We start from the raw sequence: 72,089 nt of genomic DNA, 5'->3' as shown, positions 1-72,089 counted from the left end.
GGCACTTTCCCTCCTTAGACAAATAAAATCACCGTTGTCCTTATTCCCAAAAATAAAAACCACCTCAACCATGCCTAATTTCAAACCCATTTCTCTTTGCAATGTCTTCTATAAAATTATCTCCAAGTTTTAGCAAACAGGCTCAAGCCCATCCTTCCAAAATGTATTTCTCTTGAGAAATATGTTTTTCACTATAACATAAAAGGAGTTTAACATTAGTTTTGAAGGAATTTTAACATCAATTTTAGAACAATGTTGAAACGATTGTCATTGAAAGTAAGCATTTTTTCAAACCAATATTAAAAATTATTATCTAGATCAATTTTGGTTGAAACCATGTAAAATGTGCTTAAAATTACATATTCTGAAACACTTTCTATATTGATTATGAAAAAATCAATGTTACAAGTTGTATATAATATTGATTTTTGGTAAAACCAATGCTATCTTTTGTAAAAAAAAAATTAATAATAATAATAATAGTTAAATGCTCCAACCATATTACGCCTACTCCAGTGACTTTCTCCTCAAAGAACAAAAACTAAGAAGCATTTAAGTTTAATTTAGAGCCAACCATTTCATATTTTATACAAGAAAAAAATATACAACTAATTATTGTTCGTGAGATACAAATAGATAGATAGATATGTAAATTAAATAGGTATTGATCTAAACATGCAAATCAATTTAAATGACACATTCAGATCAAACAGCAGAAACTAAATATCACGAGCGTACCTCCAGCCAATGCAGATCGAACGCGAAGCGACGCATACACGAACCCGAAGGCAGCTTTGTTCTTCCAGACCCTTACTCGCTCTAAATAGATGGTGTATTTTTTTGAATAGAGAAGTGAGTTTGGTGATACAAAACTGAGAGCACCTCATCTTATTTATAGAGTCTGTCCATCATAGAGCTCAACCAATTTGTTATCAAAACGTGAGATAAAGGATGGGTACATGATTTATTACTGAAGGTGGTTGCAAAGGTAGAAGTTGAATGTGGTAGGAAAATGGACCAGATTCAGAAAACAAAATTCCCAAAAAAATGCAACGGGAATAAAATAAAAAGAACATCAACCATAACAAGAAACATAATATATGAGTCATGACGATAGGTCCTCTGATGATGAGTAATATATCTTTCATGTACCACAATATATCAAGTCTCTCAACACTAGCTTTCAACTTAATGAATAAACCATATGTTTATTCTATATCTAAACTGAATGATTTTTCTCGAAATAAATAAATATGTGCACAAAACCATATGAGAAAATATCTAACTGAATAAGAGTTTCATTGAAAATAAAAAAATGTACGTATAATGAAATTACATCATGGAACCAAGTCTCATTCGTACTACATGATCCTTAAAATTCTTTGGTGGCATGCCTTTAGTTAAAGGATCAACAATCATCAACTCAGTGTTGACGTGTTCAATGACCACTTTTTTTTTTCTTTAACACGTTCTCTTATGACTAAGTACTTGATGTCGATGTGCTTACTTCGACTTCAACTTTTGTTGTTTTTAGCCATAAACACCGCAACAAAGTTGTAACAATACAACTTTAATGGCCTAGAAATAGAGTCCACAACTCTAAGGCCTGACATGAAACTCTTCAACCATACACCATGTGAGGTAACCTCAAAACAGGAAACGAACTCAACCTCCATAGTGGAAGTAGCAGTTAAGGTTTGCTTGGCACTTCTCCAAGATACAGCTCCACCTGCTAACATAAAAATATAACCAGATGTTGATCTTCGTGAATCAACGCAACCAGCAAAGTCTGAGTCGGAGTAGTCAATCACTTCCAGACAATCAGTTTGTCTGTACATGAGCATGTAATCCTTTGTTCCTTGAAGATATCTCATCACTTTCTTTGCAGCTTTCCGGTGGTCAATACCTAGATTACTTTGATATCTTCCCAAGACTCCAACAGCGAACACAATATCAGGTCTAGTGCAAACCTGAGCATACATAAGGCTTCCAACTGCTGAAGCATATGAAATATTTTTCATGTGTTTCCGCTCAAAATCATTTTTAGGGCACTGACTCAAAACGAGTTTGTCACCCTTCACAATGGGAGCTACACTTGGTGAACAATCTTTCATGTTAAATCTCTCTAAAACTTTGTTGATATAGATTTCTTGAGACAAGCCTAAAATGCCTCGAGATCTTTCTCTATGGATCTTTATGCCTATGACATAAGATGCCTCTCCTATAACCTTCATGTCAAAGTTCTTTGAGAGAAATTGTTTCACCTCATATAGCATACCCTTATCATTAGTCACAAGCAAAATATCATCTACGTATAATACAAGGAAACAAATCTTACTTCCACTGACCTTCTGGTATATACAGTGATCCATGACATTCTCTTCAAAGCTAAATGAAGAAATGACCTCATGAAATTTTAAATACCACTGGCAGGAGGCTTGTTTCAATCCATAGATGGACTTATTAAGCTTGCAGACTAAGTGCTCACCAACACTAGATAAGAATTCCTCAGGTTGTTTCATGTAAACCTCTTCTTCTAGATCACCATTTAGGAACGTCGTTTTCACATCCATTTGATGCAGCTCAAGATCAAAATGAGCTACTAATGTCAAAATTACTCGAAGAAAGTCTTTCTTAGATACAGGGGAAAAGGTCTATGTGTAATCGATTCCTTCTCTTTAAGTGAATCCTTTAGCAACAAGTCTTGCCTTACGTCTCTCAATGTTGCCTTCTGAGTCTTTCTTTATTTTGAAGACCCATGTACATCTGATGGCTTTACACCAACAGGCAACTCAACGAGATCCCAAACTTGGTTAGATGCCATAGAATCCATCTCATCCCTCATAGCATTATACCACAAATTTGATTCCTTAGAACTCATGGCTTGTGAAAACGTCTCAGGATCATTTTCGGCTCCAATGTTGTAGTTTGATTCTTGTAGGTACACTACATAATCACTAGGAATTGCTATCCTTTTTACTCTAGTAGATCTTCTTAATGCTACTTGATCATCCTGCTGAGGAACTTGTTCAACCGGTTCTTCACCAGTTTGTTCAATATCATCATGTTGTTCCTCACAAACAACTTGATCTACATGATCACTTTCAACAGCTTGTGGAACTTCAATCACTGGTTGTCTAACACCCATTTTAACTTGAGGGGTGGGAATGACTACCAACCTATTACTTGTCCCAGAAGGTTTACCTTCATAGTGATCCCTTTCAGAAGAAATGTTCTGAAATTGATCACTCCCACTGATCAAGTCATTTTCAAGAAACTTTACATTCCTTGATTCCACAATCCTAGTGTTGTGGGATGGACAATAGAACCTATACCCTTTAGACCTTTCAACATATCCAATGAAATACCCAGTAATAGTCCTAGGGTCTAGTTTCTTCTCTTGTGGATTATAAATTCTTACTTCAGACGGGCATCCCCAAACGCATATATGTCGCAAACTTGGTTTCCAACCCTTGAATAACTCAAAAGGTATCTTTGAGACAGCCTTGGTTAGAACTCGGTTTAATATATACACAGCCGTCTTAGGAGCATCAATCCACAAAAATTGAGGAAGCTTTACATTACTCCGCATGCTTCTCACAATGTCTAATAAGGTTCGATTTCTTCGTTCTGCCACACCAGTCTGATCCGGAGAGCCAGGCATACTGTATTGGGCAACAATCCCATGTTCTTGAAGAAATTTCGCAAATGAACTTGGTGCTTGTCCATCCTCTATGTATCTACCATAGTACTCCCCACCTCTATCTGATGTCACGATCTTAATTTGTTTTCCACATTGTTTCTCAACTTCAGCCTTAAAAACTTTAAAGGCATCTAAAGCTTCATTCTTAGAATGAAGTAAGTAGAGATACATATATCGTGAATAATAATCTATAAAGGTTATGAAGTATTTCGAATTATTTGCATCCATGTCTGGACAACATATGTCTGTATGTATGATTTCTAATAAATTAGAACTCCTCTTTGCACCCTTTTTAGACTTGTTAGTTTGCTTACCCTTAATGCAATCTACATAAGTCTCAAAATCAGCGAAATCCAAAGTACTAAGTACTCCTTCATTTACTAATCGCTTGATTCTTTCAATAGAGATATGTCCTAATCTCCGGTGTCATAACATAGAGAATTCTTCATTCACAATACATCATTTTAACCCAACAGAAACATGCATAGAATTATAAGTAGCGTCGCTTTTCAATTCAATCGAATAAAGACCATCAACCAATTGACCATAATCAATAATTTCAGATTTATTCGGTAAATTAAAACCAAAGTCTGTAAAATTAAAATAGAATCCCAAAGGTGCAAGTTTAGAAACATAAATTAAGTTTTTACAAAACAAGGAACATAAAAAACTTTCTCCAAATGTAATTTAAAGCCACTACTTAAAACTAAGACGCACGTTCCAATGGCCTCTACATGCGAGCTCGTTTCAACAGATCTCTGACCTTATCATGTTGGTCAATTGAACCCCGGATACTAGTGGATATGTTGGTTTTTATGAACATAACAGAGAGACGATTAGATCTCTCCCACTTTTCATAAAGGTCAACAACATCAGGTTCGGTTGTTTCAGTAATAGCCGATGGCTCATCCTTCCTTATAGCATAGTCAATATCCATCCAACCCAAATGAAGGAGAATTCTTTCCTTCCAAACCTTATAATTATCACCTTTCAATATGAGAAGGTCACAAGAAATATTCATAGATTGTGAAACTGCAAACAAACACACATGCTCATTAAGAAAATTTGAGACTAAACAAATGTCATGTTTTGCCAATGCAAATCATGTCTCAATAGATGAATCTATCAACACAAAACTTGCTTGTGGGCTAAAGTCCTACTCAATTAGATTCATCATGCAACTTTACGATAAAACTATTAAATAATGTTCTTTTCCTTAATTCCTGTGGGTAAATTAAGAAATATAATCTAATATTTTATCCTAATTAATCATACAAATATAACAAAATTCTTGTGGTAGATTTCATCATATTACATATGATTAATCACAATTAATATTTTCTAATGTGATTATAAATTTAGCATATAATTTTACTCAATTAAAGATGTTGTGGCTACTTTCTAATTTAATAAAATTATATTAATCACATAACATTAAAAAATAATCTTTGCATAACATACTTAATAATGCAAACGTGCTCAATATTAAATCATAAAAATTACATCGTATATCCATTCAACATGTAATAAATTTTAAATGATCAAATCCAATGTTCAGCATGAGACACACAAGGGTTCCAGACCAGCCCAAGGCGTTTCTATTTATGCGTTCCTTTTTATTAATTAAAAACAAAAATATGCAATTAAAAGTTACTAGTGAGATTCGAATCCAAGACAATGAGGTAATATAAATCACATCAACCACTAGATCAAGTCTTGCTTTGTTTAGCATTTTCCAAAAATAATATTTATTAACAATTTCATATCAGCAACCAAAAAAACATGAATGTTCGTCTTCAACCTCCAGCCGGGTCATAAGGATCTGTTTAACACCCGCGAACCCGATTTCGAAAACCCACACCATTATATGCATTTTAGACACCCAAAAACACATTTTAAATCACTAATAAATTAGAAAACTCATATACTCAGAAAATAAACTCCATAAACGCATAATAGGAATGACCCAACAAGCAAGGCAGAGGTACAAATAGGCTCTGATACCAAATGTAAATTAAATAGGTACTGATCTAAACATGCAAATCAATTTAAATGACACATTCAGATCAAACAGCGGAAACTAAATATTATGAGCGTACCTCCAGCCATTGCAGATCGAACGCGAAGCGACGCATACACGAACCCAAAGGCAACTTTGTTCTTCCAGACCCTTACTCACTCTAAATAGATGGTGTATTTTTCTGAATAGAGAAGTGTATTTGGTGATACAAAACTGAGAGCACCCCATCCTATTTATAGAATTTGTCCATCATAGAGCTCAACCAATTTGTTATCAGAACGTGAGATAGAGGATGAGTACGTGATTTGTTACTAAAGGTGGTTGCAAAGACAGGGGTTGAATGTGGAAGGAAAATGGACCAGATTCAGAAAACAAAATTCCCAAAAAAAAATGCAACGGGAATAAAATAAAAAGAAGCACATGGAACGTGGGCTTCCAACAAGATAAGGAAATTATGCAGGTCCAACATAAAAAACTCTCAAGAATTATATTATATTGATACAATATAAATGCACAGGATTCATCCCCCTACTTGGCCTTTCTAAACTCCCTAAAACACTGATTATAGTCCGATTTCACAAAACCCGGACCGTTAAGCATAAAGTTCATGTATCAGAAGAAAAAAAGGATCATGTAAACTTGTTATAGAAATTTCCTCAATCTGCAATTCACATATTCCTACATTGCCTAACTAATCATAGATAACTAAATCACTTGTCGCAAATAATAATTAAAATAACATAAATGCATACCTACTGGGTATAAATGTAAAAGAACCTTATGGTGTTGGTAGACGCATACAACTCTGATAAACAAATTCTTGAGCACCTAGACGCAAAAGTGGAAACTACAGAGAGATACTCTTAACTCAGTAGTTTGACACTTTAACCACTTTATTTACCAAATTTGCTTGGATTAAAAAAAATGAAGACAATATTGTTTGTTTTCTAATAAAAAGAAAGTTCCAAGACATGCTTCCAAGTTCCAAAACTATGAATTATAAATCTTTTCTACTTTTGGAAATTGGAACCACTAAATTAGTAGAACTTTTATATATATGGTTAGAAGAGTTGAACCAAAGGATGACTATGCTTGCAAGCTATAAAGTAAACTACCAGCATAACTAACCTAGCAGGCATCACTTGGATGCATTCGATCAATATATGCACCAAATACCAAAGCCCCAAGAATTTTACTAGACATGGGCCACAAATATCCGCTCATAGCAAAGAAATGGTAGTGTGTTATTATGTTGTTTTTGGGAAATTTTGCAATTGATTCCCTGCTGAAACAAAAACTTCTTGTAAAAATTCAACAAACCAAAATACAGGTGAAACATTGAGATTAGTATCTGTGAATTTAGATCAATGAGACCTTAATCAGTTACATTGAACTTAGATCAATTGTTCCATCTTAACTTTGATCCTAATATGTGCAAAATCCAAGTCAATGGAACTAAGTTATTGCATAGGCACTGAAAAGCTACTCACTACTCAAAGCTAATATCTCATTTGGCATTTCAAAACAATTGATTCAAAAAGATCAAATCTCCAACAGCCAAAGCATGAATTAGTACTTCATTAGAATTCCTAAAAGATAAAAAATTCCAACAGCCAAAACAATTGATTCAAAAAGATCAAATCTCAAACAATTGATTCAAAAAGATCAGTACTTCATTAGAATAAAAATAATTACCCCAAAAAATGGAAATTGAGGGGGGGGGGGGGGTAGGGGAACTTATACATGTCCTATAATAGCTTCTCCATTGATATCAGATATAACAATATCATTAGCACGGATGATCTAGTGCCTCCAATGGAGCTGGCAAGAGCTGAAGGACATTCCATTAATAATGCATCCTTAAGGTTCAAGGGACAAGCAGACTAAATAAGCAAATAAGTACTCTTCAAGGTCATCTTGAAGATCAATAAACTCAGGGATAACTAATGCAGAAGCGTGAACCTTAAGATATAAACACCACTTATAAGTTCCCAAGAAAAGATAAATCACCATAATTAAGCAATCCTTGTAAAAAAAATCCAGTAATAGTGAGAATAGACAAGCAAATTGGAATATCCCATGCGACACCAATGAGCAAGTGTAAACAACATTATACACTCTTTTACCTTCACATATTAGTTTAGACACATGGATTTCACAAGTCTCACTTTCTTTTCCTGTAACATGGTATTTAGATCCTAATGAGAGGCAACCCTCCCTAACATATGGTATTAGAAAGCATTTAAATAGTGTCTAAATACACTGTTGTATGCTAATAAAATCATGTAACTACAGTAATTAGGATAACTTTGATTTGTATATAATTCAACTTTGTTGTGTGGTTTAGATGCACAGATTCCTTTAATAGTTATGATTCAAGATAATAAAACAATAAGATGTTATGCATGTTGAGAATGCACTACCTGCAATAATACATGAAAAGATCGTGGTTATGTCCTAATTCTTTATTATTGCTATGTTGCATACTTTTCTATTTTGCTATTTTGTCATATATGGGAAGATTCCTTATCATTCTATTAGGAGAAGAAATCTAGACTATATATATATATATATATATATATATATATATATACATCATTGTATTCCCTTTTACAATCGATTAATGAGAAGAATATTTTCTCACGTTCTCTTGTCTCCTTTATCCCTAAATATCCAAAACCTTTGATGGTATCAGAGCTCCAAGAGGGAGCTTTGCTAATACTATCTCTACCTAGCCATGGTCGAAAATAGAGCCCTCACTCTTGACCAAAACCCATCCAAGTGAAAGTCCATCCTCAATTATTGTTACTTTAGCCCTAATTGGATATAATTATCACTCATGGTCGTGCTCTGTTAGAATGGCACTTATTTCCAAAAATAAGATGGGTTTCCTTACTAAGAACCATTTGATAATTGCTATGTATATGTAAATTGTGTAATTAAATCACACAACAATTATCTGATTTTCCCTCTTTTATTGCTTTTGAGTTAAACATTAGGATTTTAACATCTTCTAAGTTTTTATCCAGTAGGTGCTAAAACTATTAAATTTATAGTGTTTTGGTGGTATACTTTTTTTTGTAGAGATACAAAAGAAGGCATGGAAGAAAGTTGAAGAACTGGAGAGTCGCGCTTAGTGTGTCAGACTCACTCAGCGCGCCACATTCGCTCAACGCTTAGCGCTAGAAGTCACATGGGAAGTCCAGTTGTCACGTGCATGCGCACTTAGCGCATGGTTCGCACTCAGCGCGTGGTCACTTATCTAGCTGGATTTTTTTTTAACCGTGCCCAGCCTCGCTCAGTGCACAATCAATGTGGAAAGACATTATCATGTTGCGTTTTAAGAAAAGAAAAGGAGGGAACAGGGGGGAGATTGATTCTATAGAGCACTAAGAGCTAGGGCACGTCCATTAAAGGGAGACCCATTCATTTGGAGCTTTTCATTTCCTTTCCTTTCCATTTTCCTTCATTCTCCTCCACTACCTTCACTTCTTTTTGTATTTGTAAGCCTGTCATGACAATGAGAGGCTAAACCACCCATGTTGGGAGCTTAGAAATCAGATTCATCCATATTATTAGCATTGCGATAGAATCAACATGAAAATCCTAATGCGTCCTTGGAATGTCCAACAGTGAACCTTCAATCTGCCTCAAGCTTCATGCATAGTATCACTAGACAACATCCAAATTCACAGGCAAAGGCAGCTCTTCACCATCCATGTTTATGAGTATCCATGTTCCATCCAAGAATTCCTTCTTCGTCACAAAAGGTCCTTCATAGTTCGGGGTCCATTTCCCTCGGAGATCTTTTTGAACATGTGACACCTTCTTCAAAACAAGGTCTACCTCATTGAATTTGCGCAAGCGCATCCTTTTGCCGAAAGCATTCTTGATTCTTCTCAACTGCCCATGACTCATAGCATCCAATCTCTTTCCTTTAATAAGATTCAACCGGTCAAAACATGTCTGGGCACATTCTAGGCCCTCCAACTTCACTTCTGACAGAAGTCTCAAAAAAGGATTCTCTACTTCAAATGGAAGGACAACTTTTCGTGTGCACAAAAGTTACCAAGGTTGCCCCAGTAGAAGTGTGCACAAAAGTTCGATAATCATGCAATGCGAATGACAACATTTCGTGCCAGTCTCTGTATGTCACTGTTACCTTTTGAATGATCTTCTTGATATTCTTATTGGAACCTTCAACTGCACCGTTCATCTTGGGTCGATAAGGTGTCGAATCATGGTGTTGGATCTTGAAATCCTCACATAACTCCTTCATCATCTTGATCATGCTCATTATTTGTTCCATCACCGTTGTCATTTGCCTCTTCATGGCCTCCATATCGGCCTTCATCTACTCTTGTCACTCATTATCTTAGTCCTGGCATGCGTCTGGTATGGGTGTCGTAAAGCATAGTCTTTCTTTCTTAGCATAATGATTACTTTTTTATTTAAAGGAAAGAATGTAATGAGCAATGCTTAACAATGCAGCGAAAAAATGCATGAATTCATGTAAATGATAAGTTGCTGAAGTATTGCGAGTTTTACATAAAAAGTTCAATAGAATATAGGGTTGAATCAACTCAAATTTTCATTAAAACAATATCACATCACATTAAGGTCAAAATAAAATTGGAAATAGAACGTGGGCACATCAACAATTCTTGATTATGTAAGTCATTAGCTCCATTTGATGCCCCAAGTTTCGCAAGTTGACTACTTCCAAACTTTTGACCTTGACTTGGTAAAACTTTTTTCTTAAAAGAATGTACTTGATTCGACCCCATGTTCCAAAGAATAGAATTTTGATCGTCAATCTATCATATACAAGATATGATGAATGAGTAGGATATACTTATGTGATGCATGACAAATGTATTTATGTGATCGACACAAGACGCTCGAAAGACCACGTGTTGGGTGCCATGTTCACATGATTGTTTTATCATTTTTAGGAAAGAGGGGTTTATAACCCTGACATGGTTTGTTTATAGTTATCACCATAGTACCCAACACACGTAACCAAGAATGCAGTGTGAGTTTTCGCGCTTCATTATGGCTTTGGAGATACAAAGGAGAATGCAAGGCATAAGCAAATATATGTTAAGATCATGCATAAGTGAACATGACATGCGAATGATGACTATAAAATGTATGATGATTGTTTGAAAAACATGCTAAATGGATATGTATGAAAATTCAATGACTTATGTGAATGCATTGCATGAATATGATAAATGATGAATGCAGAAATGATATATCGCAATGCTATGAAGAGACACATGATTGTGGAAGCAATGACTTCTAAGATTATTTTGATGATGTCAAAGAATCAAGAGTTAAGCAAGTTCCAAAGAATCATGAGTCAAAAAGCTTCAAGAATCAAGTTTTAAAGAATCAAGATTGAAGAATAATCAAGACTCAAGATTCAATCAAGTTTCAAGAATCAAGATTCAAGAACAATCAAGATCAAGATTCAAGACTCAAGATTCAAGAATCAAGAGAAGACTTAATCAAGATAAGTACTAAAAAAGTTTTTCAAAACATTGATTAGCACAAGAATTTTTCACAAAATCTTTTACCAAAGAGTTTTATTCTTTGGTAATCGATTACCAGAAGGCAGTAATTGATTACCAGTAGCCAACATTCTTTTCAAACTGATTTACAAAGCTGTAATCGATTACCATGAGCATGTAATTGATTACCAATGTTTTAAAACGTTAGATTTCAAATTTCAAGAGTCACAACTAGTGATAAAACATTTTCAAATCATTTTAAACTTGTGTAATCGATTACACAATACTTGTAATCGAATACCAGTGTTTCTAAACATTTTGATTTTCAAATTTAAACATGAAGAGTCACATCTTTTCATGTGTAATCGATTACACTATAATGGTAATCGATTACCAGTGACTGATTTCGAAAAATAAATTACCAAAAGTCACAATTCTTAAAGTGACTTGTTTCTGAAAAGTTTTTTCAAAAGTCACAACCTTTGAGTAACTAGTTTTCAAAAGAGTCACAATTTTTAAAGTGACTAGTTTTAAAGAAATTGCCAAGAGTCACAAACTTTAACTTGAGTCATCAAATGATTATAAATATGTGACCATGACACGAATTTCATATACAACTAAGATTGATTCCTTTCATTCAAAAAGACTGATTCCTTTCATTCATTTCTCTTCATCTTGCTAAGAGTTTTTGTTCAATACTTTTTCTTTCAAGAAAAGTTCATTGACCAAAAACTTGTGCTAGTCTTTTTCTTCATTCCCTTCTTTCTCTTGTCAAAAGATTCAAAGGACTAACCGCCTGAGAATTCTTTAGTTTCTTCCCTTCTCCCTCTTGACAAAAGATTTCAAAGGACTAACCGCCTGAGATATCTTTTTCCCTTTCCCTTTATACAAAAGATTTCAAAGGACTAACCACCTGAGATATCTTTTGTATCCCCCTCACAGAGAATTCAAGGGACTAACCGCCTAAGAATTCTTTGTCCTAACACATTGGAGGGTACATCCTTTGTGGCACAAGTAGAGGGTACATCTACTTGGGTTGTTATACTGAGAACAAGAGAGGGTACATCTCTTGTGGATCAGTTCAAGTGGTGGATACATCCACTTGGTTATTCAAAGAGAACAAGGGAGGGTACATCCCTTGTGGATCTTTGGCTTGTAAAGGATTTTACAAGGTTGAAAGAAATCTCAAGAACCATTGGTTGCTTGGGGACTGGATGTAGGCACGGGTTGTTGCCGAACCAGTATAAATCTTGTGTTTGTCTTCTTCTTCCCTACACTCTTTATCTTTCCGCTATGTACTTTTTATTTTCGCTTTACTTTTGTCTAAGTTATTGTTTCTATTCTTTACTTTCTCATAACTTAGTAGTAAAGCCTAATTGAATATAGTAATATTAAGAATGATAATTTTTAATTAGTCAAGAAACATTAATAATTAATTCAACCCCCCTTCTTAATTATTCCAAGACCACTTGACCCAACAAGTGGTATCAGAGCAGGTTTCTTGAAAAAAGTTTCACAACTTCAAGATAAATGACCTCTTTAAATTCTCTGTTTGTCAAAAGAAATTTCAGGTATAGGTCAAATCTAAAATCATTTCAAGATCATGATGAAGATCAAGCCAACTTATGTCTCATGAAAAAATCTCATGAGAACAACAAGGAAGGATTTGTAAGGAAGAAGTGGTACATTGACAGTGGATGTTCCAAGCATATGACGGGAGATGTATCCAAATTTACAACCATTTCCCCCAAGAAAAGTGGACATGTTACATACGGCGACAACAACAAAGGCAAAATCATTGGAGTCGGCAAAATAGGTATGAGTTCCTTTACTCCCATTGAAAATGTGTTACTTGTAGAAGGCTTAAAGCATAGTATATTAAGTGTTAGTCAATTATGTGATAAAGGATATAAAGTATCATTTGATTATGAAAAATGTGTTATCAAGCATGAGCATGACAAGGATATTGAGCATATAGGTTTCACAGAAAATAATGTTTACATGATTGATTTGAAACAAAAATCTGAAAATGATAAATGCTTTCTAAGTAAAGATAGTGATCCTTGGTTATGGCATAAGAGAATTGCTCACATTAACATGGATCATCTAAATAGATTAATTTCAAAAGACCTAGTTGTTGGTTTACCAAAATTAAAGTTTGAAAAAGATAAGTTATGTGATGCATGCCAAAAAGGTAAACAAACAAAAGTATCTTTTAAATCTAAAAATATTGTCTCTACCACTCAACCATTACAATTATTGCATATGGATTTGTTTGGACCCTTTAGGATCATGAGTTTTGGTGGTAGTTACTATGTCTTAGTAATTGTTGATGACTATTCTTGGTAGACTTGGACTTTAACAACACTGCAACAATAGGGATGTTGATGGATTGGCAAGTGCACCAATTCCTCAAGAGTAGTAAAGTTAAAATGGAGGTCCGAGTGTCGAATCCACAAGAACTTTGTTTGTACTTAGGTAGATGAATATTTTATTAATAAAAGAAGTTAAAGAAATTTAACTTGAAAATGTTATAAGAAAAATACTAATTTAAATTGACAGAGAATTAAATCAAGAAAGAGAAAAAATTAAACGAGAATTTAAATTGATTAATTAAAGACAAAAAAATTAGAGAACCTAATAATATTGTAGAAGTAAAATCAGAGCTACTCTTTGATGTAATGTTAATGATTTTTATCTATTTATAATTAATCTAATTTACACCTACATCTACTAGTATACTCTAACTTTGGTCCCCCGCATGAAAAAGCCTAATTTTTCTATTTTTTCTCCCAAATCCCTTTGCAGAGCTAAAATAGTAAATTGCATTAAGAATGGAGATGTATAACAGGCTAAACGAAAATCAACCTATCCCTAGTGATGACTTTATTTGGATACCCTTTTCTCAAATCTATTAGAAAAATAACGTTTCCCAATACTACCCCTAAAACTTACCATGCAAATGGGTGATCAAGCCACAAGCAATAGTATTAAGCACAAGAAAAGATAATGCAAATGTAATATTCATAAATTGATAAGAAGAGAAATTACATCAAGAGTAGTTGATTGTTAAGTTACTAACAAATGGGGTTTAACCTCTCATAGTCATATGAGGCTTTATAATTGCAAGAGGGGAATATTCAGTGAAGGGAAATAAGATAAGAAAAGGGGATGGAAGGAAGGAATGACTCCTAATGATTACTTCTCCTTCTTCTATAAGGAATTGTATTCTCTTAGAATTTTTGTGTTTTTTTCCCTTCTTCTCTCCTTTTCTTTTATAAGTGCATATTAGTTTAGCTAAGTGGGCTTCTCGCACTAAGTCTGCCTTTACTTTCTTGAATTAGTCTGCTTTCATTAATTATCCTTGCTTTCCTTAATTATCCTGCTCTTTTTCGAGCTTTATTTTACTCACTAAGTATCATAAATTCATCACTTTTTATATTTTCTGGATAAAAACGTAAATGATATTAATTTAACAATTATTTTCTCAAAAAGGAAGAATCAGAAGAGAAAAATTACAAATTCCAATATAATTTAACCCCAAAATATACTCATAATTAGCAGTTATCAAACTCCCCCAAATTTAAATCTTTGCTTGTCCTCAAGCAAAAGGAAAAACTTCAAAGTTTACCAATCACAATTCATGAGATAACTGCATACATTCCAAAAAGCTTCATTGGTCAACTCTCAAGTTAACAGTTGTCATAAGTTCATGAAAAGAGCATAACATGATGCACTTCAAATGAAATTGTTAGCAAGAATGACAGATCACAAGGAATTGTCACCAACTTCAGTCCTCACAAGGCTAGTGTTTCTCTCAATCCCACAAGTGTCTCGGTAAAAGTGTTGAATTGTAAAATTCCCAATTTTGCACATCATCTCAGTCAATGCTATCATCATGCACAATATGGATCACTAAGGACTTTATTAGGCTTGTAACATGGCTAGGCTAACAAAGAAATCATGGTTTTTCTAGGATTCAAAACTTAGGATCTAGGAGAGCATTCATTCTCCCAAATTATTAACAAACCACAACTTAGAATTTTTCACAACACCAACCTTTTTGCTTTGCTACTCTTTTCAGCACATTCATTTCCATTGATGATGGTTTACCCCAAATTTTCTTTAAAATAACATAATGATAAATATGTTTTTTTAATGCAAATGTTCATACTATGCTGGAGTAAAACTAAAGTTTGTGACTCAATTTAACTTGTGGTGTTTATTCATTTTCCTGCAATAGAAAATCACCCAAAAACATTCCCCTAAAGGATAAATTTGTCTAGATCCATGAGTACCCTCCTACAACTTAAGAAAGGGTAGTTATTCAATATCAACATTTTGGGCTTAAAAAGGGTGTAAGGGATGCATTCATTCACAAGATGACTTTTTGGCTAGGTAGTTGAATAAAATAACAAACGAGGCCTTGATCATTTCCACATCATACATGCATTTCAAGAAATCCATGAATCATGCAAAATCAGGAAATTAAAACCAGTCGTTCTCTCACAATTTACTGGTTTTCATTGAAGTATTAAGGTTCTCATTCCATGCATTTCTGTTAGAAATACTAACCTTTTCACTCTTGTACTATTAGTTCACACTCCATCACTTACACTAACGCCTGCTTGCACGAGAATCAACAATTCACAAAAATATCCATTAGTACGCAGTTCTTCTCACTCAAGCAATTGATTCACTCAAAATGTGTCGCAACCAATCAATAAGTACCTACTTCTCTATCATGCATCGAACTAATTTACAACTATTAAATGACTAAATTTAAAGTACTGAAATCAAACTGCTGAAATTAAACTATCCTAAATGCAAGAAATTTAAAATAAAAATAAAATGATAGAAAATGAAAACAAAACAAAATAAATAAAGACAAATAAAGAAAATCAAAGAAAAATCCCGATCAAAATGGGCCTCAATCCGTTGTGGGCCTTGGATCCTAAGCTTCTTGTGCAACAATGATGTCTGCAACATAATCATCATTAGCTCCAGCATCTGCAGCATCACCATTACCAATATCAGAGGTATCACCCCCCTTACATAAGGAAGTTGGACTATTGGCCAGACAATCTGAGATAGGAATGCCTCTGGTACTGGAGAGATAGTTGTTGAAGGCTCTGCATCAAAAGGTACTGGTCATGGTGGAGGCTCTACAACATGGAGAGGAGTTGCTTCGGCTGAGAAGAAAAGGGAGAAGACTTGTCGGTTGTAGCTAGAGGAGGGATCACTGAAGGTGGAGTGTCTGGAGTGGCTCAGGCATTGACCCGCTTTGGTCCCAAGAAGACACTGGAAGGGTCTGCTGGATTTACAACTGGCCTGACCTCATCTTCTTCTAGAACACACAGACTTCAGGTGATGCCCAGCAAGGTCAGTTTTTTGCTCAATTGCCTTCACCTTAAAGCAAGTCCTTCTATCACTAGGATGCTTTATCGCCTCAAACAAGTTGAAGGTGGCTTTCTAGTCCTCCACACCCATCTCTAGGTTTCCATTCCCTATGTCCACAACACATTTTGTAGTAAGCATGAATGGTCTGCCCAATATCAAGGGAATATCTGAATCCTCTTCTATGTCCATTAACACAAAGTCCACTGGAAAAGTGAATTGGTGAACTTTAACCAGGACATCTTCAACTACACTATATGGTCTGAAAATGGAGCGGTCTACTAGTTGAGGAGTCATTTTAGTAGGAGTAACACTCAGATTTCCAATTCTTCGGCACATAGAGAGGGGCATCAAATTGATGCTTGCCCCTAGATCAACGATAACTTTACCCATTGACACATTCCCAATAGAGCATGGGATGGTTACATTCTTTGGGTCTTTGAATTTCTATGGTAAAATTCTCTGGATCACAACACTACAATTTCCTTCTACCATGATGCTCTCATCATTGATATATTTCCCTTTCTTTGTGACGAGGTCCTTCAGAAATTCGGTATACAAAGCCATCTACTGTAAGGCCTTTCTAAAGGGAATGGTGATCTCCAGCTTATTGAAGATGTCAAGAAACCGAGCAAAATATCGCTCTTTCTCTTTCTTTGAAGGAACTAAGGGATATGGGATATCTTTCACTGGGACTAAGGGTATCTCTTTTCTAGCCTCCCTAGCTAACTGACTTTTGGTCTTAATAGGCAAGACCTCGTCACCTCTGTCAATACTCTTGTTTTTCTCTCCTTCCTCATTACTCACATCCTTCAATACTTCCTTATCTCTCTTTTCTCTCTCTGCATTCTCCCTCCTCTGACTCTTAGTGAAAATTACCTTGCACTCCTCCTTGGGATTCTTCTCCATGTTGGCCACAAAACTACTCCTAGACGTTTCCACCAATTGCTTAGCTAATTGGCCCACTTGCACCTCCATATTCCTGATGGTGGACTCAGTGGTCTTGAGATTTGACAGAGAAACCTGCATAAACTAAGTCAAAGTATCCTCCAACTTGGTGGTCCTCTCATATGGATTAAGCCCCTGATTGGGAGGCTGAATAGATGGATCACCTTGATCATTGTTTAAGTTATTCCCAGGATGGGATCTCCAACCTTGGCCTTGATGTTGAAAGAAATATCCCCCTTGATGGTATCCTAGAGGCCCTCCTTGATGGAAACCTTGATGGTGTGGATTGGTCATATAGTTGACCTCTTTAGATGCATCATCTTAAGCCATGCACATGCCTGACTCATGGGCCCTACCATAAATGTTGCATCCCCCAAGCATGGCTGAAGAATGGGCAGGTTGCACTGCATGCAACTGTTAAGGAAGCTTGCTCAACGTCTCTGTAAAGGTCTCTATTTGCTTGGCTAGGAGCTTGTTTTGGGCTAGTAGTGCGTCTTATGATTTGAGCTCAAGAAGACTCTTCTTTGTAGGTGTGTAAGCTCGATCACAAAGGATGACATGGTCATTGGCTGCAACATTTTTAATCAACTCCATAGCTTCATCAGGTGTCTTCAATTTGATCTTCCCTCCAGCAGAGGCATCAAGTAGCTGCTTCGAATGGGGTCGCAAGCCATCAATGACGATATTGAGTTGAATCGGCTCGCTGAACCCGTGGGTGAGAGTCTTCTGGAGTAAACCATGGAGGCAGTCAAAAGCTTCACTCGGTGATTCATCGGGGAATTGGTGGAATGAAGAGATCTCCACCTTTCCCTCAACGGTCTTGAACTCTGAAAAATATTTCTTCAAAAATTTCTCCACCACCTCTTCCTATGTCCGCAAGTTGTTTCCCTTGAACGAGTGCAACCATCTTTTTGCTTCACCAACCAAGGAGAAGGAGAATAGGTTGAGGCAAATGACATCTTCAGGAACTCCAATTATTTTCACCGTATTGCAAATCTCTATGTATGTAGCAAGGTGGGCATATGGATCTTCATTGGGTAGCCCATGAAAGAGATTGCCTTGAATCAACTGGATGAGGGAATGTGGATAAGTGATGTTGGTAGCTTGAACTTCGGGCCGCACTATGCTTGTGAAATACTGAGGTGTTGAGGTACTAGAGTAGTCCTTTAGAGTGGTCCTCTGTGGCCGATCCTCTGTCATAATGTGTTCTTCAAAGTTGGGATGTGGAGAAGAAGATGATACTGAGGAAGATGGTTCTTGATTCCCTTGTTGTTCCCTCTTTCTTTTTGCAACGTTGTTTCTTCTACACATTGCTTTAATCTCTAGATTCAATGGAGCAAGATTGTTTCCTTGTATACAAGAAAGAAAAACACTACTGTGCACATTATCACAAAAAATAAAAATTAAAACTAAAAAATTATAATTACGAGTGAATAAAGAATAATTGAAAATTTAATTTTTATTTTTTTACTTTTTACTTTTTATTTTTTTTGAAAAATTAAGGAAAAATAAAAATTAAAAATAGAATATCCAAAATATCAAATACAAAGAACAAAGTCCCCGACAATGACGCCAAAAACTTGTTGATGGATTGACAAGTGCATCAATTCATCCCAAGTAATAATGCTAAAATGGAAGTTTGAGTGTCGAATCCACAAGGACTTTGTTTGTACTTAGGTAGATGAATATTTTATTAATAAAATAAGTTAAAGAAAATTGACTTGAAAATGTTATGAGAAAAAAAAATTAAATTGCCAGAAAATTAAATCAAATAAGAGAAGAAATTAAATAAGAATTTAAATTGATTAATTAAAGACATAAAAATTAGAGAACCCGTTAATATTGCAGAAGTAAATTTAGAATATGAGAATGTTGGGAACTTAGCCTACCAAAGCTACTCTTTGATGTAATGTTAATGATTTTTCTATATTTATAATTATTTCAATTTACACCTGCATCTACTAGTATACTCTAACTTTGGTCCCCCGCATGAAAAAACCTAATTTATCTATTTTATTTTCCAAATTCCTTTGTAGAAGCTAATATAGTAAATTGCATTAAGAATAGAGATGTATAACATGATAAACAAAAATTAACTTATTCCTAGTGATGACTTTATTTAGATATCCTTTCTCAGATCTATTAGAAAATAACTTTTTCTATCACTACCCCTAAAACTTACCATGCAAATGGGTGATCAAGCCATAAACAATAATATTAAGCAAAAGAAAAGATACTACAAATGTAATATTCATAAATAGATAGGAAGAGAAATTACATTAAGAGTAGTTGGTTGCCAAGTTCCCAACAAAGGGGGTTTAGTCTCTCATAGTCATAGGAGGTTTTATAATTGCATGAGAGGAATATTTAGTGAAGAATAAAAAGATAATAAAAGGGGATGGAAGGAAGAAATGACTCCTAATGATTACGTCTCCTTCCTATAGCTTTCGTCTTCTATAAGAAATTGTATTCTCTTGGAATTTCTAAGTATTTTTTCTTTCTTCTCTCTTTTTCTTTTCTAGGTGCAGATTAGCTTAGCTAAGTGTGCTTCTCGCGTTAAGCTCACCTTTACTCTCTTGAATTAACTTGCTTTCCTTATTTAGTTTGTTTTCCTTAATTAGCTCAGTTTTTCTTAATTAGCCTATTTTCCTTAATTAGTTTGCTTTCCATAATTATCCTGCTCTTTTCTGGACTTTATTTTACTCAATAAGCTTCATAAATTCATCACTTTTAATATTTTTTGCACAAAAACTTAAATGATGTTAGTTTAACAATTATTTGCTCAAAAAGAAAGAATTAGGAGAGAAAAATTACAAATTCCTATATAATTTGACCCAAAATATACTCATAATTAACAACTATCAAGGTACTACCAGCGACAATGCATCACAAAAAGAGGAAAACTCAAGATGAGGTTTCACTATCATCAAGCAAATCGCAGACTCAGCATGACCATCGATCGACCTCCACTCTCTATGGCTCACATAAACCCAAGTATAGGGCCCAATATCTCAAAGTGTGTGCAAAAAGTATAGGTGTCATGTGTGCATGGAAGAACCTAAGGACTACCCAACCTTGGCTGCAAAGCAATTAGAAAATTCCTAGGGAGATACAAAAATTATAGCAAATCTCATCTACCCTAGGATTCAATGACATATTTTACTTCTAATTACGAAAGTAATAAAGAGATACAAGGATACACACAAAGAAGTAACAACGTAGCAAAGGATATATATACAAGCATGTGCGAAACAAAGAATGAAACAAATGAGATCAAAGTAAAACCATGAAAAGAATAGTAGTAGAATGAAATGATAACAAATGAGAGTACAAGAAAAAGATAAAAGAAAAGGGAAAATAAATAAAGTAAAAGTCAGGATAAAAATGCACGCTCGATTAAATGACTTAACTCTCTAATTCGTTCCTGGTGGAGTCGCCATCTTTCGCAACGTGGGCCACGACGGGACGACGATAAAAAAGATAAAAAGAAGTCTTCCAAAAGGAAAACAGAGGGAGTTGCCACCAACGTTTATTTAAGGAAAACGTCGAGAAAACCAAAAAGGAAAAGGAATGGTCTACGGTTTGAGAAAAAGGATTCAGGAGTCATTTACGCACGGAGAACGTGTTAGCATCCCACACACCTGTCATGAAGATGACAACCTTTAATCGAGTGTGCTAAAAATAAAGTGACTTTTTGATTATTTATTTTCCCTTGAGAACATGAGTTATGTTTGTTATATTTTTATTTATTTAAAAAAAGAAAGTGAAAATTTATTTTTTTTAGGAAAGAAAAGGAAATTTTATGTCTTTTTAGGTCGACAAGGGATTTGTCCTCGCTCCTATGTATCCTTTGGTGAAATAAGGAAATGAGACTTACGTAGTTTATTGGGTAGAAAACATTTTGTGTGTTGGGTTGATTTTATTTATATATATATATATATTTTTTCGAAAGATTTGTTTTAATTATGTGACAAAGAGTTGTTAAGGTGTTGGACCTTAAAATGACTTTGAATTTTAAGAAAATAGTGGAGAGAAACACTGAGGGCATTGGACCTTGAACCAGTCTCGAGTAATGTGCAAATGTTGTGAAAAAAAAGAAGAATTGATTGATTATTTGATTGGGGAGAAAAAGGAGAATCTCTTTTGTAAAGTCAAGCAAGTCGGAGACCCGACAAAGAGTGCACAAAATGTAAAAAAAAATTTCAGGTTTGTGGTGAACTTTGCTAAGCCAAGCAAGTCGGAAACCCAACATGACATTCGCTAAATTTACCCACACATTTATTAAAACACCGCCAAGCAAGTTGAAGATCCAGTATGAAGTGCACAAAATGTAAAATAAGATTTCGGGTTTGCGGTAAACTTTGCGAAGTCAAGCAAGTTGGAGACCCAACATGACATTCGCTAAATTCCCCACTCATTTATTTAAACACCGTCAAGCAAGTCGGATATCCAGCATGGAGTGCACGGAATGTAAGCGTGTACTAAAGAGTGCTAACATAGAAAATGATTAGTGTAGTGTTAAGTAATCAATAGACAAGACACTCACAAATAAATTGAATGAAAATAGAAAGGAAAAAAATAAAAACTGGGAATACACTTAGTAATTAGGATCTAAGGTTAAAACATGTGGAAAATAAATAAGTGAGGGAATATTTACAATACACTACAAACTAACTAGACAATGATAAATGAATAATAGAGTAAAACCAGAAAAAAGATGGTGTAAATAGAAATTTATACTTCATTTGGGCTTTGCCCAAAAGGAATGGGGTGTGCATGTAAATGGAGGTGTAACTAGTGGCATTTATTTTATGTACAATTGTTTTTGAAAAAACAAATGGGTCAGGCCCAAAATAAAAAAGTGTATATGTGAAAAAGGTGGTGTTAATAGAAATTTTTATTATGTTTTTTTTTCATTTATTATATAAATAAAAGATGGACAAAAAATATTTACAAAAAAAAATAAAATTCTAAGAGTCTCACCAGCGGCACGTAGGGTTCACCAAAAAGTTGAAACGAATCAGGCATACCAAAAGAAAGAGGAGAAGAAAGAATGAAATGAAAGGAATAAAGGGATACGTGGAGGTCCCTCTCCCTTTCATGACTCTAGTGAACAGTATGCGGTAAGCTTCTTTTGCTTCTTCATGATTCGTGTCTCTCGTTCTTTATTTTCTCTCTGTTCTCTCTATGTGTTTGGGTGCAATCTTTTTTCTTCTTTATAATTGTGTATGTTTGTGATGCTAAGACCCCTTTCTTTTATATTGTTTTTTCTCCTTTTGTTTTTTATAATTCTTTCCCTTATTATTATTATTATATTTTTTTGTTTTAGTTTTGTTCTTTCTTTCCTTTTTTTTCATTTTTCACATTATTTTCTTTCTTTCCTTTTTTCCCTATTTCTTTTTTTTGTTTTGTCTTCTTTCTTTCCTTTTTTATTTCTGTTCTTCATTTTCTGTTCTCTTTCTTTTCTTTTTTTCTTTTTTTTTTCTCTTTTATTTTTTATTTTTTTTCTCTCTTTCCTTTTATTTTCTTTCTTTGTTCTTTTTTTTCCTTTTTCCATTTATTTTTTCTTTTTCTTTCCTTTTTTATTTTTATTTTTTTATTGCCTTTTTCTTTCTTTTTTCTTTATTTTATTTTTTTTTGTTTTGTCTTCTTTGTTTCCTTTTTTCTTTTTCTTTTATTTTCATTTTTTTCTTTTTTATTTTTTAATCTTTTTTTTTTTTGGTTTTTTTTTAATTTTTTGATTTTTTTTTTTTTTTGCGAAACTTGTCCAGACAAAATTACTCATTATAATATCTTAGTGTTTTTTTAACAAGATAAGAAACACTTACAAACAACAACTCATATTATAAAGAAATTAAAATTAAAAAAATAGTATATTAGTAAAGAACAAAAATATATGATGTGATGAGTGTTAACTCTTTGGCAAATGTACCAATTTGTCACTCTAATATTACACGGTAAAATCGAGTGTTGAGTTCACAAGGACTTTGACTGTACTCAGAGTTTGTATATACCAAGTTTTAAGCGAATGAATGACTAAATTTAAATATTTTTCAAAGTGATAGTGCAAAAATACAAAATTCAACCATAATAAAGGATAAAAAAGCAGAGCAAGATGCAAGAGACAAGAAAACAAACACTTGGAGGTGGAAATTGATGTTTGGGGTAGATTTTTGTAGATGTGTTGGGTGCTTGGCCTAGTCATATTATTCTTGATGCAATGTTAAGGACTTTTCACAATTTAAATTTATTCCAACTATTACCTTCATTAACTAAACTATTCTAATCATAATTCCTCATGTGAAAGACACTAAACCACCTAATTTCCCTCCTAATCCCTTAAGAGCTAAACCATGTAATTTGTGTTAAGAATAAAGATCCATAAACAAGGCTAAATAATACCGTTAATCCCTAGACATGGGTTACCTAGAAGCTCCTTCAAGATTTTAGGGTAAAATCATTTTCCAATGATTAAAACGCTATAACATACATGTGAATGGATGATCAAACCATAAACAAGGAAATATACTTAGAAAGGAAACAATAATATTGACATAACATTAAATGGATAGTAAAAATCATTACATCAAAGAGTGTTTAGTATCCAAGCCCCCAACAATGGGTAATTTAGTCTCTCATAGTCATGAAAGACTCAAAAACAAAAGATGAAACAGAGGAAATGAAAGAAAATGGAAGAAGAAAAGCTCCCAAAGTGGATGTTTTTGCTTCAAAGCATGCCCTTCACCAACCTCCGACAAAAAGCATAGTGCCTCATTTTATATCCTCCAAATGCTGCAGTGTTATGTTTTTCAAAAAATCACTGTGCACTAAGCTTGCATGTGCATGCTGAGCGGACATGCATAGTACAATTGGCTTAAGTGACCACACGCTAAGCCTCCAAATGCGCGCTTAACGCATATGCACGATAAATCTGACTTCCAGCTTGGCTTCTTGCGCTAAGCATGCACTGGCGCGCTGAGTGTGCTGCTCCAATTCTTCATACATCTTCCATTCTTCTGTTGATGCATCTAAAAATTCTACAAAATAAAAAAAAACATTGTAAACGTACCAACTTTAGCATTCTTAAGATAAAAACTCAAACAAAATCTAAATTCCTATCTTTTTAAGTCAAAAGAAGTATCAAAAGAGAAGAAATTAGATAATTTCTATGTAATTTAAGTGCACAAACTAAGTATGAATAACAATTATCAATGAGGAATGAAAATAGAAATATATAAAAAAAAAGAAAATGAAAAGACTTTTAAGGAAAAAAATTGCATAAGAAATTATATATTTAACAAAACCGGTGAATATATACTTCACACAAATAACATGGTTAACTCCAAAGAAAAAAATATAAAGATCTTATTTATTTATTTCCTAGAGCTCATAAAATATCAAGTCAGGTCTGGAGAGAAATAGAATGATGTAGGTGAATGTTAAGAATGCCCTAAAGTATTAATAGTTTTAGACTTGACCATAACAAGCAATTTTAAGTAGCCAAAGGAAGGATAGAGTCTAAATAGGAATGTTTTAACATACTATAAAGAGAGTTGTGGTGAGAATATATTAATGATGAGAATGAGGCAAGATGAAATGAGAATTAAAATAGTGTAACAGTGACGGGAATGAATGATGAATTTGATGGAAGGTATTAGCAATTTGGTGTAGATCTAACCTTAGGATAGGAGGAACACACAAAGGATTTACTAAACACCCCATACAAGCAATGATAGAGGTAAAAGAATAGTGTTTAGGTAGAAAGTTTAACTCATTCGATCCTTAAAGCCTTTAGAGAGTTGCTTTGGACACTCAATATTTTTGCTGAGACACTTAGCACCACAGGTGAAAGGGCTAAAATGCCCTTCACCTTTTCTTTAAATATGGATTAGCAATCCGTATAACTCATACGGATTATACGGATTAATGATCTGTATGAGTCATACAGATACGTATCATCAATCCATATGATTTTCTTTTTAATTTTTAATTATTTTTTTTAAAATAATTAAAAAATTTAAAATTATTTTTTTAAAAAAAAAACTCATACAGATTGATGATCCGTATATGACTTATATGGGTGATCAATCCATATGAGTTTTTTTTTAAAAAAAAAAACTTAATTTTAAAATTTTTAATTTTTTTAAAAATAATTAAAAAATTAACTTTTTTAAAAGAAAAACTCATGCAGATTATTGATCCTTATGAGTCATATAGATTAACAATTCATATGGATCATCAATTCGTATGAGTTTTTTTTTTAATTTTTAATTATTTTAAAAAATATTAAAATTTAAAATTAATTTTTTTAAAAGAAACTCATATGGATTGATGCATATGAGTCATATGGATTGCCAATTCATATGACTCACACGGATCAACAATCGGTATTAGTTTTTTTTTTAAAAAAATAATTAAAAATTAATTTAACCAAAAATTCATATGGATTGATGATCTGTATGAGTCATATGGATTGCAATCCATATGAGTTTGTTTTTTTATAAATAATTTTACAATTTTATTTGTTTTTAACATGTTATAGAAATTATTTTTTTTATATGTTAGTAATAGTTTTAGCAATTTTATAAATATTGATTTGGTAATATTATTTAAAACATACTAAACAACCACCAAACTTCACCATATATCCTTAACAAAGCACGTGCTTCATTGGCGACAACAAACACACACCAACAGAAGATAACGAAAGCAAGTTTCAGTTACGAAGTGAGATTTTATGAAAACAAAAGACACTACAGAAATGAAAAAAAGAATATTCTATTTATAACCCAAAATGCCTATAAGAACAGTTTTGATATCTTGAAAAATTACTGAGTATATCAACAAAAACGTTGGGTGCTCAAAGCAGTTCCCAAGCCTTTATATGATGTCACGAGGTACTAACTTACTCATCATGAGACCTATCCGACTTAAGGCCTAAGTTAACCAGGTCCAGAACAATTATTGTTAATGTTAAATGACATAATCTATTTCAGTAGTTTATAATTTAAAGATTTAATTTAATTATACAAATATCTAATTTGGTGCCAACCTTTTTATTTATTTGAAAAGTATCTACTAAATAATTAGTTTTGGTTAGGTAAAGAACATCTCAATAAAACAGCTGCTTTCTATAATAATTATAAACTGTTTTAATAAGTTTAAATAAATTTCCAATAAGCTTTTACAACTGCCCACCTAAATGAGAATTTACTAATAGATGAATTATTAAAATTAAAGGCTACCAACAAAATTTCAACACAAAATCCCTTGTTAATGTTATTTAGTCTTTTCTCAAATCCCTTGTTAATCTATAAAAAACGTTATTTAATCATACCAACTAAGACAGCCAGATTCAAATTATGGGTATAAAACCATTTATACATAAATATAAGAGTTTAATATTAATGTATAGATAGTGTAAAACTTTTTACATGGACATGCATAATTCCTTCTCTAAAGATAAATGACTTCTTCGGAATCATATATCATAATTGAGCATCAGTATCACAGTATCCACGAGTTGAATAAATAGTTAATTTAAAAGTGACACACGGCTTTTGTTTTGTTCCTTTAATGTATTAATTTCATATTTGCAAAACTTATTGTTGAAATCATGGTAGAAAGGAGAGAGATTGAGTGAGAAGAATAAGAAAATTAATGGAATGAAAGAAATGATTAGGATGGAGGCATATGAATTGTATACTATTAGTGACCATGTAACTAATCATTTAATTGAAATGAGAACAAACTAAAAATGGTAATGCTAATCATATTTTTTTTTCAATTTCCGTGCACACGAGGCCATACCTAAGGCTTGCTATATTTCTATGAATCTATGTGGTAGAAAAAATCACTTCAATTGAATTTCGGCTATATTCATTCCGTGCAAATTAGATCTCTGTTTAAAGGTAATGAAAAAAGTACAACACCAACATCTGGCCTTGAACTTTGAAAGTGACATTAGATAGAAACAATCTTACTTTGGGAACAAGAACATTGGTTGAGAGAGTTACATTTGACCAATGATGTACTCAATCTTCACTTCAGTTCCTTTCAGATGCCATTTTGCATACATTACAACACATTACTAATGAAAGTGGGTTTTACAACACCAAATTGTTTGGTTAAGGAGTTAAACTTGCACAAGAAGGAGGTCAAACTAATTTGAATGTCTTTGACACTACTCTAAAGTAGTTCTACAACTGTACTCGTTCAAACACAGCAATATTGAGCCACCTAATCACACATCCTTCCACTGATCCACTTCTATATATAGCACATAATTTTGTCCCGTTGCATCAATCAACTCTCAGTTCAAACTCCTTGTGTAATAACTAAGTTTCAAGATCAAACTTCACACATTGAGAGAGAAATATGGGTGTTTCCCTTTTTCAGATCCCATTATTCCTTTTGTCATTAATCATTTTTGGCATATTTGAGCATGCTCTGGCGGGTACTACTAGACACTACCATTTTGAAGTACTTTCCAATAGCACTCATTACCTTTCTCAATTTTACATTTCCTTTGCTTTTAGTTATTTTGTTCTTCTATTGGCTCTGTAAGTAATAAATTGTGTTTATGTACTTACATAGATAAGGCACCAAAATGTGACACGACTGTGCCACACAAAGAGCATGGTGACAGTGAATGGTCAGTTTCCAGGACCTCGCATTGTAGCCAGAGAGGGAGACCGTCTTCTTATCAAAGTGACTAACCATGTTTCGAACAATATCACCATTCACTGGTAAGTAGCATTTTGTGTTGAGATTAAAAAAGAAAAAATAAAGTTGCAATAAGAATAAGTCTAGTGACCTTGTTTTGATTTGAACATAGCAATAATGTGTCATAAAACTTGTCACTGTTTGAAATAGGCATGGAATTAGACAACTTCAATCAGGGTGGGCTGATGGGCCAGCATATGTGACTCAATGCCCCATTCAAAGAGGCCAAAGTTATGTCTACAATTACACCATTGTTGGGCAGAGAGGCACTCTCTGGTGGCATGCTCACATTTCATGGTTAAGATCAACTTTATATGGTCCTCTCATCATTCTTCCCAAGCTCAATGCTCAATATCCTTTTGCCAAACCCCACAAGGAAGTTCCTATCGTATTTGGTAATCAAAATACTAGAGATCAACCTTAGTCGATCCATTTCTTAATTTTCATAAGCTAATCATGGTTTCACACAATTTTTTTTTTCCAGGAGAATGGTGGAATGCAGATCCTGAGGCAGTCATAACCCAAGCCCTTCAAACCGGTGGAGGACCAAATGTATCCGATGCTTACACAATTAATGGACTTCCAGGGCCATTGTATAACTGCTCTGACAAAGGTATCAAGAGTTTGGACACTATTAATCAACATGACTGCTTTAGGAATAGTCACTAGATGCTAGAAGATTAAAGAAAATAATTAATTTACAAAAATCAAAACATCACAATAGCTGATATGAGACAACAAATGGCACACAAGAACTGCCTTAAGGAAAGCATATATTATTTTAAGCACCAATTTGGACATTAGCATAGTACTTAGTACAGACTACAAGAAATTATAGACTTGCTATGAAATGTTAACTATCAGTAATATGTGTTTGTTGATTCAATGTATGATGACATTGTTCACAGATACATTCAAGCTGAAGGTGAAGCCAGGGAAGATTTACCTTCTACGTTTGATCAATGCCGCACTGAATGACGAGCTATTCTTCAGCATTGCGAACCACACCCTCACAGTAGTTGAAGCAGATGCAGTTTACGTAAAACCATTTGCAACCAACACCATCCTTATTACCCCTGGCCAAACCACTAATGTTCTTCTCAAAACCAAATCTCATTACCCCAACGCCACATTCCTCATGACTGCTAGACCATATGCTACTGGCCTTGGCACTTTTGACAACACAACTGTGGCTGGCATACTGCAATATAAAACCCCACCAAATACTCATCATTCAGCTGCTTCACTGAAAAATCTTCCACTCCTCAAACCTATTCTCCCTGCACTCAATGACACTTCTTTTGCCACAAAATTCAACAACAAACTCCGCAGCTTAGCAAGTGCTCAGTTTCCAGCCAATGTACCCCAGAAAGTTGATACGCACTTTTTCTTCACAGTGGGCCTTGGCACAACTCCCTGCCCACAAAACCAAACTTGTCAAGGACCCACCAATGCAACAAAATTTGCAGCATCAGTGAACAATGTCTCTTTTATACAACCAACCACTGCACTTCTTCAAACCCACTTCTTTGGACAATCCAATGGAGTTTACACAGCTGACTTCCCAGCCAAACCATTGATTCCATTCAACTATACTGGCACTCCACCAAACAACACCATGGTGAGCAATGGGACAAAGGTTGTGGTTCTTCCCTTCAACACAAGTGTAGAGCTAGTGATGCAGGACACCAGCATTCTTGGTGCTGAAAGTCACCCTCTCCATTTGCATGGCTTTAACTTCTTTGCTGTTGGTCAAGGTTTTGGTAACTTTGATCCAAATAAGGACCCTGCAAACTTCAATCTTCTTGACCCAATTGAGAGAAACACAGTGGGAGTCCCATCTGGTGGATGGGTTGCTATCAGATTCCTAGCAGATAATCCAGGTTGGTTGCATTAATGCTTCATATTGCTTTCAAACTTTAGTGCATAGTTTTTTCACATTATAAAATTCACATTTTAGTTCAAAAAATGTTATGCTTCATTTTGATAAATTAGAAATATGAAAAAAAGAAAAAGAAAAGAAGAATGTAGCATGCAATCTTATTTAATTGTGTATTCAGGGGTATGGTTCATGCATTGTCACTTGGAAGTGCACACAAGCTGGGGTCTTAAGATGGCATGGGTTGTGTTGGATGGAAAACTCCCAAATCAGAAGCTGTTTCCACCGCCAGCTGATCTTCCCAAGTGTTAACAAAGCCTCGAATTCCTTCAGTTTGTTTCAACAATGAGCAATTCCTTCTAACCAGTTGCTTCAATTTTTTTATTTTTTATTTCCGTTTTCGGGTGAAAAAGGAGTTGAGGCTTGAATTGAGATTGAGGTTGGACTTTTTCCTTTCTTTGGCTGAGAATTTTATTTATAGAAGGCGTCTTTGTCTACAAAATTGTAATCAATTAATTTGAATGAAAAATCTTCATGAATATATTATTATTATCAATGTTTTTTTTTTCATGTTACTGTTACAAAAATAAATTGTGAGACTTGGCTGCTTGCGAAGAGAACAAAAGTGTATCCTAGATTTCAATTAGGAATGGAAATAAGCTGCACCTTAAATACAGTCTATCATCTAACTTTTTTAAAGCATTTCCTAACGTGATTTGTTAAATAAAAAGGTCCTGAGTTTGAGCTTTTTAAAAGACTATTATTTAAATAGGTTAGATTTTGTTTAAAGATAAATAAGTTAGACTTAAACTTATAAAAAAATCATGTCAGACCCAATAGAACAACATTTATGTATATAATATAATAAAAAATACTCATATTATACCAAAAAATATTATTAATTAAATTAATTTATGATATATAAAGGAGTTATATAACTTTGAATTATCTTTATAGGAACGGAGTTTTATCATATCATGACTTTTACCTTTGTTCTTCCTATGCATTTTACATTAGTTTTTTTTTTTCAATTAATTCGACTTTTATATTAGTTTGATGACTTTAATAGAATCAGACATTCCTTGATAGTAAGATTAAATTGTCAATGCATAATCTTACAATTATCAAGTAATGTCTGTCTATTTCCGTTAACGTTTTAGGCAGCATGACACAAGAAGAATAATGTGACAAATTCAAGAGATGAAAGTGATCTCTACGAGGTGGGGCAGGTATCTATATACCAAATTGTCAATTTTTACCTTAGGCATACAATAATACCATGTGTCCTCTACACCAAATTCTTTCTTCAATTCCCTCTACAACCCTCTTTGTCGGGGTGCTGTCGTGCGATCTATTTAAAATTGAGGCTTAAGTTTGACCTATTAACTATAATAGGCATTTTTGTAGGCTTAGTTTGATTTTGTAAAAGTTTGATATAACCTATTAGCTTATTTAAAAGTTTACTTTTCATTGGGACGGCTAAATAAGAAGTCAAACATAATTTAAAACTTGACACAGACCCACGCGATGCGTGGGTTTATAAATAATTAAAGAAATATTAATTAAATTATTTGTTTGATAAATTAAATTTAAAAATATAATTGTCAATGATATTTTATATCATTTTCTGTTAAAGGAGATAAAAAATTACATATAAATTAAGATATTTTTTATTTATCAATATATTTATAAGGAATATTCTAAAATTAAAAGTTGACCACTCAACTAAAGTTGATTAACGTGAAGATAAAAGTAAGCGTTATATATAAAAGAAATATAAGAATAAAGTGAAATTGACATAATAAAGTAGTCAAAGAAATATATTCAATGAAAGAAAAATAGTTAATCATAATGGTCAAAAATATAAAAATGATGTGAATATAACACCGAAAATTGTTCATTTAAATAGACTTTTTGTATTTATTTCCTTTTGCTGGTAACCTATTGTTTATTTTTTTTTTTGTTCCTTTTTAAACTTTGATGTAAGATTGACTCTTCACCATAGGATGTCAAAACAGTTTGTTTATTTGTCTTTCTCCTTAACGGACTTTCTGAGATTGAACAAAAATAAAAGTTTGTTTGCAAAGGATATACAATATTGGGGGTATGTCAACCTTATTTGCATTTTGGATGCGAAGGAGTTTAGATGTTGTTGTGCATCTCGATCGAACATTGAACATATATTGTGAATGTTGCTACACCGGTGTTATCATAGACTTTCAATTGTATATTAACCTAAAAAAGATTTTAAATTTTTTAATATTTATTTAATTGTTATAAAAAATAATTCATTATATATAAAACATTAAACCTTGTTGTTGGGTACTTGGATGGCTTTTTGCATTCTCCATAAATGTATTGATTTCTCTCTTTTGTAATCTTCTTTTGACATCTTTCACATGCAACATAATTCCAACCAAACGTATCGTCGATCTCATTGATTGTTGCATGAATTGTGAACACATTATCCTATTATTTTATATATGTTAAAACTAATTAAAAGTAAAGTATTATTGAATATTATGAATATGAAGGTCATGGTAGATTAGCATACCCGTTACTCTCATACCTATTTCATGGATGTATCTTGCAAAGATCTTCTATCTTTTTTACATTCTCTTGTCAAGATCAACGTTGGTAGAACTTTGAGAAGATATTTCTTTTATTTGATGTTCCTCCATTTTTTTCTACAAAGTAGTTATTTAGAATAAAATTTATAATTTGTTAACTACGTCAATCAAAGAATTAAAATAAATTAATGATTTTTTTGTTGAATTTTACAAAATGTGTATAATAAAATAAAACAAAAGAAGGAAGTTCATTTTACCCTATCTTGAACTTTGCAAAAATCAGGATTATTTAAGTTGATATAGATCCTTATACTTGAAGTTGAGTTAATTGAATACTCATATGAAAAATAATTATTAAAATATAATTGTTAGTAAATTAAAATTATTATAGTAAATAAAATATAAAAAAATATATTGTAAGCAAAAAGTATGATATAGACATAATTGAATTGAAATTATTTATTTATTAAATGAGTTGAAATGAAAACAATACTTAAGATAGTAAAGAAACATCTCAAATAAAAGAAATATCAAATTAAATAAACATGCTAATATAAAAATAAAGGGATAGGAAATTCTGGATAATTTTTATTTAAATGTTATTTAAAAATTATATATATGTATATATAACTTAATATAAAAATTAAATTTAAAAAAATAATTTCAATTTTTCCATTCTCCAAATCATCAATTTTGCTGATGTGACAACATAATAGTGAAAAATTCATCTTATATATATTATCCTTTGAATGTTTCCTAAATTATGTATAGTGTATAAGTTCCCCTCTTGTAAAATATTATTAAATTTTGAAATCATATTCTTTGATATCGCTACATGTAGTGGAGTTTCCTGCTACAGTATATTTAAACGTGCAAATCGGATTAAAATTAAAAATATTAAATAAATTTAATCAATATAAAATTTGTTTAGAGTAATTTAATGTTAAAAAATTGCATTTTGTGATATGTAATATTGGAGATAGTAAATAAATTTATATTTATAATAGTTAAAGTTGATGTAAAATATATTTTTTACAAACTAATATGAAAAATAAATAATTTTCAAATTTATTTAACCAACATATTTTTTTATAGATTAGTTTGAAAATTAATTTTAGATCATGAACTTTTTTATGTGAAATATTTATTTTTATTTATATTTATAGAGTAGAAAATATATTAGAATTTAAAAATTACTAATATGAAAAATTGAATGATTTATAAAATGTAAAAGAAAATGGCTATAGAATGTAATATAGAACATTGAAGAATGAAGTTATGAAACATTTGGAGGTCAGTAAGATTGAATATGTCTCAATATAGGTTTTGTTGTGTTAAGAGCAACATTGAAGAAGGAATAAGGAAAAAAGAAGTGATAGATATAAAAGGAGAATGCTCTCTTTTTTCCACATCATCAATTTTACTTATGTGGCAGCCTAATAGTGAGGAGTGAGATTGAATTGAAATGTTTTGATATAAGTTTTGTTATATTGTGAGTAACATTCAAGAAGGAAAAAGGAAAAGAGAAGTGATAGATACAAAAGGAGAATGTTCTCATTTCTTCACATAATCAATTTTATTGACATGGCAACATAATTGTGAGAAACTTAGCTTTTATAATCCACCTTTAAATAATAATATATAACAAAAAAAAGTCACCCCTTCCATTGCTATTAAAATTTAGTTTTTAAATAAATAAAAATCTAAAACACTAATGTAAGAGACACTAAAAAAAAATACTAACTCATCTAGTGTGATATGATTAACATAATGAAACTAATATAAAAGTCGAATTGATAAAAAAAAAACTAATGTAAAATGCATATGAAGAACTAAGGTGAAAGTCATATGATATGACAAGGCTCCGTTCCTATAAAGATAATTCAAAGTTAACTCCATTATATATCATAAATTAATTTAATTAATAATATTTTTTGGTATAATATGAGTATTTTTTATTATATTATATACATAAATGTTGTTCTATTGGGTCTGACATGATTTTTTTATAAGTTTAAGTCTAACTTATTTATCTTTAAACAAAATCTAACCTATTTAAATAATAGTCTTTTAAAAAGCTCAAACTCAGGACCTTTTTATTTAACAAATCACGTTAGGAAATGCTTTAAAAAAGTTAGATGATAGACTGTATTTAAGGTGCAGCTTATTTCCATTCCTAATTGAAATCTAGGATACACTTTTGTTCTCTTCGCAAGCAGCCAAGTCTCACAATTTATTTTTGTAACAGTAACATGAAAAAAAAAACATTGATAATAATAATATATTCATGAAGATTTTTCATTCAAATTAATTGATTACAATTTTGTAGACAAAGACGCCTTCTATAAATAAAATTCTCAGCCAAAGAAAGGAAAAAGTCCAACCTCAATCTCAATTCAAGCCTCAACTCCTTTTTCACCCGAAAACGGAAATAAAAAATAAAAAAATTGAAGCAACTGGTTAGAAGGAATTGCTCATTGTTGAAACAAACTGAAGGAATTCGAGGCTTTGTTAACACTTGGGAAGATCAGCTGGCGGTGGAAACAGCTTCTGATTTGGGAGTTTTCCATCCAACACAACCCATGCCATCTTAAGACCCCAGCTTGTGTGCACTTCCAAGTGACAATGCATGAACCATACCCCTGAATACACAATTAAATAAGATTGCATGCTACATTCTTCTTTTCTTTTTCTTTTTTTCATATTTCTAATTTATCAAAATGAAGCATAACATTTTTTGAACTAAAATGTGAATTTTATAATGTGAAAAAACTATGCACTAAAGTTTGAAAGCAATATGAAGCATTAATGCAACCAACCTGGATTATCTGCTAGGAATCTGATAGCAACCCATCCACCAGATGGGACTCCCACTGTGTTTCTCTCAATTGGGTCAAGAAGATTGAAGTTTGCAGGGTCCTTATTTGGATCAAAGTTACCAAAACCTTGACCAACAGCAAAGAAGTTAAAGCCATGCAAATGGAGAGGGTGACTTTCAGCACCAAGAATGCTGGTGTCCTGCATCACTAGCTCTACACTTGTGTTGAAGGGAAGAACCACAACCTTTGTCCCATTGCTCACCATGGTGTTGTTTGGTGGAGTGCCAGTATAGTTGAATGGAATCAATGGTTTGGCTGGGAAGTCAGCTGTGTAAACTCCATTGGATTGTCCAAAGAAGTGGGTTTGAAGAAGTGCAGTGGTTGGTTGTATAAAAGAGACATTGTTCACTGATGCTGCAAATTTTGTTGCATTGGTGGGTCCTTGACAAGTTTGGTTTTGTGGGCAGGGAGTTGTGCCAAGGCCCACTGTGAAGAAAAAGTGCGTATCAACTTTCTGGGGTACATTGGCTGGAAACTGAGCACTTGCTAAGCTGCGGAGTTTGTTGTTGAATTTTGTGGCAAAAGAAGTGTCATTGAGTGCAGGGAGAATAGGTTTGAGGAGTGGAAGATTTTTCAGTGAAGCAGCTGAATGATGAGTATTTGGTGGGGTTTTATATTGCAGTATGCCAGCCACAGTTGTGTTGTCAAAAGTGCCAAGGCCAGTAGCATATGGTCTAGCAGTCATGAGGAATGTGGCGTTGGGGTAATGAGATTTGGTTTTGAGAAGAACATTAGTGGTTTGGCCAGGGGTAATAAGGATGGTGTTGGTTGCAAATGGTTTTACGTAAACTGCATCTGCTTCAACTACTGTGAGGGTGTGGTTCGCAATGCTGAAGAATAGCTCATCATTCAGTGCGGCATTGATCAAACGTAGAAGGTAAATCTTCCCTGGCTTCACCTTCAGCTTGAATGTATCTGTGTACAATGTCATCATACATTGAATCAACAAACACATATTACTGATAGTTAACATTTCATAGCAAGTCTATAATTTCTTGTAGTCTGTACTAAGTACTATGCTAATGTCCAAATTGGTGCTTAAAATAATATATGCTTTCCTTAAGGCAGTTCTTGTGTGCCATTTGTTGTCTCATATCAGCTATTGTGATGTTTTGATTTTTGTAAATTAATTATTTTCTTTAATCTTCTAGCATCTAGTGACTATTCCTAAAGCAGTCATGTTGATTAATAGTGTCCAAACTCTTGATACCTTTGTCAGAGCAGTTATACAATGGCCCTGGAAGTCCATTAATTGTGTAAGCATCGGATACATTTGGTCCTCCACCGGTTTGAAGGGCTTGGGTTATGACTGCCTCAGGATCTGCATTCCACCATTCTCCTGGAAAAAAAAAATTGTGTGAAACCATGATTAGCTTATGAAAATTAAGAAATGGATCGACTAAGGTTGATCTCTAGTATTTTGATTACCAAATACGATAGGAACTTCCTTGTGGGGTTTGGCAAAAGGATATTGAGCATTGAGCTTGGGAAGAATGATGAGAGGACCATACAAAGTTGATCTTAACCATGAAATGTGAGCATGCCACCAGAGAGTGCCTCTCTGCCCAACAATGGTGTAATTGTAGACATAACTTTGGCCTCTTTGAATGGGGCATTGAGTCACATATGCTGGCCCATCAGCCCACCCTGATTGAAGTTGTCTAATTCCATGCCTATTTCAAATAGTGACAAGTTTTATGACACATTATTGCTATGTTCAAATCATAACAAGGTCACTAGACTTATTCTTATTGCAACTTTTTTTTTCTTTTTTAATCTCAACACAAAATGCTACTTACCAGTGAATGGTGATATTGTTCGAAACATGGTTAGTCACTTTGATAAGAAGACGGTCTCCCTCTCTGGCTACAATGCGAGGTCCTGGAAACTGACCATTCACTGTCACCATGCTCTTTGTGTGGCACAGTCGTGTCACATTTTGGTGCCTTATCTATGTAAGTACATAAACACAATTTATTACTTACAGAGCCAATAGACGAACAAAATAACTAAAAGCAAAGGAAATGTAAAATTGAGAAAGGTAATGAGTGCTATTGGAAAGTACTTCAAAATGGTAGTGTCTAGTAGTACCCGCCAGAGCATGCTCAAATATGCCAAAAATGATTAATGACAAAAGGAATAATGGGATTTTAACAAGAGAAACACCCATATTTTTTATATTGAAAGTTGAAACTCTGTTTTTACAGGGAGTTTGAACTAGGATGTGATGGAATGGGACAAAATGGTGGGCTATATATATATAGCAGTGGAAGTATATGATTAGGTGGCACAATATTATCCGATTGAAGGAGAAGCTGAATCAACATTGCTGTGTTTTAACGAGAACCGTTGTTAGAACAACTTAAGAGTAGTGTCAAAGGCATTCAAATTAGTTTGACCTCCTTCTTATGCAACTCCAACCACTTAACAAAACAATTTGGTGTTAGTAAAACCTATTTGTAAATAGTAATGTTGTGTATGCAAGCCAAGATGGCATCTGAAAGAAACTGAAGTGAAGATTGAGTACATCATTGGTCACATGTAACTCTCTCAACCAATGTTCTTGTTCCCAAAGTAAAGAGTATTTCTATCTAATATGTCACTTTCTAAGCTGAAGACCAGATGTCGGTGTTAGATTTTTTTATTACCTTAAAGCAGAGATCTAATTTGCACGGAATGAATATAGCCGAAATTTATTTGAAGCTATTTTCATCAACTACACAGATTCATAGACATACAACAAGCCTTAGGCGGTGTGACCTCGTGTGCATGGAAATATAAAACAAAAGAAAAAAGATATATGATTAGCATTAGTTAGTACATCGCAACTAATAATATACTACTCATATGCCTCCATCCTAATCATTTCTTTCATTCCATTAATTTTCTGATTCTTCTCAAGCAAATTCTCTCCTTTTTACCATGATTTCAACAGTCTTGCGAATACGAAATTAATACATTAAAGGAACAAAATAAAATCCATGTATCATTTTAAAATTAACTATTTATTCTGTTGCTGGATACTGATATTCAGTTTTGATATATGATTTCACAAGAAGTCGTGTTTCTACGTGTGTTGTTTATGTATAAATTATTTTATTGCTCATTGAATCTTGTTGTCTTATAGATGGTATGATTAAATAACATCTTAATTTTTTTGAGAAAGACTAAGTAATGTCAATAAAAGGATTATGTGTTCAAATTTTGTTGGTAGCCTTTTTTTTGATAATTCATCAATTAGCACTATAGTGAATTCTCATTTGGGGGGAATTTGTATAAGCTTATTAGAAATTTATTTAAATTTATGAAGAATTTTATTATTTTTATTAGTTTTAAATTTATCTCAATATATTTTAAGAATAAATTCATGATATGTTTTTATAAATTAAAAATCAGTTAAATAAATATTATATTATGTTAGTTGTTAAAACGCATCCATACGCTTACAGTATGCTGTGAATTTTAAATTAGGGTAACAAAAGCAACTCTTGCAACATTGAGCTTTAGAAACTATGACTTGTTATAATAAAGGTTCATATATAAGGTTCACATATGAATTCTTATATAACCTTTTGTTATTGATTTTTTTATTATCTAATATCATGTATATATAGTTTTAACCTTTTATATCATGTATAGTCTTTTCCATTTAATTTTCTAGTCATATGTATAGAAAAGATTTTATTGAAGAGCGGTAATCTTTATGCATGTCTCAAGGATTAGTTTTATACTTGTCAAGTACAAGGATATTTAACTTAAAAAATCATTTTATATCAATTTAAATTTTCATTTAATATAATTTTCTTATGATATTATATTAGTTTCCTAATAATGAAATATTACTTTCTTAATTAATAGATTATATAATATTAAAAACATATTTAATTATTTCTGATTTAATTTATATTCCAATGACCAAATCAACGAAGTATAAACTAATATTTTCAACAGTGCAATTATTAGTCTAATTTTTTGAAACAATGTATGATATATAGAACTTTTAGTCTTTCGTCCAAAAACAAAATTAAAAAGACTGTGAAGATGAACCACTTTTTTTCCATTCATAATTATGGTTTAGTTTGTTACTTGTGAGGTTTGACTTGTTTCATTTCATTGTTCCAACTTCCAACTCTATGGCCTAAAAAGTCTTTCATTTTTTTAATACAGGTAGTTTTATGTTCTAAATATGATTAAACCTTCATCGTTACTCGAATATCCTTCTCCACCAGCTCACCAGTTACCCGTACAAAGTTCAAATGATTCAACATATTACTTGACGCAATTACATTCAGCAATGAAAAAAAAAAAATAAACTGTAACAGACGAATGCGGATCCTCTCTAGGGGTGGGAATAGGTCAGGTCAGGCCAAGCTTTAAAAGACCTGAGCCTAGCTTACGATTAATTTTTGAGGCCTGAGCCTGGCCTATAGCCTATCAAAGACTTTTATTTTGGCTCGGCCTGACCTTTTTAAAAGTATAGTCTGGCCTAATAGCCTATTTAAAAGCCTATTTAAAAATCTTCTTCACATTAAATCTTTAATATTCCTAGTTATTTTTACCAAAAAAAAATAACACACCTTCTATAATAGGCTAAACAAGGCCTTAATATATAATTTGCCTGAATTTTTAATCTAACGTTAATTTAGTTGGTAGTCTTAAAAATATATTAATAATATAAACAGAAATCACCAAATGATATAAAATAATCTAAAACAAAAGAAAACCTCATACTTGAGATAGTATCATCCAAGTCTATCAAACCAACATATTAATTATTACAACAAAAAAATAAAGCCTACATCTCCATTCTATTTGAACAAAATCGGTGCATAAAATATCTACCAATAAAATTAATAGTAACGTCATTTCATCATTAACTCCTCCATATTCACCATAAGATAAGATATGATAGGATATGATTTTTGTATATAAACGTAATAGGATATGATAAGATATGATTTTTGTATAGGTACATAATAGGATATGATAAGATATGATTTTTGTATAGGAACGTAGGATATGATAGGATATGATTTTTATTTGCTCTAGAATATAGTAACGTAATAAAAGAAAAAGGAAACCTAATAGGAATAGAAAAAGGAATTATTAACAGAAATAAGAAAACTAATAAAAATAATGAGAAATATAAAGAAACTCACACCTTGTAATTAAAATTTTACTTAATTATAGGAATGGAATCGGCTAGTTTTTTTAAAAAATAATATTAATTGTACTCAAAAAATAATATATATATATATATATATATATATATATATATATATATAGGCCGGCCTATCAGGCTTATAAGGCTTTTTAATAAGTCTAAGCCTGACCTATTTAATTTAATAGGCTTTTAAAAATGTCTGAGCCTAGCCTTTTAATTAAATAGGCCAGGTCAGGCCAGACTTTATGTAGGCCAGGTCGTAGGCCCCTGTAGGCCGACCTAGCCTATTCCCATCCCTAATCCTCTCCTACTCTCTAAAGCCAAAATGTGAGCTGTCGGATTCCATTAAAGGCTCATATTGTGAAAGGAACTAGAGATATATCTCGTGTGCGTTGAACGTTGAACGGGTTTATAAATAATTAAAGAAATATTTAAATAAATTATTTGTCTGATAAATTAAATTTAAAAATATAATTTTTAATAATATTTTATATTATTTTCTGTTAAAGGTGATAAAAAATTATGTATAAATTAAGATATTTTTTATTTATTATTATATTTATAAGAGAATATTTTAAAATTGGAGACTGATCACTTGACTAAATTTGATTAATCTAAAGATAAAAGTAAATGTTATGTGTATAAATTTTATAAGAGCAGTGTAAGAATAAAGTGAAATTGACGTAATAAAACAACCAAAGAAATATATTTAATGAAAGAAAAATAGTCAACCATAATGGAAAAAACATAAAAATGATGCGAATAAAATACAAAAAATTATTCATTTAAATAGACTTTTTGTATTTATTTGCTTTTGTTGATAACCTGTTTTTGATTTTTTTTTTTTGTGCTCCTTTTTAAACTTTGAAGTAATATTGACTCTTCATCAGAGGATGTCAAAACAGTTTGTTTATTCATCTTTCTCCTCCTTAATGGACTTTTTAAGATTGAATAAACTTCATTTGATGATGAAGATGCATCTTTTGACTTATTAGATGCTTGTAGCTCTGAGCTTTTACTTATGAAATTTTTTTTTTCACATTTTTCTTTAATGGACTTTCTTCTTCTTTTGATGATGGAGATGCATCTTTTGACTTCTTGGATAGTTGTAGCTTTGGACTTTGACTTGTGACAGTTTGTTTATTCGCCCTTTTCTTAATGAACTTTGTGAGATTTGATAAACTTCCTCATTAGATGATGAAGATGCACCTTTTAGCTTGTTGGATGCTTGTAGCTTTGAGCTTTGACTTATAATTAGTTTTTCACCTGACTCATGATAATATTTGTTGTGGTGAAATGGGCCTTTTTTTAATAAAAATATTAATTAGTGGATGAAACTATTAATATTTTATAAAAGAAGTAAAAATGAAAATAAATTATAGATATGGTTACACTACTACAAAAAGTAGATTTAACATCGATTTTTGACAAAACTGAAGTTAAGATAAACGCGGTGACATAATTATAAATAATGTGTATCCATTAACATCAGTTTTCTAAAAACCCAATGTTATTGAACTGACATTAACATCGGTTCTTGGAAAACTAATGTTAACAATAATTCGTTTTTCAGAAAACTGATGTTAACGTTAACATCATTTGGTTAACATCGATTTTGTATTGAAAACTGATGTTCGACTTACATTTTAAAATATCAAAACGCGAGCCCTATTTTGCTCGCGCTCTCTTCTTCTCCATCTAAGCTTCTTCTTTACGACAATATCTGTTTGTATCTGCAACCTTATCGAGACCGTGACACCTCGCCACCTTACCTAGGTACGTTTCGCAACTCTTTCTTCTATTTAACATGTTGTATTGAATACCTAGGTCTGGTTGGGGTGCTCACTTGTGCTAACAAGGTCTCATTTTGGTTGAGGTAACTCATGCTCACTTGTATTGAATACCTAGGTGTCCTTTGAATGCTTAATGGCTAGCTAGCTAGGTGTCTGTTGTAATGTGTATAGCGCCATGGCAAATGTAACAATGTTCTGGTTTTGCTTTTATTGTTGTGTGTTCCGAGCTTTAGATATTTTATTACATGTTATTCATTAAGATTGTAAGACATAGTGAAGGATTGCTTTAGATATTCTGTTACTTATATTTCAATGAGACTTATCTCTAGAAAATTGCTTTTGATCATTAAGATTTTATGAAATTGTGGATTCATGGTAGGTGCATCCACAGTCAAGCTTAGTAAGGATTTTGCAAGACATAGTGAAGCTGGTCGGGCTCTACACTATGCAACATAATCATGATTGTAAGTTGTGCCATGCTAATTAGGAGTAACCTTAGCAAGTGTCAAAACCAGGCTGGGGCAAGCACCCCACTCATCATATCCCATTAACTGCTTGAAGGATCATGAGTGACTAATGCCCAAACATTTTTCTATTATAGGATCTAATTTAGTTCTTTTTTGTAATATCCTTCAATGTGGGACTGATACATGAATCCGCACATTGGCTGCTATCACCCACTACTTTACAGCCACATAGAAAGTGTGCTTTTAGGAACTAATTAAGCAATCAAAGACTAATAACATGATCAAATTAATCCATTAAAAAGTTCTTTAAATTGTGGCTCTGATATTGCCATATTGGCAATAATTTGGCACAAACTCATGTGCCCAATTCTGTTTACCTTTCATTCCCTTCTAGTAAACATTGCACAGATTCTGGCACCAACATTAGTCACAACAAGACTAATATCTAAAATTTAAGATACGAGAACACTACATACAAACATGTCATACCCTAATTTTGTCTGGGGACAATTGTTTGTTGACATGCGGATTTTTGTCAATCACGTTGAGCTACTTAAAGATAATTGTCGCGCGATTCGTAAGATTTCGCGACATTTCTGAAGGAAATGAGCAAAAAACTCAAAATGAGGGTGAACTGATCAATTTAGGAGTGTTATTTAGCCCTGGGCCCATCAGGAATCTTCTGGAGGAAGCAACATGCTCACCTGGGCGAGCTGGGCAGCAAGCTCCTCCTCCATTTTTCCTATAAAATGGCATTGGAGGCTGAGGGGAAGGGGTTCAGCACCTTGGGCAATTAGATTTCAGCTAAAATTAGTGAGGAGAAGAAGAAAGAAGGAGAAAATCAAGGTTGAGCCGTTTCTGTAACGCTTCCGTGACATTTCCGTGATCAAATCTATGAACGTTCTTCGCCGTTCTTCGTTCGTTCTTCGTCGTTCGTCGATCTTCGACCGATTAGTTTTTGATTTCGAAGCTTTGAATTCATTCTTGCTTTATATGTTTTCATCTTCATCTCATCTACTTTTGGTATTCTTTTTCTTTGTTTTAAACGAGTTTTGAATGATCGTTCAAAGCCATAATCTCACTTAATCGATGTTAAAATGAATTTCAATCGTTTATGTTGTAACCTTGGTCAATCAAAAAATAAATAAGTTTCAACCTGACATTTACTTTGAAAGTTCTCTTTTAATGAGTTGAGAAATATCTAAGTGAAACTAAAGCAAAAATCAACTCACAAATCAAGCTTTTGCCCGCAAAAAGGTCATTTGAAACCGTTTCAAGGTCCAATGCCTTAACGGTTAAAATGAACCGTTTAAAAGTCTAAAATCAATACCCCACATAACTTTCTTGCTTTCCAAAGAACTACGTAGGTCTGAATTCCTCATCGCAATTGAGGATACGTAGGAGCAAAAGTCTCGCTTTTGTCGATCCCAAAAAGATAAAAACATAAAAAAGGAAAAATAAACAAATATTGAAGTCATGACTTTGCACCTTTGATTAAAGGCTGTCGTCCCTTGAGATGGATGTGTGACACCCTCTACCCCTCACATATATATTAATAAAGGAATAAAAATTCAAATATTAATTAAAAGTATTTTTAAAATATTTTTAAATACAAGCCTTTCAAATGGGTAAAAGGCTCACATTCACTTTCTTCTACATCATATTCAAACTTGTCCAAATAAATAATAAAGTCATCTCGGCTTAAAGAAGACCATCTAAGTTTCATGCAATTAATATAAAAACTATATCCTAATGTCACATCCTATCAGAGCGTGGTGTTCCCGTGTCCTCTAGCATGAGGTTCTTCATAGTCATCCACCTATTCATCTGCTCCCCCGAACACAAAGTTCAAGATCATCACAGGATCCAAACACAAACAACAGACCGGGAGCGAGTTATCACATTTCTAACTACTAGAGAGAAACAACACAACATATAGTAGCCAAATACAATTTACTTAGCATATCTCATATTATTTCATCACTTTGTCATTCATCAATCACACTTTTCATCCATCAATCACACCTTTCAATCATCAATCACAATACACAGGAATCACACACTCCGATCAAGACATAATAACACATCAATTTCATGATAAACAATTAGCAAGCGTATGCAACAGTTATGCTAAGACTCAAGCCTATATGCAATGTGGTACCATGTCAATGAAAAACCTCGTCGGGCGCCTAGGAGTACATGACAAGACAAACCACACAATAGTAAGTCAAGTCACTCTCAATAGGTAATATCATAGGGAGACCAGTCAGGGTCACAGTGTTTTGCGAGAATGCTCCAACCATATGGGATCAACATAGGCTTAAAGGAGCACTCAAACCGTGTGACCCCCAAGGCCTACACTCCGAAGAGTCCGTCAGGGCCTCTCCCTCCTGATTCAGGTCCAACCCAGAAAACATTTTAGCACACAGACTCTATCTATGAACTGTACAAAATACACGACTCCTCAATTGTTCTCAAAATAATTTTAACTCGTCGCCCTTTAAGGGTCTTATCATTAACTAGTCACCCTTAAAGGGACTTAACATTAACTCGTCGCCCAAAAAGGGACTTAGCATCAACTCATCGCTCAAAAAGGGACTTAGCATCAACTCGTCGCCCTAAAAGGGACTTAGCATTAACTCGTCGCCCTAAAAGGAACTTATGGTCGTGTGATTGTACAATTCATAGTTCACAACTCAACGCACATATATATCTCAATCATATACATACTCAATTGATCACATACACTTAATCCCAATCACAATGGTATAATCTCAATTTAACATGTTATCACACCTCATGAATCATATTCACTTTACCTATGAACTATGCAATACACACATTTACTCAATTGTTTTCAAAATCATTTTAACTCGTCGGATTCCCAGAGTGGATCCCATCACAATACTCGTCGCCCTTAAAGGGTCTTACAATTGTGTGATTGCACAGTTCATAGTTCACAACTCAATACACACATCTCATCTCAATACACATGTATTCCATCATCCGTCACATGTTCAATTTATCACATACTCACAGTTTGAATCATCATTTCATAACCTCAACATAACAATTTATACAAAAGATTTTATCACAACATGGGATGTAAAACCTCTGAAATAGTTTCTCACAATTGTATCAAAATCATGGATCAAACACAAAGACATCAAGAACACTCAAGTTTATCAATCAATTCTCATCAGGACATCAATTGGTACATAGAACACAATAATATTGTATTTATAATCATAAAGAAAAATTATAATTCAATAAACATCCCAAAATAAACCCAAATTTAGTTCTCTAAGGATCCCTACACATGTTCTAACTAACCCCCAATTGTGAATAACTCATCCCTTACCTCTGAGCGGACTCACGTGTCTTCAGCCAGCGATAGTAACATCTCTAGCGGTTCCCTAAGATTCCTTCAGTTATTCCTCCGACTGCTCCGATAGAATTCCCAAACGTCAGAGAGACGGAGAAGAGATTGAAACCTCCACTTGTACTGTCTTCATGAGATTTCTTTTTCTCCCTTCACGAATGTTATATCAAAAATCCCAACGGTGGAAGTGTGCGCAATTGCATTTCTAACAACATATCCAAGTTTCATAAAAATCCAACGGTTAACGAAACTGAGATCGTAATTTTACCGAGACAGTTTCGGGTTTCTGCGGGAAATTAAAATGCTACAATGCGAAGGGTTTTCCTCTAAGCTCAGATATGATTTTAAAATTCCCAACGGTTAGAATGTTCGTAATTGGGTTTCTAACGTGGTACTCAAATTTCACGACGATCCAACGGTGAAAAATTCCGAGATTGTTATTTTTCTTAGACAGGTTTGGTGGGCTACGGGAAAAAGAAAGGGTTTTGAGAGAAGGGGAAAAACGAAAATGAGGCCAAAAAATGCATCTGACTTAACATAACTATTTATACCTAGGGTACTCAGCCTATTATTTGCTCTATATTTATTTATTTGTTTATTTTATAAAAACAAACTCTATTTTATTTTCTATCAAACAAATAAATGAAATACCCTTTTTATTTTCTCTCAAATCATTATTTTAATTAATAATTATATCTCCTTATTTATTTATTTATAAAATCTCATCATTTTTCTAAAACTCTATTTATTTATAAATAATAATCCTTTTTAATATAGATTACAAAAATTGGGATGTTACAGGATGCGTGGGGTGCTTATACCTTCCCCGCATGTAAACAACTCCCGAACCCTTTATCCTTTAAGTTTGTAGACAACTTTTTGGTTTTTCTAACGTTTTCCTCAAATAAACGTTGGTGGAGACTCCGCGCGTTTTCCTTCCTTGGAAGATGCACCCGTGAGTCTCGCGTCGCCCTCCCGCCGAAGGGTAGGTTGCGATAGTTGGTGACTCCACTAGGGACTATTTTTAGAGAGTTAGGCCATTTAATCTTGTGCAATGTTTTTATGGCTTTCCCCTTTGTTGGTTTCCCTTTATTTCTCTTATGTTCTTGTATATAACTCTTGAATGCTTTTAGTGTATTTTTTAATGTATGCATGAGATAAATGTTTATTCATTTGATGCACACAAACACCTACACTTTTTTGACCACACGGTAAGTTTGTTAAGGGCCTTATACCTGAGTCCGTGGTAACATAGGAATCGGAGGAGAATCTGTGATCATGCTAAGTCTCCAATATGCTTGATGACAGTGAAGCCTCATCTAGAGTTTTTCTCTTTGATAATATATTATCGCTGGTAGTCCCTACCGCCACAATATTGGCATCCAAGGGAATGATATCTCTAGAGACCATTGAAAGCTAGATATGACCACCTTGGGAATTATCACTAAATTTCTTTTAGTTCCTCCCATTTAGGTTCCTGAAATAAGGACACGGAGCAGACACGCTGCGTGTTTCATTTTCCTTAACACTACCATGCATATCCATTTAATGTCATGCTCATGTGCGTCTCTGCAGTATGTTTGTTTGATGATATTGCCATGCTTGTGCGTTCCTCTTTCGTGCTATCTACGCGTTTATGTCTGTATTGCATCGTCACGCATGTGATGCATTTGGTTTTTTCATTTTGTCACGGGAAGTCGGATGATCCATATCACTTTCTTAAATGCATACATGGGGCATCGTGCTGCCAAATGATGCCAGTAAGAAAAGATGACCTTCTGGGCTCTCATGTCCGTAAGATGCATTTGTGTCATGCATAGCATAAGCATCCCTTCATGCATTCATCCTATTTTCCTTTGTGATAGGATATCGAAGTATTGATTCAAACAGAACTTTTCATTCTAGTAAACATGGGATCAAATCAAACACCTCTGCTTAAGAAAAGGTTCTATCAAGTAAAATCAAGAGCTTAGAGGTCACTAGTTTGCGAGAATTGGGGCAATTGATGGGTTAGCTCTAACAGCAAGCCTTCCGCAAGACCCATGGGAAGATTTGGGACCTGGCTATGATAGAAGTGTGTGTTGAAGCCATTGCATCCCTCACTCAGTACTATGATCAACCCCTGAGGTGCTTTACATTCGAGGATTTCCAGCTAGTACCGACTGTGGAAGAGTTTGGAGAAATCCTGGGATGTCCGCTCGGAGAGAGAAAACCATATCTCTTTTTGCGGTTCTATCCCTCCATGGCAAGAGTAGCAAAGGTAGTTAAAATCTCGGTGCAAGAGCTAGACCGTGTGAAGCAAAATAGGAACGGGGTAGTCGGAATACCAAGGACACATTTGGAGGAAAAGGCAAAGGCCTGGGCAAATCAAGGCGAATGGGCTTCTTTTATTGACGTCTTGGCGCTGTTGATCTTTGGAGTCGTCCTCTTTCCAAATCTGGAAGGGTTAGTGGACCTAACAGTTATTGATGCTTTCCTTGCTTATCACCATAGCAAGGAAAGCCCAGTCATCGCTATTTTGGCTGATCTCTATGACATGTTCGACCAAAGATGCAAAAAGAGCAGCGCAAGAATTGTTTGCTGTACACTGGCACTCTATGTGTGGTTGGTTTCACACCTTTTTCACCAAGAAAGTAGGCCCGCCTATCCACTACAAGGTCACCGTTTGTGCACCGAGAAAGGAAAGGCAAACTGGGACCAACTCTTGGCTAGTATGGAAAGGGCATCCATTAATTGGTTCCCTCGCTGGAAGGAAGGAAGAACTGGGGTTTTATCTGCATGCGAAGGATTTCCATATGTTCCTTTGATGGGAACAAGGGATTGTATTAATTATAATCCCAACCTCACCATAAGACAACTTGGCTACCGCATGAGAGGAGTGTCATCGGAGGAAAGCATCACGCCTTTCATCCCACGGGGTTTTAGCGACCCCAACGTAAGGGTACTTCAAGGAGTCCACAAGGCATGGGATGCGATGCAAAGGATGGACAAAGAGCTTAGGGGAAGCAGTAATGGGATAATCGGCGGCTATCATAAGTGGCTGAGAGTCCAGACACAAGGGTTTGATTGGCTCCCAAAGCTAAGGGCCGCGAGAGAAGAAAAGGCTGAAGCTCCGGAAGAAAGTGAGGAAGTACAAACCCTAAAAGTGAAGCTTGAACAACCCCAAGTAGTCAAAGATAAGTTTAAGTCAACGGCCATCAAAGTCTGAAAGGAATATGATGAACTAAAGGATATCAATATGGCCACTGTGAAGCCTTGGAACGAGAAACCAAGAGGGCCCAAAAAAGAAGAACATGGCCAAAACAAGTTTTGAAGAGCTTTATGGGGCAACAACAGCGAGCTTAAACTCCGAAGAGCCAAAAAGGATCAGTTCGGGTCGAAGGCATAATTTCTAAAGACGATTTAAAAGTTGCCATAGGTCGAAAAGAACCTTGTCCCAGCAGTTGAGCAAGACCGTAGGAAATATGTGGGCCATCATCGACGAGTACAAAGGAAAGCTAGACCTAGCAACAAATCATGAGCAAAAGCTAGAGGACGAGTATGCCAAGGTATCAGTCTTGCAAGCGGAGAGGGAAGCAAGGGAAAGGGTGATCGATTCATTGCACAGAGAAGCAATGATGTGGATGGATAGATTCGCCTTTACTTTGAATGGGAGTCAAGATCTTCCCCGACTGCTAGCCAAGGCCAAGGCAATGGCGGATGTGTACTCGACCCCCGAGGAAATCCACGGGCTTCTCAATTATTGCCAGCACATGATTGATCTGATGGCCCACATAATTAGGAGCCGCTAAGGCAATTATATTGTCGCTTTGACCTTGGCTAGATAAACCCTTTTGGTTCTCTAAATAAAATGAGTTTGATTTAATCCTGTGTTTACTTAAAAACTCTGTGTGAATCCAATGCTTTGAGAACTTATCTTTAGCATGCATTCATGTTTAAATTCTTTGTCGCATTACTCACCGCATTTTGTTCCTTTAGGGAGTAAGACCATAACTAGGCACACCACAAAGCACCCCTATCAAACCCGTTCTAAATCTAGAGCCATAGATGAAGTAGAGGAAGTGCAGGAACAAATAAAGGCCGACATGTCGGCTCTGAAAGATCAAATGGCTTCCATGATGGAAGCCATGTTAAGCATGAGAAGATTAATAGAAAGTAACGCAACCATGGTTGTTGCCGCCAGCACCGCCGCTGAGGCAGATCCGGCTCTTCCATCTGCAACAAATCTAGCACATCAACTCACCCTGGATAAGGTGGGACGAGGAGAAGACATATTGGGGAATACCAACAGCCTGCGTCGGAGGTATAACAAACATGCTTACCCCTACGGCCTTCCCTCAAATTTCACACCACCTACCATGAACGAGAACGCGAACCTTGTTGTTCCCTTTACCTTCATAGGGCAGCCTCCCCAGCTTGTAGGGGGCGCCTGCGAAGAGCCTCGAAAGTGTGCCCAAGGGGACATCGACTCATACCCCCTTTTCACCACTAAGGGACTGGCACCCAATGCCTTGCCTTAGCCTAATATCATAGGAGTCTCTCAACCCCGCCTGATGCAACCACTACTTTTCTCCGTAGGGGGACCGCCTCTGGCAGTGGAAGGAAGAGAAAAGGTTGATCTTATCAAAGAAAGATTGAGAGCGGTTGAAGGGTTCGATGACTACCCCTTTGCTGATATGACCGACTTATGCTTGGTGCCGGATGTCGTCATCCCTCCCAAATTCAAAGTACCTAATTTTGACAGGTACAAGGGGACAACTTGCCCCAAAAATCATTTAAATATGTATTACCAGAAGATGGGGGCATACTCGAGGGATGAGAAATTGCTCATGCACTTCTTCCAAGACAGCTTGGCCGGAGCCACAGTCATTTGGTACACCAACCTAGAAGCATCTCGCGTCCGCTCGTGGAAAGACTTGATTACTGCCTTCATAAGGCAATATCAATATAACACTGACATGGCTCTCGATAGGACCCAACTACTGAAAATGAGCAAACGGGAACATGAATCATTCAAAGAGTACACCCAAAGATGGAGGGATTTGGCAGCTCAAGTGGCACCCCCTATGGTGGAAAGGGAAATGATCACCATGATAGAGACACTCTGCCAGTGTTCTACTATGAGAAGTTGGTAGGCTACACGCCCTCTAGCTTTGCGGATCTAGTATTCACGGGAGAAAGGATAGAGGTAGGCCTAAAGAGGGGAAAGTTTGACTATGTCTCCCCTGCCCACACAAACAGCAGAAGATCCGGGCCAACTAGGGCAAAAAGGAAAGAAGGGGATGCTTATGTCGTGACCTCAGCTCCTGCATGGTTGAAATTCCAACAAACCCCTCATAATACTCACCAGTATGCTCAGCACCATCCGAGTTTTTCGGCCCATGCCGAAAGCTCATCCAACTTGGCGCCCGCCCAGCAAAGGGCGTCCAATCCATCACAAAGAGCCCCTGCTTAGACCTCAGCACCGGCGCACCCTCGCCCCGCCAGTGAAGCCAATCTTGGCATGAATTCCAATGTGGGGAGAAACCCTCAAGTAAAGAAACTTCCGGAGTTTTCCCTAATTCTGATGTCATACAAAGACTTATTGTCGTCCTTAATTGCCAACCAGTTGGTAGTGGTGACTCCCAGGAGGATTTACCAGTCCCCCTTCCCAAAGTGGTACAACCCCAACGCGGCCTGTGCATATCACTCGGGTACTCCAGGGCATTCGATCAAGTAGTGCGTGGCCCTCAAGCACAAAGTGCAAAGCTTAATTGACACAGGATGACTAACTTTCCAAGAAGATGGCCCGAATGTGAAGATGAACCCGCTCGCCAATCATGGAAGATCAGTCGTGAATGCGATAGAGGCAGGCGAACTACAAAGGCCCAAGCAAATGAAGGACGTAGCAACCTCTAGGAGCTTTATCCTTGAAGCCCTGCAAGAGGCGAACATGGTTTCCTTTGATGGGCACAAATGGGACTTCTGTTTGATGCATCCGAGTGCATCACATGACATGGAAACATGTTTAACGGCAGAGAAGCTGTTACAACAACTGATGGACCAAGGCCGGTTCAAAATCAGTGAAGGGAACAAGGAAGAACAACACGTGTGTATGCAGTCGGCGGACAAAGAAAGCCCCGCTAAACCCAAGCCTTTGGTAATACACTTCACCAAGGATGCGGCCTCCCAGAAACCCCGAGGTTCTTGACCTATCTCGGGTAGCAAACCTGTCCCTTTCCCTTACCAAAGCGACAAGGCAGTCCCATGGAGATACGCCCCTCAGAAGCCAAGCGAAAGGAAAGAGGAGGCCACCAGCATGGACTTACTTTCCACCAAAGTTACCAACATTACTGGCTTAAGTGGTGTGACCCATAGTAGTCGCGTCTTTGAAACACCCAACCCATCGGTTCAACCCACAAATGTCAAAGGAAAAGTGAAGGTGGTCGTGGAAGAGACCAACGAAGCGGGCCCCTCTTTGGAGGAGGATGTTCCAACCGAGAGATTCGCTGAGAAAGGAGGTGAATTCAGTGGAAATAAGGTGTCCATGGAAGAGGCCAACGAGTTCCTCTGGATCATTCAACAAAGTGAGTTCAAGGTGATCGAGCAACTCAACAAGACCCCAGCTAAGGTCTCCCTATTAATGCTGCTTATGAGTTCCGAACCTCACCGGGCGTTACTGGTTAGAGTTTTGAATGAAGCCCACGTGGCCTAAGATATCTCCGTGGAAGGCTTCGAGGGCATCATCAATAATATTACGGCTAATAACTTCCTCACCTTTGTCGAGGAGGAGATCCTTGTCAAAGGGAGGGGGCACAATAGGGCCCTACACGTGTCTGTCACGTGTATGGATCACGTTGTGGCCAAAGTGCTCGTGGACAATGGCTTATCACTCAACGTAATAACCAAAAGTACATTGAGCAAACTACCATTCAATGCCTCTCACCTGAGGCCAAGCTCCATGATAGTGCAGGCTTTTGACGGCACCCGCCGAAACGTTATAGGGGAGATCGACCTCCCAATCCAAATTAGACCCCACGCTTGCCATGTCACATTCCAACTAATGGATATCAATCCAGCCTACAATTGTCTGTTGGGCCGGCCATGGATTCACTTGGTTGGGGTAGTCCCTTCGACGCTCCATCAAAGCTGAAGTTCATGGTGGAGGGGCGCTTGGTCATCGTTTCGAGGCAAGAGGATATTCTAGTAAGCTGCCCTTCTTCCATGTCATATGTTGAAGTTGCAGAAGAAGCTTTGGAGATGGCTTTCTAGTCCTTTGAGGTAGTGAGCAACACTTCTGTGGAATCCCTCCCGATGCTGCCCCGCATGTCTGATGCTACAATGATGGTAGCCTGTGTGATGTTAGGGCACGAATATGAGCCCGGAATGGGCTTAGGGAAGAACAATGATGGTGTGGCCAGCTTGGTCGAATTCAAGGAAAACCGCGGGAGGTTTGGGCTAGGCTATAAGCCCACATTGCCGATGTAAGAAGAGGCTCCCTAGAAAGGAAAAGTTGGGGCATAGGCCAACAGCAAAGGCCATAGGTGAAAGAAACCCTTCCATGCCACATCAACAAGAGTTTCGTGAGTGCGAGCTGGAGGTGTGAAGGGCAAGTCGCCATGATGCATGATGAAGGCCCCCAAAAGCGTTCAAGCTTGGTACAACCGTGCCTTCCTGATTTCCAATTAGGAAACTGGCGAGTGGTTGAACGACCCGAGGTTTCTATGGTGGGCATAATGTAATTCTTTAGCTTTAATCCTATAGCTAGGCCTAGGATTTAGGGTTTTTCTCCCTGTTTAGGCGTTATGTCTTTTGCTACTAACATATATAATATAAAGATCTTTCTTTCATCTGTTCTTGCACCTTCTCCCATTCTTATTCATCTGCATGTTTGTTTTTATTGTGATTAAATGGTACAGATCCGACGATGAGTCCTGTGAAGGTACTAATACCGAGGACCCTGACGCCGATTTTGAACGAGTAATGAATCGACCTGAGGATGAAGAAGACGAAGATATGGGGTTTCCCCTGGAGCTAGAAAGGATAGTCGCTCAAGAAGACCAAGAAATGAAGTCGCACCGAGAAGAGACGAAAATCATAAACTTGGGTGTTGGCAAGGAGAGAAAAGAGGTAAAGGTTGGTACGAGTATGACCACGCCATTCTGAGATGAGTTGGTGGTTTTGCTACGAAACTACCAAGACGTCTTTGCTTGGTCATACAAAGATATGCCCGGTTTGAACCCCGATATTGTGCAACATCGGTTACCTCTGAATCCCGAGTGTTCCCCGGTCAAGCAAAAGCTGCGAAGGATGAAGCCCGAGATGTCCTTAAAAATCAAAGAAGAAGAAAAAAAGCAGTTCGATGCTGGGTTCCTGGCAGTGGCTTGGTATCCTGAATGGGTGGCCAACATCGTGCCAGTCCCTAAAAAGAATGGGAAGGTACGAATGTGTGTGGACTATCGGGACCTAAACCGAGCCAGTCCAAGGATAACTTTCGTTTATCACACATCGATGTCCTTGTAGATAACACAACCAATTTCGCTTTGTTTTCCTTCATGGACGGGTTCTCGGGCTACAATTAGATAAAGATGGCGCCAGAGGACATGGAGAAGACTATGCTCGTCACCTTGTGGGGAATGTTCTGTTACAAGGCGATGTCTTTTGTGCTCAAGAATGCAGGGGCAACCTATCAAAGGGCTATGTTGGCGTTATTCCATGATATGATGCATAAGGAGATTGAAGTCTACGTGGATGATATGATAGCCAAATCTAGAACCGAGGAGGAACACCTCGTCAACTTACGAAAGTTGTTTGAACGACTACATAAGTACCAGCTAAGATTGAACCCTGCCAAGTGCACTTTCGGTGTCAAGTCAGGAAAGCTACTCGGCTTCGTTGTAAGTCAGAAGGGGATAGAAGTAGATCCCGACAAGGTGAAAGCCATCCTTGATATGCCTGAGCTGCGAATGGAGAAGCAGGTCCGAGGTTTCTTGGGGTGCTTGAATTACATAGCAAGGTTCATATCACAGCTCACCGCTACCTGTGAGCCACTCTTCAAGCTCTTGCACAAGAACCAGTCCGTTCGTTGGAACGACGTTTGTCAAGAGGCATTCGGAAGGATCAAACAATGCCTTATGAATCCTCCTGTGCTTATGCCGCCGGTGCCCGGGAGACCTCTTATCCTGTACATGACGTTGTTGGATGAATCGATGCGGTGCATGATGGGGAAGCACAATGATTCCGGGAAGAGGGAACGGGTTGTCTATTACTTGAGTAAAAAGTTCACCACCTGTGAGATGAAGTACTCTCTACTGGAAAGGACGTGTTGTGCTTTGGTATGGGCGTCCCATCGTCTAAGGAAGTATATGTTGAGCCATACTACTTGGTTGGTATCCAAGATGGACCCGGTCAAGTATATTTTTGAGAAGCCCGCTCTTACGGGGCGGATCGCTCGGTGGCAGGTTCTGCTATCTGAGTTCGACCTTGTATATGTCACCAAAAAGGCGATAAAGGGGAGCGTCTTGGCGGATTATTTAGCTCAGCAACCTCTCAACAAATACCAGTCGATGCATCCAGAGTTTCCAGATGAAGACATCATGGCCTTGTTTGAAGAAAAGGTAAAGGATGAGGATCGGGATAAGTGGATCGTGTGGTTCGATGGCGCGTCCAATGCCTTGGGCCATGGGGTTGGGGCGGCTTTGGTCTTTCTCGACAATCAGTGCATTCCCTTAACGGCCAGATTGGATTTCGATTGCACAAACAACATGGTTGAATACGAGGCATGCGACTTCGGGATCCAAGCAGGAATTGACTTCAACGTCAAATTGCTCAAAGTATACAAAGATTCAGCCTTGGTGATCCATCAATTGAAGGGAGAATGGGAGACTAGGGATCACAAGTTGATATCGCCTATCAGGCATACATCAAGAAATTGGCCGAGTTCTTCGACGATGTCTCCTTCCACCATATTCCCAAAGAGGAAAATCAGATGGTTGATGTACTTGCCACTCTAGCTTCCATGTTTCAGCTAACCCCGCATGGAGACTTGTTGTACATCGAGTTCTGATGTCGTGGCAAGCCCGCGCACATTGCTGCTTGATAGAAGAAGAGCAAGACGGAAAGCTATGGTACCACGACATCAAGCGGTACGTAGAGCATAAGGAATACCCACAGGGAGCTTCTGACAACAACAAGAGGACGTTGCGGAGGTTGGCAGCTGGGTTCTTTCTAAGCGGAGGAATCCTGTACAAGCAAAATCATGATATGGTTTTGCTTCGATGTGTGGACGCTAAGGAAGCCGAGCGAATGCTCATGGAGGTGCATGAAGGTTCCTTTGGGACGCATGCTAATGGGCATGCCATGGCCAGGAAGATTCTAAGGGCGGGCTATTATTGGCTCACCATGGAAAGCGACTGTTGCATCCATGTGAGAAAATGCCACAAGTGCCAGGCATTTGCTGACAACGTTAATGCTCCGCCCATGCCCTTGAATGTTTTAGCAACGCCATGGCCCTTATCTATGTGGGGAATAGATGTAATCGGAGCCATTGAGCCCAGGGCTTCGAGTGGACATTGCTTCATCTTGGTTGCGATCGACTACTTCACCAAATGGGTTGAAGCTGCTTCGTACTCCAGTGTGACGAGGAACATGGTGGTTAGGTTCATCAAGAAAAAGATAATTTTCCGCTATGGGTTGCCTAGGAAGATTATCACGGACAATGCCACCAATCTGAATAACAAAATGATGAAAGAAATGTGTGAGGATTTCAAATCCAACACCACAATTCTACGCCTTATAGGCCCAAGATGAATGATGCAGTTGAGGCTACCAATAAGAACATCAAGAAGTAGTTCAGAAAATGACTGTGTCGTACAAGGATTGCCACGAGATGCTTCCTTTCGTGCTACATGGATATCGAACCTCGGTGCGCACGTCTACTAGGGCAACTCCATTTTCGTTGGTGTACGGGATGGAAGCCATACTACCGTTTGAAGTAGAGGTCCCCTCTTTATGGATTCTGGAAGAGTCCGGGTTGAAAGAGTCAGAGTGGACCCAAGCGCACTTTGATCAGCTCAATCTCATAGAAGGCAAGAGGTTAGCCACTATGAGCCACGGGCGCCTGTATTAAAGACGGGTGAAGAATGCTTTCAACAAGAAGGTACGCCCGCGCAAGTTCATTGAAGGGGATCTTGTCTTGAAGAAAGTATCCAAGGCCCTAAAGGACAATAGGGGAAAGTGGGCTCCAAACTATGAGGGACCTTTCATCATGAAGAAAGCATTCTCAGGAGAAGCACTGGTGCTTGCTAGCATGGACGATGAAGAGTTGCCTTCACCCGTGAACGCCGATATTGTTAAACAATATTATGCTTAGCACTTGGGGCAACAAGGAGAGTCGATACATGATTGTACTCTGAGGCTCCCTAAAGTTTTCCAGTTCTCTGTAAACTTTGATCGCAGCATTTAATAAACAACAGATTGATGATTTGCATTTCAACCCTTGTGTTGTGTCTGTATTGCTTTAGAAGGCACTCTCAATCTATAGGGGTGTCATAAGCATTTAAGTAAAATTTAACATAATAAACATTTGTTTAAATTGTTCACTTGAACTTCCTAATCATGAGCATGCATGCATATGCATTTTTTTTCATCCTGTGAGTCGGAGAATAAGCAAAGATTTGGTCGATACCACGCCGAATTCGAGGCAAAGATAAGCAAAGGTAAGTGGTAGCGTAGTCATATTTTACTGTGTAATGCCATTTCCCATTTTCAAAGACTAAGGGGCAAGTACAAGCAGGTGCTAGGCCCGTGACCGACAGATCATCATCTCATGTCCGGCTCAAGACGTTAAAGAAACGCTACTAGGAGGCGGCCTAGTACCTTCAAATTTCTGCTTGTTATTTATTCACCTATTTTTCTTAAGTCGTAGGAATATGCCTAGTTTGTTCGCAATCCTAGGAATTAAAATATACAAGCACAAACCAGGAGGATAGTCAAAATTCTACAGAGAAGCTTTGCAAACAAAAATAAATGGTCAGGTAAGCTCACTTGGGTGAGCTAAGCTCGCCTGGGCGAGCACCCCTACACCAAAAAATGTTAAAAGGGGAGGGGTGAAGCTTTATTCACCTCATTATCTTCCCCACACCTTCAAAAAATGAAGCACCCACGGGAACCACGAGTTTGCAACCCTAAGTCACCATTTTGGCACTTTTGCTTCCGTTTTTGGTACTCTTACTCACTCCATACAAGTAAGTACACCATCCTTTGTCTCTTTGGCTCACCATTGTTGCATTTTTTCTTTTCAGGCAAATGGTTACACCACCCAGCTTTCCTCCTCCTCCTCCTCTTACTGGTGCAGCATCACAACCGCCATCTACCTTGAAGCGGACAAGAAAAGTCACACGGTTAAGATCATTGGTGACTAGACCAGTTGGGGCAGAGAGACCGCTGGTCCATGTCGATCTTGGGATCAGGAAAGCCGACGGTCCCTACAGAAAGAAGTTAAGAACATATTTGGGGATCATCGCTCATGATAAGGTGGAAGTGACATACGAGAATTGGAAACAAGTCCCTGCTGCTCAGAAGGATTTGATATAGGAGTATATTCAAGTATTTTAGTTAAATCTTGCATTTTGTTGATTGACAATGAAATTGTAATTTAGTAACAATAGAATGTAATTTTCCGTTTGTCAGGCTAAATTTGATATCCTTGAAGCATCTGATCTAAGGACAAAAAAGAAAATACTTCAGACTGTGGGGGAGCGGTGGAGACAATTTAAGTCCTATTTGACATCGAAATGGGCACTTGCAGCCGACAAGGAAAGTGTCGACGACACTGTATGTGAAAAGTACAACATTAGCAAGGAGAAGTGGGCCCAATTTTGTCAGACTCGCAGAGACCCTTCGTGGGAGGTAAGTTTATGATTTTCATTGTTTTAAACTTTAAATTGACTTACTATTATTGTTATACATTGTAATGATAACTTTCAATAATGTTTAATTTCTACAGGATGTGCGAAAGAAGGCACAAGCCATCTAGAAACAAAACACTGCCCCTCACGTATTGTCTCGTGGGGGTTATGAATATTTAGAAAAAAATGTTGATGGATGAGAAGAGAAAGAAAAAACTGGATGAAGTTGCTCAATCCGGAAGCACGAACACTGTGATTGATCCTCTATCTCCAATCAGATGACACGTGAAGTGGAAGATGACCCGCACCAAGAAAACTAGGAAAATGACGTCTGAGGCAACAAAGGAAATTGTTGAGAAGACTGTAAGTCACTTTCAATTATTAATTGCAATTATTTATGTTTATTGTGTGATTGAGTAAACCAATAAATGTGGTCTTTATAGGATTCGTTGAAGGAGCAGTCCTCATAGGGTTCCTTTGTCGCCCATGGACGTCAGGATGTACTGACTGCTTCCATTGGGCGACCAGAACACCCTGGTCATGTGTGTGCTGCTGGAGCCGGTGTCACGATCAAGTAATATTTTGGACCAGCTCCAAGGACCTCTCGCACGTCTTCCTCCATGGCTCCTGAAGACCTAGAGCAGCTGACACAACAAATTAGGGACTAGTTGGAGGAGTCGATCACAGAAAAAGTAACTCGACAACTAATGTTATCCTTCAACTAGATGCAGTCCCAATTTCAGTCGCAGATGCAATCACAGGGACTCACAGTGCCTCCTGAGCCTGAGGTTGGTCCTTCAGCTGCTCGTGTTAGTACAAAGGAGAGTTGGGTTGATCCCTCAGGGAACGATCCAGACACGGGTGACTCAGACAAATGTGGGTTATACATCGAAGAAAATCCTCCCCGCTTGGTTGCCCTAGGAAGACTTTCTGAGGGATCCACAACCGTTCACAACATTCCTTTGCTACATGATCAAGTGAAGGTTGGTGTTGAGGAGGTTAGAGATACAGATGCTCCCATTCCTGTACCCACTAAAGAGGTTAAGTTAGTGGGGCAGACACTTAACACTTTTCTTGCTTGGTCGACATATCTTGTCAAACGTTTATCAGAATAGGTATTTCAGTGACATTAAATGCTTCTTTTTTCAATTAAAGTGTTCACTATAATTAAATTATGTTAATTAACTATGTTGGATAAACAGGGAGCTATGGGACTGGGGAAACTTATAGATAGGGTGGATCATAAAGTCGATGATCCCTTATATCTGATGACATTGACCATCCCATAGCTTTTTCTGAAGCCATTGCAGGTTATGTGGTATGGTACCGTGTTTGGGGTGTTTAATGAGAACTTCCCCTTGTACATAAAGCATGAAGATTTGTCTGAAATAGCACACGGTGGTCAATGTCTCAGCATCTCTGTTATACAGTTGTGGATTATGTAAGTCAGTTTACATTATTATTTATTACCTAACTTATTGTTTTAAAATCATACATAATTTACTTTATGTTAACAACAATGGGCATATGACTGAGACAAACATGCGAGAGGGGAATGCCGATGTGTATGGATTCCTCGAGCCACAGTCCATCCAGAGATCGAGGCAATCACAATTTGAATCAGAAAGTTACATTAAGAATTGGATGCAGAATTCTAAACGGGATGTGTACTTAGGATCCTACTTGAATGGGTAAGTTAAACTGAAAAAATGAATTTAAATAATGTATAATACTATAATAACCTATATTGGTCTCCACTGCAGTGCACATTAGCAAATGGTCGTCATTTTGCCTAAGGAAAATGTTGTTATCTGGTTTTGTTCGTTGCATAATAGGCCAGACAACTACCTCAACGGAATAATTAATAGGTTAGTGTTGTTTTTCAATACATTTGCATTAGTATTAGTCGGGAACATCAATATTTTAATTGTACAATAAGCATCCATGTTTGTATTCAGCAGTGCTTTGAAAGGACTTGACAATACTCCACAAAGTAAATCCAAGGCTGCTGCTAGATGGATTGTTGTCAAAGTAAGTCATTTAAACAATGCTTCTACTTATATTTTAATGTTGTGTAGACTAATTTGTACTTAACATTGAATATCTAAATTTCATAATGTATTTAGTGTAATAGACAAAAAGGAAGCACTGAGTGTGGGTATTACGTCATGCACTTGATGTCAACCATAATCTTAGGAAGTTTCAAGAATAATTGGGAAACAATAATTGTTTAATTCAAACAAATTTCATTTTGTTATGATTGATATTATATTATTAACTTATGTTTTATTATATCATGCAGTATTTCAATGATGCTAGACCATTGGAACAAGAGAGATTAAAGGCGCTTCACATCCAATGGGCAAAGTATTATTTGAAAGTTAAAAATGAAACCTAGGATGTTTAGGCAATTTTGTAATTGTAGTTTACTTACTTTACATTTTTTACAATTCATGTCTCCTTAACATTAAATATTCTTTTAATTCATAGTAATTAATACATTTCTCATGGAATTTTGGGTAAAAATTGTTTCAAAATAGAATGAAAATTATATGTTGTGTGGTCTGCTTTTAAAATTTGCAGACAACATATTAAAAAAAAATCCTAAAAACAACATCAGTTTTTTTTAAAAGAAGAATCAGTAACAATTCCAGAACCGATTCATACAGTTGCTTTTGATAAAGCAAATTTGGAACCTCTACAAGATATTGTTATTGAGTCTTCCACTCAAGATAATCTAGTTGTTCATGAAGAACAAACTCAAGATCCGCAAGAACCTATGCTTCATGTGCCAATACTTTTGCGAAGATCTACAAGAGAAAGGAGAAGTGCTATTCCAAATGATTATGTGGTATTTCTCCAGGAACATGAGGAAAATAATGGTATGATGGAAGATGACCCAGTCAACTTCCATCAAGCCATGCAAGATTCCAACTCAGAAAAGTGGATCGAAGCAATGAATGAGAAGTATAAGTCCATGCAAGACAACAAGGTTTGGGAACTAGTCCCATTACCAGAAGGTGTGAGACCAATTGGGTGCAAATGGATATTTAAGACCAAGTGGGATTCCAAAGGTAATGTGGAAAGGTATAAGGCTCGTCTTGTGGCAAAGGGCTATACCCAAAAGAAAGGGATTGACTTTAAAGAGACTTTCTCTCCAGTTTCATAGAAAGACTCTTTTAGGACAATCATGGCTCTTGTTGCACATTATGATTTGGAGCTTCATCAAATAGATGTCAAGACGGCATTTCTTAATGACAACATTGATGAGACAATTTATATCGTGCAACCAAAATCCTTTGTGTTAGGAGACCCAAAGAATATGGTTTGCAAACTGACAAAATCCATTTACAGGCTAAAACGGGCATCTTGTCAATGGTACCTCAAATTTCATCAAGTAATTCTCTCATTTGGTTTTGAGATGAATCTTGTTGATGATTGTGTGTATCACAAATTTAGTGAGAGCAAGTACATTTTCCTGGTCTTATATGTTGATGACAGGCTGCTTGCCGCTAATGATATAGGCATGTTGCACAAAATCAAGAGATTTCTATCAAGAAACTTCGAAATGAAAGATCTTGGTGACACCTCCTTTGTATTAGGAATTCAGATACACCGAGATCGATCTCGAGGTATTCCAGGATTATCACCAAGGAGCTATATCAAAAAGGTACGCAAAAGATTTGGCACGTAGGAATGTAAATCCGGGGATACTCCAGTTGCTAAAGGAGACAAGTTCAGTCTCAAACAGTCCCCAAAAGGAAATTTGGAAATTCAGGAAATGCAGAAGATTCCCTATGCATCAACTGTAGGGAGTTTGATGTATGCCTAACTGCCCAAGTATGTATGCATCCGGATATAGCATACATAGTTGGGGTATTAGGCAGATATTTAAGCAATCCAGGAATGGATCATTGGAAAGCAGCCAAAAGAGTTATGAGGTATTTGAAGAGAACAAAGTATTATATGCTCATATAAAAGAGGTCAGATTAGTTGGAGATCACTGGGAATTCTGACTCAGATTTTGCAGGATGCCTAGATAGTTTGAGATCCACTTCAGGTTACATTTTCATGTTAGCTGGTGGTGCGGTTTCTTGGCGCAGTGCCAAACAAACCCTTACTACTTCATCCATTATGGCGACAAAATTTGTGGCATGCTATGAGGCATCAAATCATGGAATATGGCTCAGAAATTTTGTTACAGGGCTGCAAATTGTGGAAGGAATTGAAAGACCACTTAAGTTATATTGTGACAACAAATCAGTTGTATTGTATTCTATCAACAATGGGAGTTTGACCAAGTCAAAGCATATTGACATCAAGTTCCTAGTTGTTAAGGAAAGGGTACAGAGTGGACAAATTTTCATAGAACACTTAGGGACAAACTCCATGATAGCAGATCCTCTTACTAAGGGACTTCCACCAAGGTCTCTCATGAGCATGTTGCTCACATGGGTGTTTTATAGTTCGAGGAATCTTTGGTTTAGTAGGAGTTAGTCACTTTTATGTATTTTATGTTCTATGTTAGATTTTATGTATGAATACATTGACTTTTGGATATATTTGGTTATATATATATATATATATATATATATGTTTTATTATTCAGTTATTACACTTTGTACATTAAGGTTATTAAATGATCTCATTGAGGTAAAGTAGGACCAGTTGAAAATAGACGTGTATAGGCCATCTTCATGTAATTTTCATGCGACACATTTCATGATGAGTCTATGTCATTTGATTCTATCAGCATTAGTGATCATTGATGGGTTTAGTTGTGATTGATACAATGAAAACTGCTTTGTTTCTATTGTGAAGTAATCAATGGACAAGATTTTTGGCATGTGCTCAAGGCATGTAATGGCAAATTTTGAGCTTATAAAGTCTAACACATTTATAAGGATTGTAAGGATATATATATATATATACATATATATATATATATATATATTACATAATTGAATGAGTTAGGGTCATTATTTTATTAGCCAAAATATTAAAGTGGTCTAATCAATATAAAATTATGGCTAAGAGCATATATGTTATGAAAAGCTAATTGTCTAGATACCATTAGTGATATTATAATTTGATGAGGGGACAAATTATAATCATCAAAGCTGGGGTAACCGATGACAGTTACCAATACAAGAGGTTATGGTCCCCATTTGTAGAGAGGAGTAACGGAACGTACAGTTTGAATTCTTTTTCTCTTTATCCCCATCAGAAGAAAAAAATCAGAGAACAACAAAAAACTCTCTACATTTGGAAGATCATAAAACCAATCTTGATCCTCATCAACCTTTCATCATTCCATTATGGTTAATCTAGGTACGCTTCCGCATTTAGTTTTCATCATGATTTTGAGTATGGGAACACAATGGGGTTTCATTCATCTTTATGCAGTAATTTCTCTCTACATGGATATAAAACATGTGGTTAGGATTGATGATCCACTGCTAGAATCAAATTAGGTTGATTGATTGAATCCCTACATTTGGAGGTCAGTAAGATTGAATTGAAATGTTTTGATATAAGAGAAGTGATAGACACAAAAAGAGAATGTTCTCCTTTCTCCAGATCATCATGGCTGACGTGACAGTGTAATGATGAAGAGCTCAGCTTTTATATATTATCCTTTGAATGTTCCTTCCACAGGTTTGTATGCATCATTTGTTGAGACAATTCTTAAATTGTATATGGTGTATAAGTTCCACTCTTGTAAAATATCATTGAATTTTGAAATCATATTCTCTCGTATCGCTACATGTAGTGGAGTTTCATGTTGCAATATATTTAAAAGTGGAAATCGGATTAAAATTAAAAATATTAAATAAATTTAATCAATATAAAATTTGTTTAATGTAATTTTTTGTTTTGCATTTCGTAATATGTAATATTGGAGATACTAAATAAAATTATATTTGTAATACTTAAAGTTGACGTGAAATATATTTTTTTCCAAACTAATGTGAAAAATAAATAAATTTCAATTTTGTTTGACCAACATATTTTTTATAGATTCGTTTAAAAACTAATTTTAGATTATGAACTTTGTTGATGTGAAATATTTATTTTTATTTATATTTGTAGATCAGAAAATATATTAGAATTTAGAAATTACTAATATGAAAATTTTGAATGATATATAAAATGTAAAAGAAAATGGTTATAGAATGTAATGTAGAACATTGAAGAATGAGGGTCGTGAACATGAGAAACATGTGAAGGTCAGTAAGATTGAATCAAAAGGTTTTGATATAGATTTTGTTATGTTGTGAGTAACATTAAAGAACAAAAACGGATAAGAGAAGTGATAGACATAAAAGGACAATACTCTTTTTTTTCCAAATCACCAATTTTATTGACATGGTAGCTGAGGAACTCAGCTTTTACATATTACAAATAGATGTGACACACAAAATAATTAGACATGTGTTCAGATTAAGAAAAGAAAAAAAAGCAGCCCAACTTAAATTCCTTCGCGGTTTAGATTTAAAATTATATTAAAAATATTATTAATTAATATCTTCATCAAATATTAATAGATATAAATATTTATGAATTGATATAAGACTTTTATGATGCAATATCGAATGTTATGAACACGATGGTATCAAATGAAGACGATGAGAGGTTATGTGATCAATTTCATAAGGAGTTTTAAAGAGGCTATGCACCACGATAAATCACTGGGTCAGATGGATTGATTGCGGCATTTGTTAGACATTTCTCGAATATATGTGGAGATGAGGAGTATGAGGCTTGCTGCTCATGTTTACAGATCAGTGTTTTTCCCAATGAAGCACGGGGAACGCCACCGGGGATGCCTACTAGGTGGCATTCCCCGTTTCTGGTACTACACAGGGACTGATATGGTAATTCAAGGAATTATGAGGAATTCGATGAATTAAAGAGAAATATGGAATCTTGAGATGAAGAAAGGATTCCGAAATTCTATTATTTAGAAACTGGAGTACAAGGAATTGGAAATTATTACGTAAGTGAATGATTGAAAAAACCTTCTCTTATTTCCCCTATATATAGCTGCAGAGTACTAACATAATTTACTCTCAGCCAATTTCTCCTATTTATTCTCTATTTATTTGCCAATCCAATCCCTAATTTGTCTCCCTAAATCTCTATTTATTTTCTCATAATTTCTATTTATTCTCTCCTATCATTACCCGCCCCTCAAAAATATCCTTGACCTCAAGGATTGAAGGAAGGATAGTGTTTCAAAAGATCATAGAAAAACTCCCATGTGGCATCCTTCGGAAGTTGATGTTTCCACTTTACCAGAACTTTAGTAACAGCCCGGTTGCCCCATTTGACAGTCATTCTATCCAAAATAGACTCTGGTTCACGCGAAGAAAAGCTTGCATCAGTGCTGGCAGGAATATTAGTAGTAGTAACCACAGTGCCGACATGCTTCCGGAGTTGAGAAACATGAAAAACATTATGAATGCGAGATCCAACAGGAAGTTCAAGTCGATAAGTCACAGCGTCTATGCGATCCAGCACCTGGAAGGGGCCATAAAACTTAGGTGCCAATTTAGCATTAACCCAATGAGAAATAGAGACTTGACGATAGGGATGAAGCTTAACATAAACAAAATCCCCTATCTGAAATTGGCGATCACTGCAATGTTTATCCGCCAACTGCTTCATTCGGTCTTGAGCTCTTTGGAGGTGAAATTTCAGCATCTTTAACATCTCCTCACGCTTGAGTAAACTTCTGTCAATTGGCTCAATCTTCGAATCACCAGGAAGATAAGGTAAGTAGGCAAGTGGTAGCTACCCGTAGCCTATTTCATAAGGGGTGGCGCTGATAGAAGTATGGTAAGTAGTATTGTACCTCCATTCTGCCAATGGCAACCACTTAGACCACTGTTGTGGAGCATCGGTCGTCATGCATCATAAGTAAGTTTCTAAGCAACAATTCACCACCTTTGACTAACCATCGGTTTGTGGGTGATAAGTCGAGGAAAGCTGCACTTGAACACCCTGAAAAGCCATAAGATCTTGCCAGAAGTTGCTGACGAAGACAGGGTCTCTATTGCTAGTGATAGTGTCAGGAAAACCATGAAGTTTGAAGACATGATCTAGGAAGGATTGAGCCACGTCACTTGTTGTGTAGGGATGAGACAACGCCATTAAATGAGCAGCTTTGCTTAAGCGATCCACAACAACAAAGATAACATTTTTACCGTAAGAAGGAGGTAAGCTATCAATGAAGTCCATGGTTATATGCTGCCAAATATGATTTAGAATAGGCAAAGGCTGAAGTAAACCGGGTGAAGCAGCAATATCATATTTACATTGTTGGCATATTGAGCAGCGTTGGATGAATGCTTTCACATCTCTAGTCATTCCTCGCCAATAAACCACTGCCTTCATCTGTTGGATAGTAGCATTTCTACCCGAATGGCCACCAGCAGTTGAAGAATGCAACAGTTTAGAATATCTTCCCGGAGCTGAACATCTTGGCCAACCACCAACCTTCCCTTCCTACACAATTCATCATTCTGCCAAGTATGATGTCTATGGGACCCTGCATTAGTCTATAGTTCCAGGATCAACTTTTGCAGTCCGGCATCCGTGACCCAAGATTGTTTGATTCGTGCCACCAAATCAAATTCCAAAGAATGGATAGTAAGATTCTGACATTCAACCTTTCCCATTCGTGACAAAGCATCGGCCGCTACGTTCTCACGACCTTGCTTGTATTCAATGGAGAAATCAAACTCCATTAACTTCACTAACCACTTTTTTTGAAAAGCTGTGATCAACCACTGATTAAGGATATACTTCAAACTTCGATGATCCATTTTAATCACAAACTACCTGTTGAGAAGGTAATGGCACCATTTTTGAACCGCAAAAGCTAATGCCAGTAATTCCTTTTCATAGGTGGATAAAGATTGTTGTTGTTGGTTTAAGGCCTGACTAATAAAGGTAATCAAGTGATGTTCCTACATTAAGACGGCTCCAACTCCCACACCGGAAGCATCAACCTCTACCACAAAAGTTTAGTTGAAATCGGGGAGTCGCAACATAGGTGCTTGGAGTAGCAAGTCTTTGAGTTGCTGAAATGCAAGTTTTGCATCATCAGTCCAACAAAAATTATCTCTTTTGAGCATATTAGTTAATGGCTGAGCAATTGCACCAAATCCCTTGACAAACCTTCGGTAGTAACCCGCAAGGCCAAGAAATCCACGAAGTTGTTTCAGTGATTGAGGCAATGGCCAATTCCTAATCGCTGTAATTTTAGTGGGGTCGGTAGAAATGCCATCGCTGCTGATGTAATGACCCAAATATTCCACCTTGGGGATTGCAAAATAACACTTAGACTTCCTGGCAAATAGCAAGTGAGTCCTCATAGTAGATAACACTTGTTGTAAATGATTCACGTGATCTATCAAGCAGCGATTGTAGATGAGAATGTCATCAAAGAAAACCAGAAGAAACCTTCTTAAAAACTACTGGAAAACAGAATTCATCAGCCCTCGAAATGTAGCAGGGGCATTGGTAAGGCCAAATGGCATTACCAAGTACTCATAGTGACCCCCATGAGTCTTGAAGGCAGTTTTATGAACATCCAGAGGATCCATTCGCACTTGATTGTACTCAGACTGAAGGTCAATTTTGGAGAAAATAGTAGAGCCATGTAATTCATCTAAAAGGTCATCAACGAGTAGAATACGAAACTTATCTTTGACAATGTTTCTATTCAACTCTCGGTAATCCACACAAAGTCTCCAAGAGCCATCTTTTTTACCGACTAAGACTACCGGACTAGCATAAGGGCTGCTACTTTTTTGAATAATGAAGTCAAATATTCTTGTACAAGTCGATCAATGACATCTTTTTTAGGCTTGGCATACCTGTAGGGCCTCTTGTTCACCAGATTTGCACCCTGCACTAGGGGTATTTTTTTTATCATGTTCTTCCCGGGGTGGTGGAAGTGAAGTTGGCTGGGTAAAAATGTTTGAATAAGCCTCCAAAGGTTGCTCTACAGCAGCTGGGACTGTAGGTTGCTGAGCATGAGTAGTTAGGGAATGAAGTAATCCACCCTCAGTATCACAAAGCTGTAGCATAGATAAATGACCTCCATTACCTAAAGTTTGGCCCATTTGTTGTCTTCGGATAGTCTTGATAGCATTAGAAGAAGCCCCTCTTAATACATGTCATCGTCCGTCCACTTTAAATTCCATGCTCAATTTGTCAAAATTCCAGGTAATGTCACCAAGTGTTACTAGCCACTCAATTCCTAACACTAAGTCACAGCAACCTAGTGGAATGAGCATAATATTAGACTCGAAAGTAGTATGTTGAATGGTCCAAGTGAAATTCCTGACTATAGCAGAAATATGCAACTTATTGCCATCCGCTACCACCACATGTAGTGGTTCTATCTCCTCAATCTTACACCCAAATTTCTTAGCAACCTGAATATCTAAGAAATTATGGGTACTGCCACTATCAACCAGGATATGCAAAGGTCATTTCCTGTGATAGCCAATGACCCTCATTGTCTTAAAATTGGCCATGCCAGTAAGCACATGGACAGAAATCATTAGATCACTTTGCAATTGAGATGAACTGTCCTCGTCAAGAGCATTGTCTATTGGTGTGTCTTGATCATCTATCTCCATCACATGAATGTGGATATTTTTGTGTGAAAGGCCATGTTTAGGGGTGTATGGTTTATCACAAAAGTAGCAGAGTCCTTGGGCCTGCTGTTCGTTCATGTAAGCTGGTGTGAGCCGTCGCAATGGTCGGAATTTGGTCTTATCTGCCTCAGATGGTTCGTTAGCATTTGAGGATGGTTTGTTGGCTAGCAAAGGTTTCTAGGTTCCTAAAATCTTTGCTTTCCTATTGACAGAGGTTGCTGGAGTGTCATCATGGTAGGTAGCTTCATACATTTTTGCTAGGGAAAAGGCTTTCCGAACAGATTGGGGCTGGAACATACGTACCAGCATTTGAACTTCGTGTTTCAACCCTCCCAAGAAGCAACTCAGGGTATATTCCTCGGACAGGTTTAGTCGTGATACGATGGCATCGAACTCTTCATGGTATTCTGCTACGTTGCGATGCTATCGCAATTTCATCAGGCCTGCCATAGGGTCCTCACAGATGGCTCCAAATCATTCAATCAAACGTTGTGTGTATTTTGTCCAAGATGGCATGGAATCCACATTCATAGTCTTTGTTGAAGCTATGTTCCAATGGAGTGTTTTGCCCTCAAGGTGAATGATGGCTATGCGTACCTTTACATCCTCTAGTGTATTATCGATGGTAAAGTAGGTTTCGCATTGATAGATCCATTGGTTGACGTTCTCATCGTTAAATCTTGGAAAGTCAATCCTTGCCAAGCGGGTGCCATACGAGTAGTGCGGCTAATCTCCTTTTGCCATTCTACCCGGGGTACTATTGTTATCGGAATTGGCTTCGTTCTCTAGTAATTTCTTGAAGGAGTTGTGGATGTTCTGTTGTAACGAATCTTCCAGGGTCTTTTGCATGGATCCTACGATCTCCATCAACTTTGGTTCCATGTGTTCGATGATCTTATTCTCCAAGCACTCCTCCATCTCCGTGTGACTCCGTGTGCCACTTGCCATGGATGTCGATTGTTGGGAAGGTCCAAGCTAATACCAATTGATATGGTAATTCAAGGAATTATGAGGAATTCGATGAATTAAAGAGAAATAGGGAATCCTGAGATGAAGAAAGGATTCAAAAATTGTATTATTCAGAAATTGGAGTACAAGGAATTGGGAATTATTACGTAAGTGAATGATAGAAAAAACCTTCTCTTATTTCCCCTATATATAGCTGCAGAGTACTAACAAAATTTACTCTCAGCCAATTTCTCCTATTTATTTGTTAATCCAATCCCTATTTTGTCTCCCTGACAGAATTTACTCTTAGCCAATTTCTCCTATTTATTCTCTATTTATTTGCCAATCCAATCCCTAATTTGTCTCCCTGAATCTCTATTTATTTTCTCATAATTGCTATTTATTCTCTCCTATCAAGGACAAAGACGAGACGGATATGACCAGAGGATGTCGTTGACTCTTGTTGGATCGAGTGGCCTCGGAATAATTAAGAAGGGGGGGTTGAATTAATTATGAATGTGTCTTGACTAATTAAAAATTACCCTTCTTAATATTACTAGATTCAGTTAGGCTTTACTACTAAGTTATGAGAAAGTAAAGAACAGAAACAATAACTTAGACAAAAGTAAAGCGGAAAAGTAAAGAATGTAGGGAAAAAGAAAACAAACATAAGTTTTTATACTGGTTCAGCAACAACCCGTGCCTATATCCAGTCCCCAAGCAACCACTAGTTCTTGAGATTTCCAATAACCTTGAAAAATCCTTTACAAGCAAAGATCCACAAGGGATGTACCCTCCCTTGTTCTCTTTGAACAACCAAGTGGATGTACCCTCTACTTGAACTGATCCACAAGAGATGTACCCTCTCTTGTTCTTAGTATTACAACCCAAGTAGATGTATGCTCTACTTGTACCACAAAGGATGTACCCTCCAATGTGTTAAGACAAAGAATTCTTAGGCGGTTAGTCCCTTGAATCTTTGTAAGGGAAAACAAAATATATCTCAGGCAGTTTGTCCTTTGAAATCTTTTGTTTAAAGGGAAGAGGAAGAATCAAAAGAATTCTCAGGCGGTTAGTCCTTTGAATCTTTTGACAAGAGGGAGAAGGAAGAATCAAAAGAATTCTCAGGCGGTTA

At 36.0% G+C, this 72,089-nt stretch overlaps 2 protein-coding genes and 1 pseudogene across 2 annotated transcripts; 2 read left to right on the top strand and 1 right to left on the bottom strand.

The window, feature by feature from the left end:
* Positions 1-27,905: 27,905 nt before the first annotated feature.
* On the top strand, positions 27,906-30,758 carry LOC114395681 (laccase-17-like). Its single transcript, XM_028357512.1, has 6 exons — positions 27,906-28,066; positions 28,181-28,332; positions 28,460-28,704; positions 28,794-28,922; positions 29,218-30,192; positions 30,370-30,758. Exons 1-6 carry the CDS (start codon positions 27,962-27,964, stop codon positions 30,498-30,500), a joined length of 1,737 nt encoding a protein of 578 aa, XP_028213313.1. The 5' UTR covers positions 27,906-27,961; the 3' UTR covers positions 30,501-30,758.
* A 4,253-nt stretch (positions 30,759-35,011) lies between these two features.
* LOC114395667 (laccase-17-like) lies at positions 35,012-37,843 on the bottom strand. The gene is made up of 6 exons (XM_028357499.1): positions 37,703-37,843; positions 37,437-37,588; positions 37,066-37,310; positions 36,848-36,976; positions 35,578-36,552; positions 35,012-35,400 (listed from the first exon to the last, which is right to left on the bottom strand). The coding sequence occupies exons 1-6, from the start codon at positions 37,805-37,807 to the stop codon at positions 35,270-35,272; spliced, it is 1,737 nt and encodes a 578-aa protein (XP_028213300.1). The 5' UTR covers positions 37,808-37,843; the 3' UTR covers positions 35,012-35,269.
* A 23,014-nt stretch (positions 37,844-60,857) lies between these two features.
* On the top strand, positions 60,858-62,499 carry LOC114397269 (annotated as a pseudogene).
* The last annotated feature ends 9,590 nt before the right edge of the window (positions 62,500-72,089 follow it).

Source organism: Glycine soja, chromosome 18 (genome assembly GCF_004193775.1).
Source record: "Glycine soja cultivar W05 chromosome 18, ASM419377v2, whole genome shotgun sequence".
Lineage (NCBI taxonomy): Eukaryota > Viridiplantae > Streptophyta > Magnoliopsida > Fabales > Fabaceae > Glycine > Glycine soja.
This window is presented reverse-complemented; position numbering and strand designations above follow the sequence as displayed.

Excerpts from the sequence above, each read along its gene's own strand:
- LOC114395667 (XM_028357499.1), bottom strand. The coding sequence starts at position 37,807 with ATGGGTGTTTCTCTTGTTAAAATCCCATTATTCCTTTTGTCATTAATC. Across the intron at positions 36,977-37,065 it reads GGAAGTTCCTATCGTATTTG|GAGAATGGTGGAATGCAGAT; the intron begins GTAATCAAAATA and ends TTTTTTTTCCAG. Across the intron at positions 35,401-35,577 it reads ATTCCTAGCAGATAATCCAG|GGGTATGGTTCATGCATTGT; the intron begins GTTGGTTGCATT and ends TTGTGTATTCAG.
- LOC114395681 (XM_028357512.1), top strand. The coding sequence starts at position 27,962 with ATGGGTGTTTCCCTTTTTCAGATCCCATTATTCCTTTTGTCATTAATC. Across the intron at positions 28,067-28,180 it reads CTAGACACTACCATTTTGAA|ATAAGGCACCAAAATGTGAC; the intron begins GTACTTTCCAAT and ends GTACTTACATAG. Across the intron at positions 30,193-30,369 it reads ATTCCTAGCAGATAATCCAG|GGGTATGGTTCATGCATTGT; the intron begins GTTGGTTGCATT and ends TTGTGTATTCAG.